The sequence below is a fragment of the Ovis aries genome, chromosome 11 (genome assembly GCF_016772045.2).
Source record: "Ovis aries strain OAR_USU_Benz2616 breed Rambouillet chromosome 11, ARS-UI_Ramb_v3.0, whole genome shotgun sequence".
Lineage (NCBI taxonomy): Eukaryota > Metazoa > Chordata > Mammalia > Artiodactyla > Bovidae > Ovis > Ovis aries.
The window spans coordinates 21289900-21361988 of record NC_056064.1 but is presented as its reverse complement, the minus strand read 5'-3'; the positions used below and the strand labels follow the sequence as shown (position 1 = coordinate 21361988).

Sequence of the window (72089 nt, the reverse complement as noted above, 5' to 3'; positions counted from 1 at the left end):
GAAGAGGAAGCTCCAGGCCCCTGTTTCTGCTTAAAACTCTGCCTTCGAGCCTGACACTGGAAGACACTATCCAACTTCTTAGGAAACCATTTTATTCTGCATAACTTGTGCTGGATCGCATGGCTTCTTCCCACTGCTTGATACAGAATACCCCAGTTAGGCTTGTGACAGACAGAGATCAGCCCCACTAGTCTAAGGAAATTTCCTCTCTCCCTGGTGGCTCAGACGGTAAAGAGTCTGCCTGAAATGCAGGAGACCCAAGTTCGATCCCTGGGTCGGGAAGATCCCCTGGAGAAGAAAATGGCAACCCACTCCAGTATTCTTGCCTGGAAAATCCCAAGGAGGGAGGAGCCTGGGGGGCTACAGTCCATAGGGTCGCAAAGAGTCAGACACAACTGAACGACTTCACTTCCACTTTACTTTGTCAACCTCTGGCAGTCTAACTTCAGGATCACTGTGGATGAGAAGGGACCTCTAGTGGTCAATCTCAAAGGTCACATCCTTGCTCCCTTCTACCTGTTCTCTGAAAGGTGTTCTGACCTGTCAGCTCTGGGTTGCCAGTCTAAGAAGTGGAGGGAGGAAAATACAAGATGCAGTTCAGTTTAGTTCAGTTGCTCAGTCGTGTCTGACTCTTTGCAGCCCCATGGAATGCAGCACACCAGGACTCCCTGTCCATCACCAACTCCCAGAACTTGCTCAAACTCATGTCCACTGAGTCGGTGATGCGATCCAACCATCTCATCCTCTGTCGTCCCCTTCTCCTCCTGCCTTCAATCTTTCTCAGCATCAGGGTCTTTTCCAATGAGTCAGTTCTTCACATCAGGTGGCCAAAGAATTGGAGTTTCAGCTTCAGCATCAGTCCTTTCAGTGAATATTCAGGAATGATTTCCTTCAGGATGGACTGGTTGGATCTCCTTGCTGTCCAAGGGACTCTCAAGAGTCTTTTCCAACACCGCAGTTCAAAAGCATCAATTCTTTGGCACTCAGCTTTCTTTATGGACACATGATAGATAAGAGGAATTGGGCTTCCTTGGTAGCTCAGAAGTAAAGAATCTGCCTGCTAAGGCAGGAGACGTGAGTTTGATCCCTGGGTGGAGAAGATCCCCTGGAGGAAGGAAATGGCAACCGACTTCCAGTATTCTTGCCTGGGAAATCCCATGGACAGAGGAACTACAATCTAAGGGGTCACAAAGAGTTGGACACAACTTAGCGACTAAATAACAACAACAAGAGGGATTTGGGGTTTTGATATAGGTAGGTTGTGGAGGGTGGGTTCCACTGCATGGCACATAGGAGATGTAGCGGAAGGACTTCCCTGGCAGTCCAGTGGTTAAGACTCTGCTTCCTCTGTAGAGGGTGTGGGTTTGATCTCTGGTTGAGAAACTAAGATCTTGCATGCTGCGTGGTACGACCTAAAAAAGAAGATGTAGTGGATATTTTTTCTGTGTACACAAAATCTACCCATCTCCTAGAATGTTCGGACCCAGTGCTGTGCCAGGGAATGAAGGGAGGGCAGGGGATGAAGGGACGTAGGGGAAGCAGAAATGCAATTTCAGCCCAAAGTCATAGATGTTCTGCATTTTAAAAGCAGAACATAGTCCTATGAAAGAGCACAGTTTACTATTTTATTAAAATCATGACTCTTGAGAAGCTAATCGAAAGAGCAGAGACTTCTTGTCTGCAGAGATCATGCACTCTTAACTGCTCTTAGTCTATAAATAGGCACAACAGGAAAAGTCCTGCCAGTGTTGGCAGGAGGTATCTGGTGGAGTACCATCTTTAGAGGTGCAGCAGTACCTCTCATGGGATGGGGATCTCTTCTGACTCTGAGGCTCCTTACTGGAAACCCATTTGCCTATAAATACAAGCCACATTTCCCAATACATTCTTTTTCAGTAATAAAGTTGATATTTTGGTAAATAAATAAATAAAAGCAGAGACTATCTCCCCAGAAAAATACCCACATGCACTTGCACACGCATACACACACACACACACACACACATATGTTTTTGCCTAAAATTCAGGGACTTTACAAACAATTTAAAACTCAACCCTGCTGCTAAGTCACTTCAGTCGTGTCCAACTCTGTGCAACCCCATAGACAGCAGTCCACCAGGCTCCCCCGTCCCTGGGATTCTCCAGGCAAGAACACTGGAGTGGGTTGCCATTTCCTTCTCCAATGCATGAAAGTGAAAAGTCAAAGTGAAGTAGCTCAGTCGTGTCCAACCCTCAGTGACCCCGTGGACTGCAGCCTACCAGGCTTCTCCATCCATGGGATTTTCCAGGCAAGAGTACTGGAGTGGGATGCCATTGCCTTCTCCGAAACTCAACCCTAGTGGGTCAAGAAGCCAAGTTGGGAATTCCCTGGTGGTCCAGTGGTCCACTCTGCACGTTCACTGCTGAGTCTGGGGTTCCATCCCTGGTCAGGAAATTAAGATCCCACAAGCCACGCAACATAGCCAAAAAACACCCCAAACAAAACAAAAAAGCAAAGAAGCAGTGTAAAGAAACTCTGAAGCAAGACACTGGGGAAAGGAACCTTGTGGCAGCAAGGAATCCTGAATGGATTCTAACCCCGTGTCACTTTGGACAAGTCGCTTTATGTCTCTGAACTTCACTTCCTCACCTATTAAAAAACAGGAGGATTAACCAGAAGTCGAGTTGCCCAATTAAAGACAGAATACCTAATTAAATCTGAATTTCAGATACACATAATTTTTTTTTTTTTTAGTGTAAGCATATTCCAGACATTGGCTTTGTCATAAATGAACAGATTGCAGTTGCACAGGACATACTTATACTAAAAAATTATTTGTTACTTACCTGAAATTCAAATGCAGTAGATGTCTTGGATATTTATTTGCTAAATATGGCAATCCTAGACAGGCAGCCTTTCAGGTCTTAATTTAAGGTCCAAGATTTTCGGTGATGAAGGAATCTAATAGAGGATGAGAAGTTAGAGGATCACTAATCACTGTTTAGAAGCTGGAAATTCTGAAGTTCCGTGACCAATGTTAAGCAGTTTGGTAGATACTGTGTCTAATTCTGGATGAAAAAGCACCACGCTGGGTCCCTGAGTGGCTCAAAGAACCACTCTATCATTACAAGGCTGTGATGACTAGCTTTCTCATTTTTCTGTTACATTAAAGCCCTCAGTGGTATTCCCTGCGACCTGGCCTGACCCTGCTGACCTGTGACCCTCCTGCCATTTGCTGAGCTGCTGCCTCTGTTGCATCAAGTTGGTGACAGCAAATGCGGATGCAGCTCGAAGGCCTTTGGGGATGGGATGGTCAGCACCCAGCTGCGCTGCACCCCGTCTTCCCTCCTGGTTGTTTTCCTCCCTGTTCTCCATCCCCACATGACCGACATACTGTGAGGTCTGTGCCCCAGCAGGGTCAGTTTCCCCCAGGGCAGTCCTGTGTGCGCATTCTCTTCCGGGCCAGAGCACTCAATCCATCTCCAAGTGAGCACCCTCCCCATTTTTCCCCTTCTCCTCCCCTCTTTCCTTGGACCTTCCTCCCATCTTTTCTCCCTTCCCTCCTTCCTTCTTTAATTACTGTTTCTTTTTTTCCTTTTTAAAAAATTTTTTAAATTTTTAATTGGAGGATAACAACTTACAATATTGTGATGGTTTCTGCCATGCAACAACACGAATTAGCAATAGGTATGCGTATGTCCCCTCCCTCTTGAACCCCCCACCCCGCTACTTTTTTTTTTACTTTTTGGCCACACTGTATGGCACGTGGGATCTTAGTTCCCCAACTAGGGAATGAACCCACATCCCTTGCCCTGGGAGCATGGAGTCTTAGCCGCAGGACCACCAGGGAATTCTTGAGTACCCACCAAGCACTAGGCACTGTAGTAGGCACTTATCCTGAGCTAAGGGGCTCCCACCTGCATCACCCTCATCAATGCCTAGTCTCATAGGCCATGGTTCTCAAAATGAGACCCCTGAACCGCAGTGTCAGTCACCCTGGAGCTTGTTAAAGATGAGATTCCTGACGAAAGAAAGGTGGCCGGAGACTCCCCAGGTGCTTCTCGGCGCTCGCTTAGCTCAGACCCCCAGGGCTGCCCGGTCTTGGACACCCTCCTCTGTCCAGAGTACAGAAGTCTGATATGGAGTGAATTGTTTCTACTCCTGGAAATTTCCACATTCGAGGTTGCCTGTCTTTTCTCCCTCTGGGCCTGAGATACTTGCGGAGGACATGGAATACTGGACTCTGTTAATATTCCAACCAGCTGAACTACTTAGGCTTAATGGTTAACTATTAAGCTTAACTTCTAAGGGCTGAATGATTTCTTCTTGCTTGTCAGTCCTAGGAAAGAAAGAGGAATGTTCCAGGGACAATGTACATGGTCCTGGGCAAATTATATCACTTCTTTGTCTCTCCAGAAGGGGCGCCATGATACCATTTTTTAATCTGAAAAAGCACCCTAACTGGTTCCTGACCATAGTTACCTTTCCCCTCTAGAATGGAAGAGCCTAGAAGATCAGGAGCTTCTCAGTATCATCCAGGGTACCCATCTAATGCTGTGCAGTTAAAGGGGTATCATTCCTTTTATAGACATCATTGATTTGTAGTTATTAAAACAGTTCTCCACAGTGGCAGTTGAGTGACTTGAAAAGCCAAGTCTTACTAAATCATAACAAAGAAACCCATCTTGGTTTGGATGGGACAGGCATCCCCAAGGCTTAGAGTACTCAGCATATAGTGGGCACTCAGTAAAGTGTGCAAAATACTTTCCCTCAACATTTCAGTTATGAAACTGTGAGGGACTTTCCTGGTGGTCCAGTGGTTAAGAATCTGCCTTCCACTGCAGGGGATGTGCGTTCAATCCCTGGTTGGGGAACTAAGATCCCACATACCACAGGGCAACTAAGCCCATGAGCCACAGCTAAGACCTGACACACACAAATAAATATTAAGAAAAAAGAAAATGTCAAACATGCAGAAAGGAAGAATAGTACAATGAAGATCTATATACCCCAACCTGGACTCTAGATTCAATAAATGTTAACATTTTGCTGTATTTGTTGTGTGTGTGTGTGTGTTTATTTATTTTTGCTGAATCATTTGAAAATCAGCTGCAATCATCATGACACTTAACTCATAAATATTTCAGCAGACATCCTTAAGAATGGGGACAGTCTCCTATATAACCACCATAGCATTATCACATCTAAGAGTAAATTAACCATTATTTTCCAACGTCATCTAATACCCAGTTCTAGAAGTTGATGTTGTTACCTTTCTCACATCCTTTTGGCCTGCCTAGAGGTCACCTGCAAACAGTTCCCATATGCCCAGTGACTTTCTGTCTGCCTGGACATTCACAACCAGACCAGGAGAGTGCACTGTATCTTTACAGAGTGGGCTGGAAGTGCTGGAGAGCCAACACCAAGAATGACCCTTAACCAATGATGGAGAGAAGTTGGTGGATAAATACTCAAGCTTCCTCTCCTTCAGTTCAGCTCAGTTCAGTCGCTCAGTTGTGTCCAACTCTTTGCAACCCATGAATCGCAACACACCAGGCCTCCCTGTTCATCATCAACTCCCGGAGTTCACCCAAACTCATGTGCATCGAGTCAGTGATACCATCCAGCCATCTCATTCTCTGTTGCCCCCTTCTCCTCCTGCCCCCAATCCCTCCCAGCATCAGGGTCTTTTCCAATGAGTCAACTCTTTGCATGAGGTGGCCAAAGTACTGGAGTTTCAGCTTCAGCATCAGTCCTTCCAATGAACACCTAGGACTGGTCTCTTTAGGATGGACTGGTTGGATCTCCTTGCAGTCCAAGGGACTCTCAAGAGTCTTCTCCAGCACCACAGTTCAAAAACATCAATTCTTCGGCGCTCAGCTTTCTTCACAGCCCAACTCTCACATTCATACATGACCACTGGAGAAACCATAGCCTTAACTAGATGGACCTTTGTTGGCAAAGTAATGTCTCTGCTTTTCAATATGCTATCTAGGTTGGTCATAACTTTCCTTCCAAGGAGAAAGCATCTTTTAATTTCATGGCTGCAATCACCATCTGCAGTGATTTTGGAGCCCCCCAAAACAAAGTCTGACACTGTTTCCACTGTTTCCCATCTATTTCCCATGAAGTGATGGGACCAGATGCCATGATCTTCGTTTTCTGAATGTTGAACTTTAGGCCAACTTTTTCACTCTCCTCTTTCACTTTCATCAAGAGGCTTTTTAGTTCCTCTTCACTTTCTGCCATAAGGGTGGTGTCATCTGCATATCTGAGGTGACTAATATTTCTCCTGGCAATCTTGATTCCAGCTTGTGTTTCTTCCAGCCCAGAGTTTCTCATGATGTACTCTGAAAGGATTCTGAAGTGTGTTCCCTAGAGCTTGTCAAAGAGTCCATAGCAACAGTTGACCGCAGTAACCCGTTAATTAACACATCCTTTATTTATGTTCTTTCCTCTCTCATCTCACTTCCATTCTGTGCTTCGTAAGACCACCTTTAAGTAAACTAATTGCATGCAAATTTTATCTTCAGGTCTGCTTTGGAGGGACCCAGAACCAGGACATCAATCCTCTGTTAAGCTCTAAATGATAATAGTAAAACCCAGTGCCCTTAGATCCACACAGAAACAAACTGAAAACCTGCTTCAAGACTTCCCTGGTGGTCCAGTGACTAAAGACTCAACACTCTCAATGCAGGAGGCCCACGTTCTCTCCCTGGTCAGGGAACTAGATCCAACATGCCACAACTAAAGATCTTGCATGCTGCTACTAAGACCTGGCACAGACAAATAAATAAATAAATATACCCATAAAACCTGCTTAGACAGCGCTTGCAACTCAGACAACAGGAAATGCTCTTAGTTGTGATTCTGACTGAAACAATGCTACAGTGTGGCTGTGTTTATTACGCCTTGCCCAGACTATATTAATAACAATAATAGCTACTGCTTAATAAGAGCTTATTGTGTAACTGCTTTGAATGCTTTGTCTCATGTAATCCTCAAATGACCCCATAGGGAGGACACTATTATTAATCACATCATATTGACAAAGAACCTAAGGCCCATATAAGTAAAATAACTTCATAAAGTCACACAGCTAGCAAGCAGCAGGTCTCTGATGTTCTTAACCAATGTTTTTAGAAATGTACAGATAACCATAAATATTTTTTTATTCTATTCTTGTATGAATGGGAACAATAGTACTCGCCAGATAAAATTCATGTTGGAACAACACCATAAACAAGTTTGTTTATTTTTTTTTTTAAATTTTTTGGCCGTGCTGGGTCTTCATTGCTGCACTGGCTTTTCTCTAGCTGCGGCAAGTGGAGGCTATTCTTTAGTTGCAGTGTGCAGGCTTCTCTTCGCAGTGGCTTCTTTTGTTGCGGAGCACAGGTTCTAGGGCATGGGGCTTCAGTAGTTGTGGTGAATGGGCTTAGCTGCTCTGGAGCATGTGGGATCCTCCCAGAGCAGGGATTGAACCCATGCCTCCTGCACTGGCAGGTGGATTCCTTACCATTGAGCCATCAAGGAAGCCCCCTAAATATGTGTATTTTTAAAACTTAATTTTATCGAAGTGTAGTTGATTTACAATGTTGTATTAATTTCTGCTGTACAGAAAAGTGATTCAGTTATAGATATAAAGTACATTCTTTTTCATCTTCTTTTCCATTATGGTTTATCACAGGATATTGAATATAGTTCCCTGTACTATACAGTGGGACCTTGTTCTTTATACATAATAGTATGCATCTGCTAATCCCAAATCCCCAATCCAGCCTCCCCCCACCCTTGGCAACCACAAGCTTGTTCTCTCTGAGTTTCTTTCTGTTTTGTAGATAACTTCATCTGCATCATATTTTAGATTCTGCATGTAAGTGATATCAGAAACATACATAGTTTTTTCATAATATGTGAATTTTATTATAAACACATAAACATGAATTTCATTAATTATATAATAAAATCATAAAAATGCATAATTGCTTGCTTTTATGTCAAATTTTATAATACATGAAAATAAAATTAGAAGTTTAATTTTAATTATTATTTATGTAGGTACTGCTTTATTGACTATGTCAAAGCCTTTGACTGTGTGGATCACAATAAACTGTGGAAAATTCTGAAAGAGATGGGAATACCAGACCACCTAACCTGCCTCTTGAGAAATCTGTACTCAGGTCAGGAAGCAACAGTTAGAACTGGACATGGAACAACAGACTGGTTCCAAATAGGAAAAGGAGTACGTCAAGGCTGTATATTGTCACCCTGCTTATTTAACTTCTATGCAGAGTACATCACGAGAAAAGCTGGGCTGGAAGAAACACAAGCTGGAATCAAGATTGCCAGGAGAAATATCAATAACCTCAGATATGCAGATGACACCACCCTTATGGCAGAAAGTGAAGAGGAGCTAAAAAGCCTCTTGATGAAAGTGAAAGAGGAGAGCGAAAAGTTGGCTTAAAGCTCAACATTCAGAAAATGAAGATCATGGCATCCGGTCCCATCACTTCATGGGAAATAGATGGGGAAACAGTGGAAACAGTGTCAGACTTTATTTTTGGGGGCTCCAAAATCACTGCAGATGGTGATCGCAGCCATGAAATTAAAAGACGCTTGCTCCTTGGAAGAAAAGTTATGACCAACCTAGATAGTATATTCAAAAGCAGAGGCATTACTTTGCTGACTAAGGTCCGTCTAGTCAAGGCTATGGTTTTTCCAGTAGTCACGTATGAATGTGAGAGTTGGACTGTGAAGAAGGCTGAGCACCGAAGAATTGATGTTTTTGAACTGTGGTGTTGGAAAAGACTCTTGAGAGTCCCTTGGACTGCAAGGAGATCCAACCAGTCCATTCTGAAGGAGCTCAGCCCTGGGATTTCTTTGGAAGGAATGATGCTAAAGCTGAAACTCCAGTACTTTGGCCACCTCATGGGAAGAGTTGACTCATTGGAAAAGAGTCTGATGCTGGGAGGGATTGGGGGCAGGAGGAGAAGGAGACAACCCAGGATGAGATGGCTGGATGGCATCACGGACTCGATGGACGTGAGTCTGAGTGAACTCCGGGAGATGGTGATGGACAGGAAGGCCTGGCGTGCTGCGATTCATGGGGTTGCAAAGAGTCGGACACAACTGAGCGACTGAACTGAACTGAACTGAAGAGTTGGGCATGACTGAGCGATTTCACTTTCACTTTTCACTTTCATGCATTGGAGAAGGAAATGGCAACCCACTCCAGTATTCTTGCCTGGAGAATCCCAGGGACAGAGGAGCCTAGTGGGCTGCTGTCCATGGGGGTCGCACAGAGTCGGTCACTACTGAAGCAACTTAGCAGCAGCAACAGCAGCAGCAACGGAAGAAAAAGTACAACTATATTAAATTTTAAAATCAAATTTTGTTTTAAACTTTCTGAAATGAATTCTTGACTTTATTATCACCCTGATTAGTTTCCATATGTGAATCAAACAGAAATGAAATGAGAAAGCCTTAAGTTTGCTAGATAACTTACAGAAAGTGTTATATAAGTGTCACAGTACAATGTAGCTATTTAATTTTCTAAATTCAGATACTATTACACAATATATTTGGGCCAAATAACTGAAACTGTTCCTTTGTATTCTTCTAGTTCATATTTCACAATCTCAGAGATTGTTACAAATCGGAGATAACATGTTTAGAATAAAATATTGATTAATATGAAAAAGGAAAGCAATTATATAATGTGTGATAGTTAATAAAGATAAAAATTATTTGCAGATTCTAAAAGCAGTATTTGGTGCTGATTATCTCTTTGTTAGAGGTAAATCTGAAGTTTTGGGAATTAGATCTGAGCTAAAGGGGAATTAAAGAAAATGACCAAAGAAAAACAATCTATATATTTCCCATTTTATTCGTCTGTCCTCTATGAGCTTTCCCTCACACATATTTTATTAAATACACAAAGTGCCTATTTTTTTAACTTTCTCAGTTGAACATCATGCCTTATCTAACACAACATTTTAAAATTATAGTTTTATAATTTTTAACATTCTAAATACAATGTTCTTAAGTACCATACACTGATTTTCTCCTTTATGATATCTGTGGGTTTTACTGTTTCAATGGACCAGGCATGAGTGAATTCCATCTACATTTTTTACTGGTGTAAAATACCAATGTAATTTACTTTAATCAATGTAGCCCTCAGCCATTTCAGGTTCTTAAGGGAAGGGAATGGAAATCTCTAGAGAAGAAGAGAACGGAAAAGTGTCAATCACCTACATTTCTCATTTACCTGTGCTAATTGAGACCAAGCATTTGGAAGTTACCATCTGAAGGAAACTTAAGCCAATAAACCACTGATGAGGATAATATTCAATATTCTATCAGGAGGCAAAAGTCTTCACCAGCCCTTCTTATTCCTATTGTGGAGGCAATTTCCATACTGTCCCGGAGCACTAAGAACTCAAACGAGTGTCATGCCAGTTCTGGTGGTTCTAATTGTAACTTTTATTTAAATTCTGATTTGCTGCCCCACAGCTTGATTTCTGATTGGCTGGACCTGATTGCTTTCAGACCTGATCAGATTTTATTTTTAGGCCCTTGGAAACTTGCATGGATGAACATTCTCTGAGTTTAGAGGGAAATCCTCCTAAGATCTAGCTTTCCATGTCAACTGAAACATAAGAACCACTAGAGGTTCTTTAGGAAAGGGATTAATTTGGGAATATTAATTACCAAATAATTATAGCCTATGTATAAGTTAGTCATGAAGATGTATTTCTAGATTTAAAGCTGTTTCTCAGATGAATACATTTCTTTTTAATTTTAGCATATGCAGCTTTTCGTCTTTTATTGTTTTTCTCTATGCCTTCAGCCAGCTAGTATGACTAGCATAAAAGTCATATTACAGTAAAAATGCTTTTGCTAATCGAAATTGAGCAAGTTACTTTACCTGTTTCTCTGCAAAATCTTTCCTTGTTTTGGGGAGGGGAGATTTCAAGAGTTAAATGAGATAAACAGATTATCTCATAAAAAATCTAGAGTCTTTTAGACATAAATGTTGTAATTACTATTTATCTAAATATTTAAACACCTTTTGTCTTCCAGACAACAATGAACTAGCTTGCACAGAATAAAATTAAATTTAAATTGTTATTTTATGTGTGGCCCTGTTCATGCTTTTAAATGATCCGCAGACTGAGTTCATGATCCTTGCTCTGGGTTCTCCATCACCAGCATATATGTCCATTCAGCCTTGCTGGTTTCCAGCTCAAACGCTTTTGGAAAAATATTATTAACCCTAGTCAATAAGGACAATAAAGCAACAATATCTAAGATCCCACTAAAACTAAACCATCTTAAACTGCCCTCAATGTAAGCAAAAAGAGATAATACTGCTATGAGTCTCTCTGGAGACAGAGGTGGATATTTTAGGATGATTTTTTTTTTAATACAGCAAAAGTTTGATTTTTATTCACTTAATATTTTTATAATAAACTTTTAAAAATAAAACTTCAAGAAATTTGACTATAATACTACCACATCAGAGATGTTCAAATAGCCTTTAGGAAAGCTGTTTTTCCTAATCAATCATTATGATCATCTGTCAATGGAAATAACTGAATATTTATCCAGTTATTATAGAAACATACATATTTTTAACCAATTAAAAACTGTTATCTTCAAACAGCTAATTCTTGAAAGTGTAAAGCAAGGATTCCCAGTCAGTTGAGAGCCTCAGAGGGATAAGACTTTCCTGGCCATAGCTGCCTCAGTATGGCTTGTACTTACATTGCCAATGGTAAGTAATATTTTTCCATGTGTGGAAAAATATGTATGGGATCTTCAAATGTTTTAGCTACCATGAAAATGAAACCTCCCTTTGGACTTGCTCCATTACATTTCTGAAGTTGTCAGATTACCAAGTACAGTCACCTAACTTTGAGCATGACAGCATCAATGAGATGTGCTACACATTTTTGCACAAGGTCAGGCTTTCTTGGAACAATTACATCCCTGTTAGTAGTATCTGGCCCCACCCAGTAATGTAAGTACACAGAAGAACTTAGATCTCAAAAAGATGCCTTTCCCAATTACTGTCTTCTCTAAGAACCCACAGAGAGAAACAGACTTTGAACCCAATGTATCTGACTTACTGGACCCTACTGCCATAAAGTATTTGAATTCAAGTATTATAAACATGGCACAGGAAAAGAGGTCAGGGTTCCCAGATGGCGGAACGACTGGCCACGGAAGTCAGTTTTTCAGAGCTCAGCAGGTAAGTGGTAAGACTTTGCCTTGTATAGAAAGTAGAGTGTCATGAAAATTAAAATAAAAAACAAGTCAAGTGGGGGAAATTCATTTTGAAAAGCTGCTATCTTAATGGGGCAGGAGGGAGAGGGAGACAGCAGTCTTCTTCCTTAAAAGGGTAGGGTGAGGTCTTCCCAGAAGCCCACACTCTCAGTTTTTATTAAGTACCTATAGTGGATAGTGCTTGAGAAAACTCTATTAATGACCAGATTCTGAGATCATCACTGTTAAGAGTGCCGTGATAGAAATCTTACTGGAAAAAATTTTAAATGACAAAAGAATCAATATTAGTTCTAATATCATCTTACTGAAAGATTGATGCAAGCTTGCCAGCTTGAACCTGGCAGGAATGAAACTTGCTTCTGTCAGGACAAGCCTGGGATGGGGAGGAGCAGAACCAGCCCCCAAGTGTCATAGGTACGTTCCCGCTCTTGAAGGTTAATATTTGTGTAAAGAGAACAAAACTCTAAGTTGGTAAGGCCCATGGAGTGGCTAGGGACCAGAAAGGATTAACAGTGGCCTTTTTTTATTTTCATTTTTTGGCCACACAGCATGTGGGATCATAGCTCCCCAACCAGGAATTTAACCTGTGGGCCCCACCCCCACCCCCCACCGCATTGGAAGCACAGAGTCTTAACCACTGGACAGCCAGGGAAAACCCGACAGCAATTCCTTTGATTTAAAAAAAAAAAAAAAAAAATTTTTTTAATTTGAGGATAATTGCTTTAAAATGTTGTGTTGGTTTCTGCCATACAACAGCATGAATCAGCCATCAGTATACACATGTCCCCTCCCTTCAGAACCTCCCTCCCACTCCTCACTCCATCCCACCCCTGTAGCTTATCACAGAGCATTGGGTTGAGCTCCCTGTGTTACACAACAACTTCCCACTAGCTGTCTATTTTACATATGGCAATGTACATGTTTCAGTGCTACTCTCTCAATTTGTCTCACCCTCTCCTCTGCCTTAAAGGAAGAAAATATTCACATTGGCAGCAGAGTGGTTAAGAACATTGCCTTAGGAGTCCTTGGTTGGAATCCTCACCCTAATATTTCCAGATGATATAATTTTACCAAATGTCAAGTTATACGATCTCTCCAGACCTTTAGAAATGACCTCATAAAGGTTGTTAGGGGCTTAACTGAGACTGAAATACTGAAATAAATGTATGTAAAGTGTTTAGCACAATGTCTGTTGCTTAGAAAACATTCCATGTGTGTTGCTACTGTATTTTTAGTGGTCCTCTTGGAAGGAAGTAATAAATACATGTTTCTCCCAGATGGAAGCAGAGAGTATCTTTAGGCGAGGGATGACAGCAGCAAAAACACAGAAATGAGGAAAGAGAACTCCGTTACTCATTATTTTTAGCCTATACTGGGTCAAGAGGGAGGAGCGGGAAGGCAGAATGGAAGGAAGCAGGAAAACAGATGAACGTGGTTTAAGACTAGAAGTTGTGTCGGAATTTAGTCTTTCCTAAGGCACAAACCATTTGAATCTACGGGATCTGAAAAGTCTCAAAAACCCTCTATTAGCAGAGAGCAGCTTTACCAAGAATGAGTCAAGAAAGCCTTTCAAGATCAGAATTACTTTGTGCAGTAGATCCTATCTGAGAAGAAAGTAAATTTCACTTCGCTTTGTGTTAAAATGATATTCTAACAGGAGAGGGTAAGATGTATGGAATGAGTAACATGGAAACTTATGTTACCATGTGTAAAATAGATAGTCAACGGGAGTTTGCTGTATGGCTCAGGAAACTCAAACAGGGGCTCCGTATCAATCTAAAGGGATGGGATGAGGAGGCAGATGGGAGGGAGATTCAAAAGGGAGGGGATATATGTATACCTGTGGCTGATTCATGCTGAGGTTTGACAGAAAACAACAAAATTCTGTAAAGCAATTATCCTTCAATAAAAAAATAAATAATTTTTTTTAAAAGACATTCTAGTTTTACCTTCCTCTGGGCTTGCTCTGTAGCTGCCCTCTATCCCATAGCCTATTTCCTAGTGGTTTCCTTTTACTTGCTGTCTTAAAAAAAAAACCCTGAATACTAGAAGTACTTTGAACTTGGTAGTCAGAACAGGATTGTTTAATTAAAAACTAGAAATAGTACCGTTATAACTGGAATGACTCATCTGGGACTTTTTATTTTAAATATATAATAGACAAGAGGAAGGTTCATAAGCTCAGTGTAGACCAAAGTGCAGAACCAACTGCTCCATTTTTCCCCTGGCAGATCAGACGTAAATTCATTAAAGATGGCACAGAAGACCAGCGGCCTAATACAAAGATGCAGATTTCTTCTCTTAATGATTCTATTTCTGCCACATGTGATGACAAGTAAGTTAATATTCTTTGGGGCCTCTACTTAAATAAAGAAAATTTCAGATTATAAAATGATCAAGGGAATTGGGAAAAGAGAAACTCCAAACTGGAAGGATTATACAGATGGTATGGTTCAGAGTAGAGAAGTCAGATAAAACAGTAAAAAATTAAATGGAAAACTGTTTTCGTGGTTCTAACAGTAGAAGACTGGGTGAAATATTTTCTTCTCTTCAGAGCCACAGCCAGAATTTCCCCACATTTTAGTGTATTTCATTACTAATCATATTTGGGCTTCCCGGGTGGCTCAGCTGGTAAGAATCAGCCTGCAAAGTGGGAGACCTGGATTCGATCCCTGGGTTGGGAAGATCCCCTGGAGAAGGGGACAGCCACCCACTCCAGTATTCTGGTCTGGAGAAACCCATGGACTGTAAACTCCATGGGGTCGCAAAGAGTAGGACATGATTGAGTGACTTTCACTTTCTTTCACTAATCTTATTTAAAATAAACCTCTGCTGTTTATTTGAGCATACCACTTACATGAAAATCTTTTCTGCATTTGTTCCCCACCCCATCCTGAAAGAAACCTTTTCCTTTCTGAGTTAAAAAGTAATTAGCAGTTATTATAACATAAGTTAGGAAATATAGAAAAGAATAAAGAAAAATAAAATCCCATCATTAAGAGATAACTACTCAATGTTTTGATGTGTATCCTTCCAGGTTTTATATATATATGAAAGAGGGAGAGAGAGTGTGTGTGTGTGTGTATAAATAGGACAATTCCATACATATTGTTTTCTAACCCAGTGGGTCTCAAACTTCACTGCGTATTAGAGTCACCTGGAGACTTTTTAAACCCGCACCCAGTGCCCAGGTTACACTAATATTAATTAATCAGAATGTCTAGGGGTGGGAGCTAGGCAGATGATTCCCATGTGCAGCAACATTTGGTAACCATCATTTCAACCTTTTATTTTTTAAAATTAATAGTTCATTATCAATCTTTTTCCTTGTAAAATCACATAGATCAATATGGCTATTTTTAATTGTTGCAGAGCATTTCATTGTACCGATGGAACAGAATTTATTTAGCCAGTTCTCTGCTGATGGCCATTTAGACTGTTCACTCTACCTTAACAGTCTCTTCCTGCACGCCCAGGTTCTGTTTTAAGTGTGAATGGTAAAACTGAAAACTATATTCTGGACACTGAGCCTGGCCTCCAAGAATCTCTGAAATGTGCTGTGGAAAACCACACTCGAGATGAAGAACTTCTCTGGTACCGCGAAGATGGGAGAGTGGATTTGAAGTCTGGAAACAAAATCAACTCCAGCTCCGTCTGTGTCTCGGGCATCAGAGAAGATGACAACGGCATCACATTTACCTGCAAGTTGCAGAGGAATCAGTCGGTGTCCATCTCAGTGGTGCTGAATGTCACTTGTGAGTAAGGGGAAAGAGACGGCTAATCAGTCTGTGTGGTCTGTACTACACTAAGTAGTAGATGAAACTTCTGTCTAAAGAGTATGTGTGTGTGTGTATAAATATATTGGCTGCACTGGGTCTTGGTCGCAGCGCATGGGCTTTCTCTAGTTGCAGTGCCTGAACTCTAGAGTTTGGGCTCAGTAGCTGCCAGCGCATGGGCTTAGTTTCCCCATGGCATGTGAGATCTTAGTTCCCTGATTAGGAATCAAACCTGAGTCCCCTACATTGGGAGGTGGATTCTCAACTGCTCGACCACCAGGGAAGACCCGAAGAGTATGCATATTTTAACATTTGCTTGACATTGCCGAACTGCCCTATTTATGACCCCACAACAGCGCGGGAGGGTACCTATTCCCCATAGTGTCATGAGCCTGAGCTTCCTCAAAATCTAAGAATCTGCCAGTCTGATCTGAAATTTTACTTTCATGTTCTAAATTAAAAATGAGGGTGTTCACTTTTTCATAAATGCATTAGCTTTTCATGTCTCTTTCCTATGAAATGCCTGTTAATGTACTCTACCCATGTTTCTATTTGGTTATTTGCCTTTTTCTTATTGATTTATTTAAGGGCTTTGTATTTGATTGGCCAAAAGTTTCTTTTGGGTTCTTTGGTAAGATGCTGGCAAAACATTTTGGCCAATCCAATACATTAAGGAAATTAGCCATTTTTGTTTTGAATTACAATACAAGTATTTCTTCTATTTATTTTGGGCATTTTAAAATACTTTTTTTGCTACATTGAAATTTAAAATGTTTACATATTTAAAATTACCAGTCTTTTCCTTTGTGGTTTCTAGTGTTTGTGTTCTACTTAGAAAAATACCCGTTGGGGATCTTTTAGCATCACCTTAAACTCTTAAGGGTGAAACTCGTTGATGGTTGGGTTACAGGTATTGGTAACCCATTGGTGGAACTATCTGAAGTTGGGGTCCTTTGAATACGTTCATGGAGGTGAGAATTTAGGTGGTTTGGGTGGAAAATTGGATCTATGTGAGACAGGTGTGGCTGCTGTGGTGAGGGGTGATGTGAGTAAGGGTAATAATATGGCATGGTCTGGTAGGGAAAGCTCTGGACTTGGAACCTGGTAATAAAAAGTCAAAGCTATTTGATCCCATGAGCTCAGCAAGCTTTTCTGTGAAAAATTGATGCCATTGCCCCTGAGGTAAAAGGGTGGAGAAAAGGACAAGGAATTCAGGTCTGGAATCTGCTGGCATCCTGAAGCTTTCAGAATGAATCACTTACGTGTTCCTGGGCAATGGAGCTTTTATTTTCTATGAATATAGGAAATAAACTCTGATTTTTTTTTTTTCACCATGTAGGATATTAGTTTCCTGGCCAGGGATCAAACCTGTTCCCCTGTATTGGGAGCACTGTCTTAACCACTGGACTACCAGGGAAGTCCCAATAAAATGTGATTTTTAATAAGCTATCCCTTGGCAACTTTGTTCGAATCCAAGACTATCAGGGTTACCTTGGAAGTTTTGAAATCCTTATAAAATGACAGATGAGGAAACTGAGGCCCAGAATGAGAGCCCTAATGATCACATCTGGGGCTGAGAACAGAACACAAAATCCCCAGTCTCCTAATCCAGTGCTCTTCCCATTGTACCTTCTTAATAGAGACACAGTAGAAATGCTGATAATATGATCCAGTGGCTTAAAGAAATGATTTTCAGTTTTCCAGCCTGATTCTGTATTTAATATCATCTTTATAATCACCTCTTTAAATATCATTGTTGCACATATATAAAAAAATTGGTCAGTGATTCATAGTGATAATAAATTCATCAATCAATAAATCAAAGTGAGGTCATAAAGTGGCAAGAATATCATGTGCAGTCTTGAGGAAGTATTATGGATTATTGTTCTAAATGGAAGACTGAAAACTAAATGGAAGCTTCATAATACACTATTTGGTGGAGGATGTTCAGAAGCTTCTTTTATGTGTTATTGCCGAAAGTATAAACTGAGACCACCTCTTTTGCAATATCCATCAAAATTTAAAGTGCACCTCCCCTAACAGGGAGAAGGCAATGGCACCCCACTCCAGTACTCTTGCCTGGAAAATCCCATGGATGGAGAAGCCTGGTAGGCTGCAGTCCAGGGGGGTCGCTAAGAGTCAGACACGACTGAGCGACTTCCCTTTCATTTTTCACTTTCATGCATTGGAGAAGGAAATGGCAACCCACTCCAGTGTTCTTGCCTGGAGAATCCCAGGGACGGGGGAGCCTGGTGGGCTGCCGTCTATGGGGTCGCACAGAGTTGGACACAACTGAAGCGACTTAGCAGCAGCAGCCCTAACACCTAGCAGATCTGCTTTGAGATGTTAGTTAACCCTGGAGAAATACATGCACATATGCACAAAAAGACATAGCCAAGGATGATTACTGAGACATTGTTTAGCATTTTAAAAATGAGAATAACCTGATGCCCATCAAAATAAAATGAGTAAAGAGTCAGATATTATGCTATAGCACTCTAAAAGCGATGGGCTAGAACTCTGTGGTTCAACATGAATATCTCTCAAAGTACGCAAGCTATTGAGAGAATGAAGTTTTTGTGTAAATCCTTCTCACCCTCCTAAACCAATACATTTCCTATGGGTATATCATATGTATTTTTAAAACAACATTTAAAAAAAAGATCTGCAAGCATTTACGTTGAAACTCATAGCACTGGGTATCTCTGGGGAGTCAGGAAGTGACCAGGATGGAGTCAAGGAGGACCTTAGCTTTATCTGAAATGTACTAATAATTTTAAAAGGGGACATGCATGTAGAGCTGATGTGCTTTAAAATTCATTTTAAACAGTTAAATGAAAAGGAACAACTAATAGGACCTGTCCATAAGCGGAACTGGTATAGTTGGCCATCATGTTCTCTATTCATAGCTTCCTACATATCTGAATACCATATAACCATCCTTGTTGGACATGGATACAGAATTCAAGCACATTCCAAAGAGCAACAAAATGTCATTCTTCTGAGACAGTTATTAATAACACAGCCTACTTAGGGTCTAATTATTCAGTGTGCAGATTATACAAGCTCCTTTTTCCCCACATTCTCTGCCTCTATCTCTTTCCTACTGCCCACTTTTCATGCACTTTTTATTGGAGTATAATTGCTTTACAGTGTTATGTTAGTTTCTGCTGTACAGTGAAGTGAATTAGCTATTTTGGGGGCTCCAAAATCACTGCAGATGGTGATCGCAGCCATGAAATTAAAAAACGCTTACTCCTTGGAAGAAAAGTTATGACCAACCTAGATAGCACATTCAAAAGCAGAGACATTACTTTGCTGACTAAGATCCGTCTAGTCAAGGCTATGGTTTTTCCTGTGGTCATGTATGGATGTGAGAGTTGGACTGTGAAGAAAGCTGAGTGCCGAAGAATTGCTGCTTTTGAACTGTGGTGTTGGAGAAGACTCTTGAGAGTCCCTTGGACTGCAAGGAGATCCATCCAGTCCATTCTAAAGGAGATCAGCCCTGGGTGTTCTTTTGGAAGGAATGATGCTAAAGCTGAAACTCCAGTACTTTGGCCATCTCATGCGAAGAGTTGACTCATTGGAAAAGACTCTGATGCTGGGAGGGATTGGGGGCAGGAGGAAGAGGGGACAACAGAGGATGAGATGGCTGGATGGCATCACCGACTCAATGGACATGAGCTTGGGTGAACTCTGGGAGTTGGTGATGGACAGGGAGGCCTGGCGTGCTGCGATTCATGGGGTTGCAAAGAGTCGGACACGACTGAGTGACTGAACTGATACTTAATCCCCTCCCTCTTGGGTCTCCCTCCCACACCATTCTCTATCCCACCCCCCAGGTCATCACAGAGCAGATTTGAGCTCCCAGTGCTACATGGCAGGTTCCCACTAGTTACCTATTTTACACATGGTAGTGGAGAAGGCAATGGCACCCCACTCCACTACTCTTGCCTGGAAAATCCCATGGACTGAGGAGCCTGGTGGGCTGCAGTCCCTGGGGTCGCTGCGAGCCGGACACGACTGAGCGGCTTCGCTTTCACTATTCACTTTCCTGCACTGGAGAAGGAAATGGCAACCCACTCCAGTGTTCTTGCCTGGAGAATCCCAGGGATGGGGGAGCCTGGTGGGCTGCCGTCTATGGGGTCGCAGAGTTGGACACGACTGAAGCGACTCAGCAGCAGCAGCAGCAGTGTATATGTGTCAATCCTAATCTCCCAGTTCATCCCACCCTCCTCCTCCCAGCCTTTGACCACATACCCCTTCGCCACATCTTCGTCTCTGTTCCTGCCCTGAAAAGCTTTTGAACAGCAAAGGAACCCAGAAATGAAAAAAAAAAGATCACACTCAGAATGGGAGTAAATATTTACAAATGAAGCAACTGACAAAGGATTAGTCTCCAAAATATACAAACAGCTCATGGAACTCAATATCAACAAAACAAACAAACCAATCAAAAAACAAGGAAAAGGCCTAAATAGACATCTCTCTGAAAAAGATATACAAATGGCCAAGAGGCACATGAAAAAAAAGATGCCCAACATCACTGATTATTAGAGAAATGCTAGTCAAAATTACAACAGGGTGTCACCTCACATAGGTCAGAATGGCCATCATCAAAATATCTACAATGAATGCTAGAGAGGGTGTGGAGAAAAGGGAACCCTCTTGCACAATTGATGGGAATGTAAATTGATACAGTCACTATGGAGAACATATGGAGTTTCCTTAAAAAACTGAAAATAGAGCTACCATATGGCCCAACAATCCCACCACTTTTCATGCATTTTATTACTCTTCTGTACCTTGGCCAAAAAAATGCAAGGGGCGTGCAAAAGGGGAGACTCAGCTTGGCCATTTCTCCCTCTAGATGTTGAAAAACACTGGTGGGAGTAAGGGTTGGAATTAGCTGAAGAAAAATGTGTTTGACACATGGGTCTACAGATGTCCTTATCATGAAGGGAATAAGAAGTTGCTCACAGGGAACCAGGGATGGTTGGGGAGCTAAGATCCTACATGCCTTATGGCCAAAAAACCAAAGCATAAAACAGAAGCAATATTGTAACTGATTCAATAAAGACTTAAAAAAAAAAAAAAGCAGTCGTTCACACAGAGGGATGAGAGGGGCTCAAGGTCACGCTCACCTTTCATGGATGCCAGAGTTGCCACAACTGGAGTGCCTTCTGAGAGAAGGACATTATTTCTGGAAGATCATCGTGGAAATGCAAATGTGCATTGGTAGATCTGTGGTCAGGGCAAGCGTGATTACATACAAGGCGAAAATAGAGGGTGTGAGGAGCCCTCAAACCGCCCCACCTCTACCACCACCGCAATAATAACAGGAACTAGCATTGCGGTAAATTCTTCACAGGCATTCTGTCCTTTCATCTTCACAGCGACTCAGAAGGTGTTATCCCACTTTTTAGATGAGAAAACTAAACAGTCTAGGTCACAGTAAGTAATGTAGGTAGAATTGGGGCTCACTGCAGCACCTGCTTTCTTAATATTACACTGTTTTATCCCAAAGTAGCACAGATAAGTTTTTAATATTAGTTCTCAGCAAAGTCTCAAGGCTTATATGCTTCCATGTGTTACAAATCATCTCCTTGACAGAGATTCATGTTTATATACATTTGTTTCATGGTTTATCTTCCCCACCACATTAAAAGCTCTCTTAAATTTGAAAATGGATGTATGCAACTTCTCTGACTGTCCAGTGGTAAAGACTCCATGCTGCTAATACAGCAGATGCAGGTTTGATCCCTGGTCTGGGAATAAGATCCCATATCCTATGTGGTACGGCCAAAAAAGAAAAAGAGAATGGATGTATGTTATTTACCATTGTATTTCTGGTTCCTAGCCCAGTGCTTGGCATACAGTAGGTGCTCAATAAATGTTTGTAAAATGAATGAGATAGCTGGAAGGAAAATCTTGAACACTGACAATAATGCTTATCTGCTAATTAAACCTAAATGTTTCAATCTTGCAGTTCCTCCTCTCCTAAGTGGAAATGACTTCCAAACAGCTAAGGAAGGCAGTGATGTGAAGTTGGTTTGCAATGTGAAATCCAACCCCCAGGCTCAAATGATGTGGTATAGAAACGGTGGCATCTTGAACTTAGAGAACCACCACCGAATCCAACAGACCAGTGAGTATCTTCAACTGTCAATCACAAAAGTCAAGAAATCCGACAATGGGACTTACAGCTGTATCGCCAATTCACTGATAGAAACAAAGACCAAGGACTTTCACCTTATTGTCAAAGGTAACTCTCTCGTTTATTTATTTACTGAAATATAGTTGATTTACAATACTATGTTAGTTTCAGGTGTAATGCATGGTGTTAGTATTTTTATAAATGATACTCCCTTTCACATTATTACACTTTAATTTATTATAGTGTTATTATTATTCTTTATTATTATTCTTTATTTATTATATATTCTTTATATATAATATTATATATATATAATTAAATATATATTATTTCACGAATATTGCCACGGAACAATGGCTATATTTTCCTGTGTTGAACAGTATGTATGTGTGTACTTAGTCCTGTCTGACTCTTATGTGACCCCATGGACTGTAGTACACCAGGCTCCTCTGTCCACAGGATTTCCCCGGCAAGAATACTGAAGTGGGTTGCCATTTCCTCCAGCAGGGGATCGTCCCCACCCAGGGAGTCTCTAGCATCTCCTGCACTGGCAGGAGGATTCTTTACCACTGTGCCAGTTGGGGACCCCTTGTCGAGCAATATACCTTGCTGTTTGCACAGAGTTTGCATCTCATAATCTTATACCTCTATCTTGCTTCTCCATTCTTCCCTCTCCTCACTGGTATCCACTAGCCTGTTTTCTCTATCTGTGGGCCTGTTTCTGTTTTGTTTTATGCATTCATTTTTTTTTTATTCCACATATAAGAAGTAGCATACAGTATTTGTCTTTATCTGTCAAATGGACAGACAGCATAATACTCTCTAGGTCCAACCACAAAGGTAACACTCTTTTTAAGTAATATCTATCATAATACAAAGGGCTCCCCTCGTGGCTCAGACAGTAAAGAATCTGCCTGCAGTGCAGGAGATCCAGGTTCAATCTCTGGGCCGGAAAGATCCCCTGGAGAAGGGAATGGCTACCCACTCCAATATTCTTGCCTGGAGAATTCCATGGACAGAGGAGCCGGGTACAGTCCATGGGGTCGCAGAGAGCTGGACATGACTGAGCCACTAACATTTTCACAGCACAGTACAAAAGTCAGATACTCAGTAAATATTTTTTTGTGTGACAACAAATAATGATGACCATTATGATTAGTAGCTAGAATTTTCTTTGGAGAATTATCTCCACCCCAGGAATTCTAGTCCTTTCTTTTAGCAAAATTATTCCCATTCCAGATAGGATACTGCTTTTTGAGCAAAGGAAAGGAAAGGGAAACAGGTTCTTTCTCTTGGCTTCATGCTTTCTTTACCCAGGTTTATGACCTCTGCGATAATAGTGAACAAATAAAGCGCCAAGTGTCTTGCAGTCCTCGTATTTCTCCTTCATACAGAAAGAGAATGGCAAGATACCTGGTGGGGCAGGTGGATAAAATGCTCACGCACACGTTTCCTGGTCTGGGGCCAGGATGCTAGAAGCAGTCAAACAAGCTGAGGCTCCTGTATCCTGATAGAATGTGATTCTCTTTGTCACCTGCCTCCCTGTGCCCCCTCATGTCTTTCTTGCCAGGCCTCAGGAAGCCAAATGAACCCCTGTTGGTCATGTAACCATAGGGATTGCTTACTGGGCTACCAATAGAATGAATGGTGAGGAGGAAGGGCTGCCAATTGAATGCCCATCACTGTGATTACTGGTACGTTCAGTAATTTGTTCTGTGGAACAGTGACAGTATTCCCAGGGGCTATTTCCTTTAAAAACCAAACCCGCAAACTTTTGATTAAAAAGGAATCATAATGGCTCCATGTCACATTAAACAGGCAGCTTGTGCAGCATGCAGGATGCTAGCTTGGCAAATTAGCTTTCAGGTGGGCGGTATCCTGTTTTGGGTGGAGCGCTTCCAAACCAACTGGCTTTTCTGATTTCTTGCTGCTTTATGACTTCCCCGGCTGTCGGGTGCCCGAGGAGCAGAAGCACTCCGCTGATGGTGCCCAGGCAAAATGCCAGGTTTGCCATGAGTTCTTCTAGCTTCATGCCTCAGTGGGGGCAGTTTCTAAATGAGGCCGTGCAAAGTGGGGAATGACATCACGGATCTTTTCTTGAGCACAGGACTTTAGCCACATGTTGAGATTATTTTACCATAATGAATATGGGCGGGGTGGGGGAGGGGGAGAATACCAGATCTGGTTATAAATAAGAGAGTGGAGGGAAGAGATGCAGTTACATTTGCCACTCACTTTCAACAGAAACTTGGAATCCAGAGTGAGCCAGTGGGTCAGGCAGTTTGTTTCAGGTTTGTGTATGGAGTAAAAGCTGTTATATGTGGCTTCGTGTTATTCAGCTTAGTAAAAACATTCCGATCGATGGCTGATTTCTGATTTTTTCCCCCAATTTTCCCACCTTTGCCTCCCCTTCATTTTGACATCTTTCATTGGCACTCACTACAAGTATAAGGTATCCCCCCTAAGAGGTCTTTTGGTGTATCCCGGGGATGGCTGTTACAGAGTCAGGGCTTTCAAGGAGACCAGCTGAACAGAGCTTCTCCAGAGGGTTAATGCTACCCATACCTCCATAAGGATAATTATTAGCAACAACCAAAAGGGAGCAAGAGTAAAAAATGCTTAATCCACTCTCTAAAATTATCCAGAACCAGAACTAGACACATAATAGAGAAGAAAACGATTAAAAGGTAAATAGTAGGACTTCCCTGGTGGTCCAGTGGTGAAGAGTCCATGCTTCCTCTGCAGGGGGCACGGGTTGGATACCTGGTTGGGGAACTGAGATCCCATGTGCCTTGTGGCCAAAAAGTAAAATTAAATCAATCAATCAATCAATAAATTGGACAAAGAAATTTTAAAAATATTATTAAAAAATTAATAGTGTGTCATAAAATTATGAAGGGATAAACCCCATTTCATAACCTTGAGGCATATAGGGCTTGGACTTTGGAATTAATCTAAAATCTCTTCTTCCCCTTGTCTCTTTCTTTTATCCCTCATGTGTTGTACTATCTCTTGACTCTTTGTCCTTTACAAACACTATCTCAATCTTTAGTTTTTGTTTCTTTAATGTCTGTCTCTCCTCCTAGAATATGAGATCCTCAGAGACTGGATCCTTCCATGCTTGTTCTATTTTTTGCAGGGCTAAGAACAGCACCTAGCGCATAGTCATCATTTAGCAAAAATCTGTTGATAGCACCCACTGCACAAACTCAATTATACAGTAGATAGCACATTCCCAAAATTTTATCACAGCCATGATTGGAGCCCTTCTCCCTCCTACAGTGGGCATCAGAATCCAGGAGCTTAGAGAGAGTCATTTAAATAGCTTTGCTGACTTTAAGCATGCTTACATTTGTAAGTTTCATCTCATACCATATCAACTACATTAAAATAAAGTAATAACTATACTTTTTTGCTCTAAATTTGAAAGGGCATTTGAAACTTGCATACATTTTGAATTGTATTATAAATAAGTTATTAATTTGGCTCTTGTGGTTTAAACATTATTATTATTTAACAGTTGGGTTATAGTGGAAGCAAAGTTAGATTTTATAAATGCTTAAGCATTTATTAAAGGCTTCCCAGGTGGCACAGTGGTAAAGAATCGACCTGCCAATGCAGGAGGCTCAAGAGACATGGGTTTAATCCCTGGATGTATTCTTGCCTGGAAAATCCCATGGACAGAGGAGACTGGTGGGTTACAGTCCATGGAATCACAAAGAGTTGAACATGACTGAGCACCTGAGCACACACACCACACACATAGCACACAAATGTTTATTAGTTCTGATTAATTTTGCCACTTTATTTTCATACTTAGGAACCAATACTTTTTTTTCAGATCTCAAATGTTTCATAAGCTCTTAGAAAGTATACAAGCACTGTACTATAATACAGAAGAGCTCTGAGTTTACCAGATGTTCAGAAAACAAAATAGGGAATGGGCTTTCACTTTCAGGCAGCTGGTGCCCTAATTCTAGTTAAAAGTAGACTCTCTCTTCTTCCATATCATGTAATGTGTGTGAGCGCATGCCTACTCAGTCATGTCTGAATCTTTGCGACCCCATGGACTGTAGCCCGTCAGGCTCCTCTGTTCATGGGATTCTCCAGGCAAAAATACTGGAGTGGGTGGCCATTTCCTACTCCAGGGGATCTTCCTGATCCAGGGATTGAACCCACATCTCTTGCATCTCCTGCATTGGCAGATGGATTCTTTACTACTGCACCACCCAGGAAGCCCTGGAGAGAGAGATGAAATCCTTTGCCAAGATTGCGAAGGCTGATGCTCAGAGTTCTTCTCACCTTGCAGCTACCCTGTATAATGTCTTGTGTCCTGCTTGGGGCACCATCATAGCACAGCTACCAGGGTCTTGCTGCTCCTGGGACTCACAGACTTCTCTCTCCTTAGTCCAGCAGTTTCCTTACCTTTCCTCTTCTTGCTCTCAAAACCTCCTCTCTCTCTCTCTCTCCCTTAATGAATCCTCACAATATCATTCGGGTTTTGCTAAAGACAAAAAAAAAGCGTTGATTTCAGCCTACTTCTGCTTTCTGCATGGAAAAGTTATGGATCATGCACAAAAAGATCTGACTTTGGGGGAGTTACTCATATTAATAATATGAATAATATAGATAATAAATTATATCCTTCCCAAAAGAAATGGATTCAAAACCTGTCTCTGCTAATTACTAATTCTGTGGCCTTGGACAAGCGTTCTAATCTCTCAAAGCCCCTGGTTCCTCACCTGTAAAAAAAAAAGATGATAATACATTTGGGAATTGTTTGGAAATTTAATTAAGAAGATGCAAAATGTTAAGTGCAAAGCATCATAGCTGGGACATACTTGGAGTACATAAATTAGAAGCATATAAACGTTACTTTCTTATTTCCTGTCTTTGCATTTCCAACAGATAAAGCCTCAACTGTACCAATAGAACCCATTATTGCTGCATGTGTTGTGGTCTTTCTGACCTTGGTCTTTGGATTGATTGCCAGAAGAAAAAAAATAATGAAGGTATCTGAGTATTTAAGCTATGTGCATGCGTGCTAAGTTGCTTCAGTCATGTCCAGCTCTTTGCGACCCCATGAACTGTAGCCCATCAGGCTCTTCTGTCTGTGGGATTCTCCAGGCAAGAATATTGGAGTGGGTTGCCATGCTCTTCTCCAGGGTAATCTTCCCATAAAGTCATCTAAATAAAGGCAGAGAACGGGTGCTATAAATGACTACAGAGTCAGGAACCATACTTGAACAATCTGGTCTCTCTACCATGAGATCTCAGTTGGAAGTGGCTCAAGGGAGTAAAAGCTGTACCTATATTATGAGTACAACTTTACAGAGGATAGAAGTGCATACGGACCAGACCTAAATGAAAATAGTTGTGATCTTAGAAGTAGGGGCTGATTTTTCTCCATTTAAAATTTCTCTTGATTGTTGTTATGGTGCCTTTGGTATAAGAAATAAATATAGAGGCACATCAGCTCTGGATTCAGAGATCTGCGTGAAAAAGATAGCACTTGCTGCTCACCTCTTGGGCACAGCCGCAGGCCCTGGCTGCAGTGCACTGGAGTTTGAATTGCTGAATGGTTCACCTTGTTGGTTAGAGTGATGCATAGTACGTGATGCAGAGTGCATAGGTTAAAGCTATGCCTTTGACTCCAACCAGTCAATCCAGTCCCAAAGGAAGGCAAAGGTGGCAGAAAATCTCTAAAACGCCAGTGTGGAATTATATTTTCTTAGGTTAAACAAAAATGATAAATGTGGCCAAAGAAATAAGACCTAGACTCATTGGTGTGTATTTTTCTAGATAGAAGATTAACAGACATTTGGGTTTCCTGTCCCTTGAGCCACCTCGAGGCATTCAAAATGTTTATCCATTAGCCTTAGCACAGCAGCAAATTCATTGTCCCTGGTTGTGTTTGCTTTCAGCTCTGCAGAAAGGATCAAGGCCCTCAGTGCAGAACAGCTCTGTAAGTACTCCGGGCTGGGGTCAATGATTTTCCATAAGCAGATGGATAGCAGTCAGTAATGTGCATCATAAAACCCATCACGGGCAAACTCCTCCAGAGACGGGAGGTGCTAGAAGGTGAAGCAGTCCAGGGGAGAACGGAGGGTGGAGGAGAATCTGCCTTCACTCTAGAGGAAGACGGGTGAGGTTGGAATCTTGCTTAGAATGGAGAACACCTTTGATCTTTTTGTTTGTTTGTTTTTCGTTTTACTTTTTAAATTTTATTATTGGACTATAATTGCTTTACAATGTTGTGTTAGTTTCTGCTGTACAATAAAGTGAATCAGCTATCTGTAGAGGTATATCCCCTTCCTCTTGAGCCTCCCCACTTTTGGTCTCAAGCTTACTCTCTCTTTAAGCCCTTTCAGGCTAATGCGTGTCCAACTGCCTTTTATTGCCATGCAGTGTAAGCTTCCTAGAGAGTTTAGCCTGGGGGAAGCCACTGTTGCCTTCTCCTTCACAAGTAGGTCAGAAGCCACATTCCTCATCCAAAATACTGCCTTCTTTTTGGAGCTTCCTTTAGTCTGTTAGCTCCAGCATACCTGAGTTAAGTGGTGGGTAGAAAGAATGGAGGCATTCTTTCCAAGAGTATGAATTTTCAAATTTAAAAAAATCACTAAGGTAATAAAGTTTCTAGAATTTTAGCAGTAATATTAGATGCCAAAATGCAAGGAACTATATCAAAGTTTTGAGCAAATATAAATTAGAAATCTAGCATTCTATTCATCAAGAGTATGATTTTGTTTTGTTTTGTTTTCTTTAGTGCTATGATCATCCTTATGATTAATTTCTTGATTCATTTCAGATGAGGAAACTGAGATGCCATCTATTACAGCAAGAGTTTTGCATCAGGACCTCCTTGATTTATGTAGTCCCATCTGTATTTATTGCTATTATTAAATTCATTCCTGTCTAATTGTCAGAGGTTCTGAAGAAGTGTTTCATTAATCACTTAGCAGTAGTTGTTATGACTAATTTGATATACATGAAGAACACTTTCAGGAAGAAAGCTGTTAAGATTGAAAAGTAAGATTTTTTAAAAGTCTTCTCCTTGAAGCATATGTTAATTAATTGAAATTTGTCCTGAAAAGGTTGGCAACCATTTACATTTATTGTGTATTTTTCTAGGTTGGAAATTAATAGACATTTGGGTTTCACAAATCAGTACGCTCCCCAAAAAATACAGGAGTTGGGCACAACATAGAGGGATCAAGTTATAAACTTGCCAAGGAAACACATAAGTAATATTAATTATATCTACCTTCACTGTCATTTCAAAAGAGAAATGTTCTAGGACTAAAAAAGGAACGATATAATCTCAGAATATAAGATATTCCTTTAAACGAAAGAATTCAGTATTATAAAAAAAACTCAACAGATGTCCTTATTTTTCTCATCTTATCGTGGTTGACAGTCACAAACTTTGTGAGACTTATGTAGTGATGAAGACGAAAACAACAAGGGACAAAGGCTGGCCAGAATGTTTGCTTCCCTAGTATCCTTTGCCCGTTTTGCATAGATCCAGCAATATTTTGAATCAGCTTGTACTCTTCTCGTATGTTGTTGTTGTTTAGTTGCCAAGTTATGTCTGACTCTTACGACCCCATAGACTGTAGCCCACCAGGCTCTTCTGTCCATAGCATTTCCCAGGCAAAAATACTGGAGTGGGTTGCCGTTTCCTTCTCCAGGGGATCTTCCCACCCAAGGATCAAACCTGCATCTCCCACTTGGCAGAAGGATTCTTTACCACTGAGCCACCTGAAAAGCCCCAGTCTTCTCATATACTTCAATTTAATTTATTTTTAATTTTTTGGCTGCATAGCACATGGGATCTTACCACAGACTGAACCCACATCCTCTGCACTGGAAGCACAGAGTCTTGACCACTGACCACCAGGGAAGTCCCTATCTCCGTCTAAAATTTCAGTTCTCATCATTTATCGCTGACTTTTCCCACTTCCATTCTCTCTTCATTCCCCCCACCCTAAGCGTCTCTGCTTCACTTTCCCGCACAACTGGGGTGGGTTATGGGGAGAGGTAGGGCTTCCCAGGTAGTCCTGGTGGTAAAGATCTTGCCAGGCAATGCAGGAGACGTTAGAGACACGAGTTCAATCCCTGAGTCCGGAAGATCCCCTGGAGGAGGGATCGGCTACCCACTCCAGTATTCTGGCCTGGAGAATCCCATGGACAAAGGAGCCTGATGGGCTATGGTCCATAGAGTTGCGAAGAGTTGGACACGACTGAAGTGACACAGTGCACACACACGTGGGGAAAGCCAGCCCTGACCAGAAGCACCTTTGAGGTCTCTGCTGTGTTCTCACTCTAACTTAGAAAAAACTATTTTGTCTAACGTTGCAGTAGCTAAATGTGTCACAGTGAAAGAGAGAGAGCTTCTGTCAGATGGTGATTAAAAGCCCCTTAATTGACATATAAGTAAAGAGAAGAAATGAGCAGAATGTATGAAATCTTCACAGTCTTGTTTCTAAGGAAAATAGACACATCCTCCTGTTAGGCTCCTCTTTGCTTCCTTGGAAACGTCAGCATGAGATGGGGAGAGAGACAGACACTGTTAAAGACTGCGGTGCACAGATTTCTCTGTCTTCTTGGAGGCCCCAGTAGGTTTTGTGGAGAAGCCTTCATTCAGGATTTCTTAAACTAGAATTTGGAAGCCCTGTGAAAATGCTGTAAGGATAAGGTACGAGCATTGTGAAAAGTTGCGAGATTAGAGACTGGGCCTTTGGAAAATGAGGAAGTTGGATTGAGAATTGAAATTAATTTTCATCTGAGCTTGAAAATTCTATGATCCTCAAAAGATACATAGTTTAGTTAAATGTTTAAGGGAGTTAGCAAGTAATACTGAGAATGTAATAGCTTTGCCCCACCTAGTAGATTTATGAATCAGCTTTGTACTAGGACATATAACAATCCTTGAGAATTACAGGTCATCAAGAAAGAGTTTCTTCACCCTTATTAAATACAGTGACCTTGTACATTAGCACAGACAGGGAACCTTAACTAGTTTTAACACAGCACAGCAATATTACAAATGGCCATTGCTTCTCATTTTGCCTTACAGTTTGGAGAAACACAGAGGCTGTATTAAAACTATGTGTATTATTTACAATTAAAATTTAGCCTAGAGCCTGTCTTAGATAGACATGAATTTCTAGGACTCAGCAGAAACCCCATATGTAAATAAACTATACTTCAATTTTAAAAAATGATTAAAAAATTAAAAGAAGGAAAGAAGTCCAATAAACTTTCCCCAATGTTTTCTCTACCTACTATGAGATTCCTGAAATTCCAATTCCTCATCTGATTTTAATCCTTTGGACTACAAACACCAGTGGAGAAGTGACAGAAAAATCCAGTCGTTGTCTTCTTAACTTTTTTATTAATAAGGACACCTTTCATAATTATTTCTTTTTTGGCCTCATATTTTGAAAGAACTGGCCTATCAAACAAATTTTATTTATTAAATAATAGTCATCAGTTTTCTCAATTTAAACACCATTTATCAATGATATCTACTTGTCAGTCTGAGCTTCTTTTATAGCAACACAATTACCCAGTTGATGTAATTCCATTTAAAAGAAAATAAATCCCATACTATCATTAACCTGTGCACCTTTTAGAGGTTAACAATATAAGCATTGCAATTAGGCTTTCTGAATCATTGAAAATAGCTTACAACTATTACCAAATAGCTAGCCAACTTTACCCTTGTCATCACCATGTTGGTGACCACTTTACTGAACCTTTACGCCAGGGGTCATAAAGTCAGATTCTTACAGGGGTCAAGCTGATTAATGGGTGAAGCAGGCTAGATGTAAAACAATAGGGAGTGGTAGACACTGTGGCAAATAGCACGTCTACGTGTAAAAGAAGGCTAATCGCCACCACTGGGGACAGATCTTATTCTTTAAGAGAAGTCACAAATCTGGATTTTCATGTGTAATTCGCCTAATTTAAAAAGCTTTTTTAAAATCATGCATGTCAAGGAGTAGAAGAATCCTCTCACCCCAATATATGTCGCTTTCTGCTAGGGAAGCTATTACAACTTGGTATGGATTGGTTTTTCCTTGTCTCATGGAGATTCTTGTGAAACATCTCTCATAAATTTGACTCGTAGCCTGCTAGCCCCCAGAGCTCAAGCATGATCCCAAAGAACCAAGTCAGAGGGTGGTTAGTTATTTGTGGAGTAAATTAGCCAGGATGGCCTGTTCAGTCTCTCTCACTCCACCTTTTATAAGTAACGACTGTGTAACAGTTGAGCGCATTTGTAGCGCTGTGCATGCGCCTCGTGAAGTACTTGCTTGGCCGTGGGCTACTTCTGTTCTGTAAACGTGTATAAGCACCATCTGAGAAGGCTTTGAGGCACTGAGGTTATGCTGTGCTCTGGTCGTGTCGTGGCCGTGTTATGCGGGGTTGTTACTCCTGCAGCAGGGCTGTGTCCGTTGGGTCAGCCACGAGAGGAGAGGGGTTGTGGTATGGCTGCTGTGCCAGCCAGGAGACAATAAACATGCCTGCAGTTCCTACAGACTTCCCTGGTAGCTCAGTTGGTAAAGAATCCACCTGCAATGCAGGAGACCCCACTTTGATTCCTGGGTCGGGAAGATCTGCTGGAGAAGGGATAAGCTACCCACTCCAGTAATCTTGGGCTTCCCTTGTGGCTCAGCTGGTAAAGAATCCGCCTGCAATGCAGGAGACCTGGGTTCGATCCCTGGGTTGGAAGATCCCCTGGAGGAGGGCATGGCAACCCACTCCAGTATTTTTGCCTGGAGAATCCCTTGGACAGGGGAGCCTGATGGGCCACAGTCTATAGGGTCACAAAGAGTTGGACATGACCGAAGTGACTTAGCACACTTAGCACGTAGTTCCTATGGCCCTTTGTGTCTTCCTCCAGCCTTTAAGCTTGTGCTTTGCCTACTCTGGGTTCAATGAACAGTGTGCAGGGTGTGAATAGCAAGACAATTGATGACACGAACAAGATCAGCAATATAGTTAGTAGTACAGGAATTCCTCATCAGAGATGTTGTGGATACATTGCAACAAAGCAAACATTGCAGTGAAATGAGTCACAATTTTTTTGGCTTTTGGTGCATATAAAAGTTATGTTTACACTCTACGGTGTAGTCTATTGAGTATGTAATAGCATTGTGTCTAAAAACAACGTGCATTCCTTAGTTTTAAAATACTTTATTGCTAAATAATGCTAACTGTCATCTGAACTCTTGGTAAGTTATATTCCTTTGGCTGGTGAAAGGTCTGGCCTCGATGTTAATGGCTGCCGATAAGGGTGGTGGTTGCCGAAAAGTTGGGGTGGCTGTTAGCCATCTCTCAAAATAAGGCAGTAATGAACAATGAAGCTTACCACATCAATTTATACTTCCTTTCACAAATGACTTCTCTATAGCATACAATACTGTTCAGTAACATTTTACCTGCAGTAGAACTTCTTTCAAAATTGGAGTCAATATTCTCAAACTCTGCCACTGCTTTATCAACTAAGTTTACATAAAGTTCTAAACCCTTTCTTGTCACTTCAACAATCTTCAGAGCATCTTCACCAGGAGTAGCCTTCATCCCAAGAAATCACTTTCTTTGCTCATCCTTAAGAAGCAACTCCTCACCTATGAAAGTTTTATCATGAGATTGTAGCGATTCATCACATCTTCAGGCTCCACTTCTAATTCTAGCTCTCTTGCTGTTTCCACCAGATTTGCAGTCACTTCATCTACTGAAGTCTTGAACCCCACAAAGTCATTCATAAGGGTTGGAATCAACTTCTTCCAAATTCCATTTAAGTTGATGTTTTGACCTCTTCCCATGAATCATGAATGTTCTTATTGGTATATGGAATGCTGAATCCTTTCCAGAAGGTTTTCAATTGACTTTGCTCAGATCCATAGGAAAAGTTATCAATGGCAGTTACAGCCTTACGAAATGTATTTCTTCAATAATAAGTTTTGAAAGTTGAAATGACTCCTTGATCCATGGGCTGCAAAATTGATGTTGTTTTAGCAGTCATGAAAACTACATTAATCTCATTGTATATATCTTTTAGAGCTCTTGGTGACCAGGTGCATTGACAATTGTATTTTGAAAAGAATCTGCTTTTCTGAGTGGTAGGTATCAATTGTTGCTGTTCAGTCGCTAAGTCATATTCGACTCTCTGCGACTCCATGGACTGCAGCACACCAGGCTTCCCTGTCCTTCACCTTCTCCTGGAGTTTGCCCAGACTCATGTCCACTGAGTCGGAGATGCCATCCAACCATCTCATCCTATACCGCCCCCTTCTCCTTCTGTCATCAATCTTTCCCAGCATCAGGGTCTTTTCCAATGAGTCGTCTCTTTGCATTAGGTGGCCAAAGTGTTGGAGCTTCAGCTTTAGCATCAGTCTTTCCAATGAATATTCAGGGTTGATTTCCTTTAGGATTGACTGGTTTTGATCTTCCTTCTGTCCAATGGACTCTCAAGAGTCTTCTCCAGCACCTCAAGAGTCTTCTTAGGAGGCAGGTAAGGGGGTCTGGTATTCCCATCTCTTCAAGGATTTTCCACAGTTTGTTGTGGTAGGTATTGGTGATTGGCTTCAATTATTCAGTAAATTGTGTTGTAAACAGATGTGTCATCATCCAGGCTTCCTTGTTCCATTTATAGGGCACAGGCTTTCAATCAATACCAAATAACTGGAAAACACTTCAGAAAAGATATTAACGGTGCAAAGACAGACACATGCCTCAGTGAGACAGATTTTTATACTAACTAAACAGCACAATGCTTTGTAGGCCTGTGCTTTTCTGAAGTAAAAATGATCTGTTTCTCAGTGTTTATTCATCTACTACTTTCCTGGTACTAGATTTGATAGGTGAACTTTGAAATGTTGGCCCTAATAATGATTGTGCTAGTTCATAATCTTTATTAGATTGACAGTACAATCCCCCAAAGTGTTAGAAATATTTCCAAGCAGTTTCTGATCTATATCTGTATTTCTGGGCATGTAATCTGGTATTCTACAGGATTTATTCTACATGTAAACATGATTTACGTGTTTTTGATTAAAGTTTATGTTTAGATTATGATTTAGCATAATTCTTAAGGGCCCTAGGATTTGGAGAATGGTAAGCGAGCATATGGCTTCAACTGAAAGTGCTCAGCTGCATGAGCCCCTAACAAAGAGACTCAGCCTGTCCTTTGAAGCCAGGCGTTGACTTTGGTTCTCTGGCTGTGGCATCTCCTTTCAGTGGAAGGCCGTTTTGTCTACACTGAAACTCTATTGTTTAGTGTCTCCACCTTCATTCATTGCCTTAGCTGGATCGCCTGGATCTCTTGCTGCAGCTTCTATATCAGCACTTGCTGCTTCACCTTGCACTGCGATGTTATGGAGAGAGCTTCTTTCCTTAAACATCATGAACCAACCTTAACTTGCTTTGAACTTTTCTTCTGCAGTTTACTCACCTCTCTCAGCCTTCACCGAACTGAATAGGGCCTTGCTTTGGCTTAGGCTTCGGCTTAATTTTGTCTGAGATTTTCTGCTCATCTGATTTTTTTATCCAGACCTCTCAAACTTCCCCCACTTCATTGATAAGTCTGTTTGGTTTTCTTATCATTTGTGTGTTCACTGGAATAGCACTTTTAATTTCCTTCAGGAACTTTTCCTTTGCATTCACAGCTTGGCTATTTGGCACAACAGGGCTAGCTGCCAGCCTATCTTGGTTTTGATATGCCTTCTTCACTAAGCTTAAAGTGAGAGGTATGCACCTCTTCCTTTCCCCTGAACACTTCGAGGCCCTAGTAGGGTTATTTATTGGCCTCATTTCAATAGTATTTTGTCTTAGGGAATAGGAAAGGCTGAGGAGAGGAAGAGAAACAAGGGAAGAGCTGGTCAGTGGAGCAGTCAGAACATACACAATGCCTGTCAACTGTTTGCCATCTCACAAAGGCACAGTTTGTGGCACCCCAAAACAATTACAAGACTAATATCAAAGATCTCTGATCATAGGGAAGGGTCTATTTCCTAAGACACTTTGCTCCCAATGCAATGGGTCAGAGTTCAATCCCTGGTCGGGGAACTAGATCCTGCATGCAGCAACTGAGACCTGTTACAACCAAATAACTAATGTGTTTTTTTAAATCATAGATCACTATAACAAATATAATAATAATGAAAAAGTTTGAAATATTGAGAGAATTACCAAAATGTGACACAGAAACATAAGTGAGTGAATGCTATTGGAAAAATGGCCCCATAGACTTGGTCGATGCAGGGTTTCCACAAACCTTCAATTTGTAGAAGACACAATACCAGTGACAAGCAATGAAGCAAAGCGCAGTGGAACAACGTATGCCTGAGCCGTGCTGAGGACTTCACCTGCATCATTTTATCCTATAAACAGCTCTATAAAGTACTCATGATTGCCCCAACTTTGATGATGAACAACTTGGGCTCAGACGGGCTTAACTAACTTATAGAGAGTGACTAAGTTGGAATTCATACCAAGCTGATCCAAAGCTTGGGGACTGGAGTAAAAGAGAAGCTATCATTGAAGGGGCAAAGGTTGGAATAATAAAGACAAATCACCTCTCATAATTTGCCAAGAGTTATGTCAGCATCAATCCAACTTCTAATGATTTTGTTGAGTAAAGGGAATTTAAAACAATCTTAGTTGCAGAGCCTTTTGAAAATGTTACAACACTCCTTGAGATAATTTGAGATATCCTGTAGTGTTGCAGAACTGGAGCTAAGAATTGCTGTCCTAAATATTTGCTCATCTTTCTGATGAGGATAATAATCACCAAGTATTACTTTTTGCCAAAGTGTTGTATAGATAATTTCCTGTTGTAGCAACAACCCTAACAGGCAGGTGTTGGAATCTCCATTTTACAGATAAGGAAACTGAGGATCGGAGAAATAAAATATGCTCAAACTCACACAGTTGGCATGGATAATAGTTGGGATTCAAACCCAAGGCAGTCTGACCCCACAGTTCATGCTGTTTCCTCTGCAGCGTACTATCTTGGAGCCAAAGGATGAGGATAAAGGTATAAGAATGTGAGAATATCTTACTGCTTTAGGAGTTTGGGGGTTGTGGCAGAGACATTTAAAATTCACTGAATATCCCTGTGCTCCTCACATTTCCCTACTTCCTTTCCATTAACTAGCCCACGTGACTAGTTCTAGTCAAGGGGCGATAGAATTAATGGTGTCACTTTTGGACCAAGCAAAGCAGAATGGATGCATATTCTGTCACTTCTTTCTTCCTCTGACATTGTAACTGTGGGGAACACCTGTCAGTCTGGGATGCTGAATAATGACATGGAACAGAGTTACCTGCTCAGATGTAAGTGAGAAAAGATCCTTGTGTTAAACCACTACTCTTTAGGGTTAACTTGTTACTACTTCATAATTTAGCCCACTCTGACTAAAGCAGGTATTTTCACTGGTATAATTCAAATACAAAACTTTCATTATATTAAGAATTTAGGGAAAGTTTAATCTAGTTTAGTGAAAAAATGCTTAATTTTAAGGGCAAGTTCATAATCCCATTCCTCCTACCAGGGACCCTGAGTCACATAAAATGCTGAATAACCTGCAATAAAATCATAATTTTCCCTTTGAATATACTTATATCTATTGAAAATGCATCTTTAAGGAAATAGGGCAGCAATAGTGCAAGTCAGAAGAAAATAATTCATTTGTTTTATTTAAAAAGACAAATTATACTTTATCTCATGCCAATGACTATAGAAGAAAAAATCTATAAATTAATGACAAATTCCTTAACCCAGATAATCTTTTATCAATAGCTTATTTCTGCAACATCAAAGTTGTTGGATAGCAAACATCATGGGTAGTTTTCCATATGTAATACAGGAAAATATGAAGGCCACTATTGTGAATTCCCAAAAACCTGAGTTCTCAGAGAACTGTGTACATCTTAAGAAGAAATCAGAGATCTGGTGTTCCTTCCAACACATTCCTAGAGTATTACTGTGGCAATGCATGAATTATTTGTCTTTATCTCTTCAGCCAATCTTGGTAGTTAGTATCAGCCTATGTTTAAATTAAAGGTGTTAACAGCAATCTCTTACATTTTCATGTTACCTTATAGTTTATAAAACATTTTACATATATCTTGTTAGATCCTCACAGCCACTCTGTGAAACAGGTAATGATGTCATTATTTATGATGTGCAGCTGGAGATACTAAGGTTCAGAAAGATTAAATGATCTGTCCAAGGTCACAGAGCTTGAACAAAGAGTCACTCCTCTCATCACCCTGACTTTTGGCTCTAGATAAGCACTACAATGAGCTTCCCTGGTGGCTCAGTGGTAAAGAATTTGCTGGCCAGTGCAGGAGAAGCAGGTTTGATCCTCAGGTCAGGAATATCCCTGGAAGAAGGAAATGGCAACCCACCCCAGTATTCTTGCCTGTAGAATTCCATCGACAGAGGAGCCTGGTGGGCTAGAGTCCACAGGTCACAGTAGAGTCAGACACAACTTAGCAACTAAACCACCACAATAAAGTACTACAATTGCTCTCAGTTTTGTACAGGACAATCATTCAGCCCTTTTGTCTTCTGGGTAATCAATATAAGCCATTTTCTTTTCCAGAGTCCTTCCCGACCCAGGGACCAAACTCAGGTCTCCTGCATTGCAGGCAGATTCTTTACCAGCTGAGAAGTACCAATCACTATATGCCAGTGATTAGCATACCCACTCTAGTATTCTTGCCTGGAGAATTCCATAGACAGGGGAGCCTGGTGGGCTCAGTCCATGGGGTTTCAAAGAGTCAGACATGACTGAGTGACTAACACGCACACTGTATGTCAGTAAGAATTGAGATAGGGGATGAGAAATGAAACTAACACACACAATGTTTAGAATTTCTCAAAACTGAGTTCTTTGAATTACCTGGAGTATGGTGACATCACATAACAATAGTTACACTTCCTATGAACACTAATGTTATACTATCCTAAGCACTTTACGTATAATTCAATCTTTATAACAATCATATAACAAGGGTCCTATTTTTACTGTGCCCATTTTACAGGGGATGAAAATTGAGGCACAGAGAATTTAAGTCACATGTCCTGGGCCACACAGCTTGTTAGTGGCTGAACAAGAATTTAGACCAAGGTTGTATGGCTCCTGGGTCTTTAACCATTAGACAAAACTGCTTCTTATGTTAAGAGCTAACTTACAGGGACTTCCCTGGTAGTCCACTGGCTAAGACTTTGAGTTCCCAGTGAAGGAGGTGTGGGTTTGATCCTTGGTCAGGGAACTAAATCTCACATGCTGCAACTAAGACTTGATGCAGCCAAATAAGTATTTTTAAAAAGTCAAAACTAACCTATCCAACTAGTCCATCCTAAAGGAAATCAGTCCTGGGTGTTCTTGGAAGGACTGATGTTGAAGCTGAAACGCCAATATTTTAGCCACCTGATACAAAGAGCTGACTCATTTGAAAGACCCTGATGTTGGGAAAGATTGAGGGCAGGAAGAGAAGGGGACAACAGAGGATGAGATGGTTGGATGGCATCACCGACTCAATGGACATGAGTTTGGGTAAACTCCAGGAATTGGTGATGGACAGGGAGGCCTGGTGGGCTGCAGTTCATGGGGTCATAAAGAGTCGGACATGACTGAGTGACTGAACTGATATAGTACTTCCTATATGGCAGGAGCAAACATATAGACACCCATCTAATCCTTATTAGTGACACATTTAACATTTGAAGTCAAACTGAAATTAGACTTAGAGAGAGAGGGAGAAAAAAGAGGATGAGTAGAAAAGGAGGGAGAGAGAGAGAGAAACAGAGAGACAAACAGGAAGAACAACTGGAAGTGCTTGCAGTGAGGACTCCCGTTCAACTCAAAGAACTCGTGTCCTGAAGTGAGCATAAGACGGAGAGGAGAATCAGCTCCCCTGGCCAGTCCCAGTTCCCACCTGCTGAGAATCGATCTAATGTTCACGGATTTGCCAATTACTTCATTTGGTTCTCAACCAAAGAAACAGCAAGCTCTTCCCATACTGGAATAAACACCTGCTCTGTTGTGCTTAATTTTTTTTTTTAGGTTTTTTGTTTGTGTGTTTGTTTCTCTTTATTTTTATTTTTTACTTGACAATATTGTGATAGTTTTTACCATACATCAACATGAATCAGCCACAGGCATACCCATGTCCCTTCCCTCTTAAACCTCCCTCCCCATCCCACCCCTCTAGGTTGTCACAGAGCACCAGTTTTGGGTTCCCTGCATCATACGGCAAATTTTCATAGGCTAACTAGTTTATATATGGTAATATATATGTTTCAATACTACTCTCTCAAGTCATTCCACGGTCTCCCTCCCCCCATGGTTTTGGGGTTTTTAAAAAATATATATTTATTTTAACTTGTTTATTTGACTGCTTCAGGTCTTAGTTGCAGTATGTGGGATCTAGTTCTCCCACCAGGGATTGAACCAAGGCCCCCTGCATTGGGAGTGTGGAGTCTTAGCCACTAGACCACCAGAGAAGTCCCTCTGCTATGTTTATTAAGAGGAGGTATTTGAGTCTCTGAAGTGACACTTTCCCAAGGAATTTCCAAGGATAGTGTTGACTAGAATCTATTTTTGCCTGCCTTTGGAACTTAATCCTTGAGTAAGCCACAAGCCACTTGTATCACTGAACACGACCGGGGCTAAAAGGAGTAGCTGGATTCCTGGAGTTTGTAACACAACTCTACTGGGTATATTCAACATTGCTCATGAAAAAGTTTCAGCTACCAGATAAACATGAAACTATGGCATGTATGAACAATTGCTTTGAAAAACAGGTCTCTCCTCCTGGCTTGGCCACTAATGAGCTGTTCAGCTCGAGGATGTTACACAATCTTTCAGAGACTCCAAACTAAGGAACTAGACCGAAGGGCAATCTCTAAGATCCTGTGAGCCCTCATTTATTGAGATTTTTAAAAAATATAATGGTAACAAAACTTAGGAAGACTTACTACCTCTTTGCATGTCATTCTGCATACTCTGTGTTCCTTTTGCAACAGATTCTCATCCCCAAACAGGTCATTTTTCACTCCAGCGGTCATTTGTAGGTTTTATGGGCAGCTAAAGGGCATCATTTAAAACATTGTACTAAAGAGGATATAAACTTTGCTGTCGCAAAAGAATCATAGCCTTGAATTCCTGAATTTTATAGTTATGGTACTCATAAAAGTGTTTAATAACAAACTTGGCTCACTTGGAACTTACCAGTCTAAAGGACTTTGCCCCAACTGGACATGTGGATTCTATTTTTTTTTTAAGAAAATATTTAATCATCTATTGACAATTTGATATTGATACTAATGATTCCTGCACAATCCCTTTCAACCACTCTAAATGTAGAAATAATGTTTCACGATTCCACAATACTATTAAGCATTTAATGAAGGCTTCTATCACTGATCTTCGTCACGATGCACGGTCTTCAAGATTTTCTACCTATATCAGACAAATTAAAATGGGCCAGGACCTCCCTGGTGGTCCAGTGGTTAAGAATCCACCTGCCAATGCAGGGAACACCGGTTTGATCCCCAGTCCAGGAAGATTCCATGTGTCGAGGAGCAATTAAACCTGTGTGCCACAGCTACTGAAGCCTGTGCACCCCAGAGCCTGGGCTCATCAATAAGAGAAAGCTCTCGCCCAGCAACGAAGACCCAGATAATTAAAAAAAAAATAAATAAATATACAGTGTTTTCAAAAAATTTAAACGGGCCAGTGAGAAAACTTAACAGCTGCATATGTATGCACCCGGGCTTCCCAGGTGGTCCTGGTGGTAAAGAGCCTGCCTGCCAACACAGGAGACACAAGAGACATGGGTTCGATCCTGGGGTGGGGGAGATCTCCTGGAGGAAGGCATGGCAACCAACTCCAGTATTTTTGCCTAGAGAATTCCATGGACAGAGGAGCCTGATGGGCTACAGTCCATGGGGTTGAAAAGAATCAGACACAACTGAAGCACCTTAGCACAACACAGCACGTGTATGCACCCAAGAAAAACTTCCTGATCATGTTCCATTTGTCAAAACCTAGAGTAAAAGCACCCATAAAACTAAATCACCCACAAATAGAATATCTACAATGGTTGCTTTCCTGCGAATTGAGAAATGACACATAACACTCAACAATTTATAAATCTGCAAGTCTATTATTCAAACTGACATGTCTTAAGCACTCGTTTCAAAATACTTTCACCTATATTCTATCTTTTGATCCTTAGGCATGGAGAGCCTACATTCTTAGTCTCTGAAATCAGATTACCTGGGTATATATTCTATCTCTGCCACTTTACTAGCTGTGTGATGATGGGGAATTTACCTAATCTTTCTGCTCCTGCATTTCCTCTTCTATAAAGTGGGGATAGTAATAGAATCTACCTCGTGATTTATGGTTACTATGAGGATTAAAAGCTGAGAAATGTACACTGTGAGACACACTAAGCACTCACTAAGTTTTAGCTATTACAGAAAATTTTATTCATGGACCAGGGAAAGTAAAGACATTGCTTGGGAGCAATAAATAAATAAACTTTAGCTATTATAGCTACTACCTCACTTTTCAGAAGAAGAAAAGTTCTTCATTATTTTTTTTTAGTTTTTTATTTGCCCTGTGAATGTGTTCTGTTTTACTTCTATCTGATGAAGTATTCTTCTTGGAACAAGGAAGAAAGAGAACTAAACCGAGGAAAAAATAAGATGCACAAATGGAAATCTGATGAGGAAGTATTATAAAGGATGTATATTAGAAAAGGTAGATTTGAGTCATCAGCTCCTGCTTCTTAACTTTATTTCTGAGATTTGTATGCTTTGTCTCAAGAAACACCTCTGAGAAGAGTACAAGAATGCCATGATTATTACACTTAAATATTTGCTTAAGATAGTAAAGCATGTAGTTCAAGAACTAAAGAAGAGTTAAAGCTCTGGATTTTGTCAATTGCAGCATTAAGGAAAGCCAGTCTAACAGCATTCCTAAAGGGAAACCGGGATCTATGGCCTCCAGTGATGTTTAATTATTATTTTCTTTCAGGTCTAATTTCTCCTCTTTCATCTCTATCATTTTCTCTCCTGTGTGCCTTTCTTTTCCTTTCATACTCATTTCAGTCTTTCTGTATTTCTACAATTTAGGTTTTGGTGATTACAAGTGTGGGGGATGATTTATAAAAATGTTTAGTACAAACAGAGGCATTTTCAGGACTTCCCTGGCCGTCCACTGGTGAGGACTCCATGCTTCCAATGCGGGGTGGGGTAGGATTTGATCCATGGTTGGGGAGCTAAGATCCTGCATGCTTCACAGTGCAGGGAAAAAAAAGAAAAAAACAAAAACAAAAACAGAAGAATTTTCAGAGTAGCCCAGCTTGGTTTTCCTTGTGGCGAGAACTTAGCAGCCTTATATCAATGGCTTATTTTGTTGTTCCCGAGGATCTGACAAAAGAAAAGGAAAATGGGGGGCAGTTTCCTTGCATCTTCCAGAATAAAGTCTTAACCCCCAACGGGTACAATTGGCCCTTCATGGTTGGCCCCTGCCTTCTTGTTCTTTAACTCCAACTATGCTCAGAGTCTCCAGTTCCCAAACAGAGGCTTGCTACCTTCAATTCTTACTATAAGACATCACCTCCAAGTAGAATGACCTTCCTCAGTTATCATTTAACAAACCCTTAACTGTTCCAAACACAAACCATCTGTCTCTCTTCTAAGAAATTCTCCCTAAAGCTCCCAGTCTGACTTACATCTTCCTCTTCCATGCTTCACATTACACCATAAAAGCCTCTGCCAGATAATAATGGTTAGGGTGATTCACCTCCAAAATATATCCACTTGCTTTCATCTCCACTGCTGCTTTTTGATCCAGGTCACCAGTCACCTTTCTCCTGGATAAATCATAGTTTCCTGACAGATATCTGTGGGCCTCCCTGGTGGTTCAGTGGTAAAGAATCCGGCTGCAATGCAGGAGATGTGGGTTTGATCCCTGAATTAGGAAGATTCCTTGGAGAAGGAAATGACAACTCCACTCCAGTACTCTTGCCTGGGAAATCCCATGGACAGGGAAGCCTGGTGGGCTACAATCCATGGAGTCATAAGCAGTCAGACACAACATAGTGACTTAGGACACAATAGGACTGCAGCTTACATTCCCATCTGCAGCTAGAAAGATCTTTTTAAGAAGAAATAGTTCATATAAACAAAAATACAGATAATGTACAAAATCAAGTATAACTATGGGATGAAAACCCAGGTACCCACCACCAGTTTAATTAAACACAAGCTGCTGCTGAGGCTGCTAAGTCGCTTCAGTCATGTCCAACTCTGTGCGACCCCATAGACGGCAGCCCACCAGGTTCCCCCATCCCTGGGATTCTCCAGGCAAGAACACTGGAGTGGGTTGCCATTTCCTTCTCCAATGCATGAAAGTGAAAAGTGAAAGTGAAGTTGCTCAGTCGTGTCTGACTCTTAGCGACCCCATGGACTGCAGCCCACCAGGCTCCTCCATCCATGGGATTTTCCAGGCAAGAGTACTGGAGTGGGGTGCCATTGCCTCCTCTGAAACACAAGATGGCTGTGTTTAATTTGAAGCTGGCTGTGTCTCTTTCCCAAAAGGCAAACACAGTTGAATTTGTTTAATATTGAATTTGGAGTTTAATATTACCTTGAATTTGGTAATTTAATATTTTGGAGTTTAATATTACCTTGTTTTAAAAACTAATTCTTTTACCATATATGTCTATATGTCTAAAAAATTATTCAGTTTTGTTTGTTGTTGAGCTTTTAAAAAGTAGTCTGTGCCATCTGCTTTGCAATTTGCTCTCTGTACTCAACAGTAACATTTTTGAAACTCATCCATGTTGATTTTCATCTTCTCTGTAGTATTCCATTGTATGAATACGTCATAATACAGGCATACTCCTGTTGATGAACTATTGAGTTTTTTCCACATTCTGTGCAATCATCAGCAATGCTCACATAAACAGTCAAGACTGTGATGCCTAGTGCATGTATCTGAGAATTTCTCTAGGGCAAGGCTGTGCAATGGCGCTTACTATGATAATGGAAGGGTTCTATATCTACATTCTCCAATATGGCAACCACATGTCATTACTAAGCACTTGGAATATGACTATTACTACTGAGAAAGTAAATTTATACTTCAACTTTAATAAACAAATTTAAATAGTCACAAGTGGCTAGTGGCTACCATATTGGATGACATGGTTTTCGAATACACAACCAGAAATAAAGTGTCTGGGCTATAAGAGTACATGCATCTTCAACTTTACAAATATTGACAAATGTTTCCCAACTTGTGTGTAATATAATTTTTATCTCCACAAGCAGTATGTAATAATTGCCAATAGTACTTTCTTACTGCCTGCCTTTAAATTTTTTACCTATCAAGAAATAACATGGCATCTTATTAGAGTTTTATTTCACATTTCACAGGCATTTGTGTGAAATGCCTGTTTAGATCTTTTTTCCTTTTTCATTAGGTTGTCTTTTTTTCCTATTGATGTTCAGGAGTTCTCTACATACTTTCAGTATTATTTTTAAATTTGTCTCTACACTGGATCTGTTGAACTATGGAAGCCCCATGGAGGCAATTTTCTTTCTAAAATTGTGGATTTCATATTTTCTAAAATATGGAAGCAACCAAGATGTCCATCAGCAGACGAACGGATAACAAAGCTGTGGTACATATACACAATGGAATATTACTCAGCTATTAAAAAGAATGCATTTGAATCAGTTCTAATGAGGTGGATGAAACTGGAGCCTATTATACAGAGTGAAGTAAGCCAGAAAGAAAAACACCAATACAGTATACTAACGCGTATATATGGAATTTAGAAAGATGGTAACGATAACCCTGTATGCGAGACAGCAAAAGAGACACAGATGTATAGAACAGTCTTTTGGACTCTGTGGGAGAGGGCGAGGGTAGGATCATCTTGATAGGATGATTTGGGAGAATAGCGTTGAAATATGTATAGTATCATATATGAAATGAATTGCCAGTCCAGGTTCGATGCATGATACTGGATGCTTGGGGCTGGTGCACTGGGACGACCCAGAGGGATGGTACGGGGAGGGAGGAGAGAGGGGATTCAGGATGGAGGACACATGTATACCTGTGGCGGATTCATGTTGATGTACGGCAAACCCAGTACAATATTGTAAAGTAATTAACTGCCAATTAAAATAAAATATATAAATAAATAAATAATATTGTAGAGTTCTGCGGCCAGTAGCTTCGTTCCATGAGGTGTCACAGGGCTCAACAATACCTCTTCCAGATGGGACTGAGGGGAAGGTCTGAAGAATCCTATTCTTAGGAAAATGTCTGCCTGGCTAGGTCATCTGGAGCAGACCCAGTGGAAAACCAGTTTCCCTCTGCTCTTTTCTGTGTCTACACGGGGGCTGAGTGTATGTGGGTGTGACTTGCTGGGTGGAAAGCTGGTACTGAGGGTGACACCCTGGCAACTAGGGTGGAGCAGAAGAGCTGGCAAAGTGATGATGATGGTAATTTGGGGGCATGGGATGGGGAGATGTAGTCATTGGCATGAAAAGGGTGGCAGGAGCTTGTAAAACTGACCCCTCCACCTTCCCCAGTGATTCCAGCTCTTCTTTTCCAGAGGCTTCTATTTTAGCAATTGAACGAACCTTCCCTGCCATGTGTTTAGTCTCTCATCTGCACTGGTTCCTGCCTTTCATCCTCCAGGCCCACATTACTTTAGTTTTCCTTTCCCCCCAGAGACCTTCCTTCCCACTCAGCTTACTGCAATGCTGGCTTCTGCCCATCCCAGCAGTCACTGAAGCTGTTCTATGGTCACTGTTCTGAGACTTAGACTTTCCAAGGATCTATTGCACCTATTTTATCAACTGTAGGTCCCATCCAATAACTCACAAAGGGTTAAAGTTTCAGAACACAGAAAACGTTAGTAGAAAAGGTCCTCCATGTTTGGACCCTGTTGTCTCTGGGCTTCCCTGGTGGTGCAGCTGGTAAAGAATCCGCCTGCAATGTGGGAGACCTGCATTCGATCCCGGGGTTGGGAAGATCCCCTGGAGAAGGGAATGGCTACCCACTCCAGTGTTCTGGCCTGGAGAATTCATGGACTGTAGTCCATGGGGTGGCAAAGAGTCAGACTCCGCTGAGCGACTTACATTTCACTTCACACTTCACTTCTTCAGTTCCTGCTGCTGCTGCTACGTCACTTTAGTCGTGTCCGACTCTTTGCCACCCCATGGACTGTAGCCCACCAGGCTCCTCTGTCCATGGGATTCTCCAGGCAAGAATACTGGAGTGGGTTGCCATTTCCTTCTCCAGAGGATCTTCCCAACCCAGGGATCGAACCCGTGTCTCCTCCATCTTCTGTGTCGGCAGGTGAGATCTTTACCACTAGTGCCACCTGGGAAGCCCTAACAAACCCTTAACTGTCCCAATTCAGATGATCTGTCCTCTCTTCCGAGGAGCTCTCCCGAACACTCCCAGTCTGACTTACCTATTCCTCTTCCACGCTCCATGTTACACTATGCAAGCCTCTACCAGATCATAATGGTCAGGGTTAGGGTGATTCACCTGGACGATATGGACCCTAATTCATCCTCTTCCTTTCATCTCCATTCTTGCCCTCTTGAGCCAGGTCAGCAGTCACCTTTTGCCTGGACAAATTACAGTCTTCTAACCGGTCTCTGACTTACTTACATTCCCATCTCCCTTCAGTCTATTATTTACACAGCAGGTAGAGTGATCTTCTTAAGAGGAAATATTTCATACGGACAAAATTAGAAAATGTATGAAATCAGATATAACAAATAAGATGAAAACCCATGTACCCACCACCAGTTTAATAAACTTGATATTGCTAACAACGTTGAAGCTGTCTGTGTCTCTCCCCCAAAGGCAAACACAATCTTGAATTTGGTGTTTAATACTCCCTTGTTTTAAAAGACAATTCTTAAAAAAAAAAAAAAGACAATTCTTTTACCATGTATGTCTAAAAAACACATTATTTAATTTTGTTCACTGTTGAACTTTTAAAATATGGTTGTGTTCCATTTGTTTCCCAATTTGCTTTTTGCCTTCAGTGTTAGATTTCTGAAATTCACCCGTGTTGATGATCTTCATCTTCTCTGTAGTATTCCATTGTACGAATATGTCATAATGAATGCATACTCCTGTTGATGAACTTTTGAGTTTTTTCCAGGTTCTGTGCAATCACCAGCAATGCTCACATAAACACTCATGACTCTGATGCCTAGTGCACATATGTGAGAATTTCTCTAGGGCAGGGCTGCCCAATGGAATTACTGTGATGATGAAAGAGTTCTGTATCTACACTCATCAATTTGGCAGCCACATGTCATTACTAAGCACTTGGAATGTGACTACAGTTTTGAGAAAGTAAAATTTTAACTTTAATTTTAATAAACAAATTTAAATAACCATAAGTGACTAGTGGCTACCACTTTGGATGGTGTAGTTTTCGAATACACAACCAGGAATAAAGTTTCTGAGCTATAGAGTACATGCATCTTCAACTTTACAAATGTTGACAAGTGTTCTCCAACAGGCTATAGTATTTATATCTCCACAAGCAGTATGTAAGAATTGCCAATAGTCCTTTTTGATAACTGCCTTTAAAAGTTTTGCCTATCAAGAGATAATGTGGGGCTTCCTTGGCTCAGTGACTAAGAATCCACCTGCTAATGCAGGGGACATGGGTTTGATCCCTGGTCCAGGATGATTCCACGTGCCTCAGAGCAACTAAGCCCATGCACCACAACTACTGAGCACATGCTCTACAACCCACGAGCTGTAACTACTGAGTCCACATGCTGCCAACACGGAAGCCCAGGTGCCTAAACTCTGTGCTCTGCAACAAGAGAAGCCACCACAATGAGAAGCCTGTACACCCCACTCACCACACCTGGAGAAAGCCCATATGCAGCAACAAAGACCCAGCACAGCCAAAAATAAATTAAAAAAAATAAAACAACAAAAAAGAGATACTTGGAGTAGGAACTGGCAACCCACTCCAGTGTTCTTGCCAGGAAAATCCCCTGGACAGAGGAGCCTGGCGAGCTCCTACAGGGCTACAGTCCATGGGGTCACAAAGAATTGGGACACGACTTAGCAACTAGACAACAACAAATGTAAAACTCAACCCACCCAATTCCCCCAACATATTAGTTTCCCCTCCCCACCCCTTCTTATCTTTAGTTAATGTCCCCAGGGTTCAGCCTGGCTAGAGTTGGAGGTCAGACATAACTTTTGGAAGCAAGGTGGTCTCCGGAGCCTCTGCAGAAAAAGGCTGGAAGTGGCTGTGTGGCGCCACCCAGACCCTGCCCCTTCCCCCAGTTAGAAAATAAATCCCTGGTGTCTACTGGGAGAGCAGCGCAGTGCTTTGGAGTAGGGCAAGCTGGGGCCTGCCTGGACTGGCCATTCCAGCGACCTACCCCCTCCATCGCCCTGGGCAGGGAGGTCCCAGGTGTGCTGCCTCCCGCCCCCACTCCTATACCCAGAGGCAGGGGGTTACATAATTTTTGAGTGCCTCCCTTCCCCTGTGGGAGTGCATGGGCTGCAGTACACTCAGAAGGTGGCCTGTCACTCCATGCCATTCCCCCAAAGCAGGTTGGGAGAAGGGGTAGCTGGCTGGACCAGGCTAGTTTCCCAGATGACTGGGAGGTAGCGCCAATAAAAAAAAAGAGAGACAGAGAGAGATACTGTGGCATCTTACTATAATTTTATTATGCATTTCCAACATTACTGTTTATTTGCCATTCATTCTTCTTTTTGTTTGAAATGCCTGTTTAGGTCTTTTTTCCATTTTTTTTAATTGGGTTATTTGTCTTTTTCCTATTGATGCTTTGGAATCCTCCTCATACTTTTGGTATTCTTTTTTAACTTGCCTTGACACTAGATCTGTTTGTTTAACTAGGGAAGCCCCATGGAAGCAACAGGCAAATGGCATAGCTGAAATGGCAGGTGATGTCATTCACTGAATTCACATGGATTCCCCTTTCAAAAATTGTGAATTTCATGCTAGAGTTCTGCTGCCAGCAGCTTTGTTCCATGAGGTGTCACAGGGCTCAACAATATCTCTTCTGGATGGAGATGGAGGGGAAAGTCTGAAGAATCCTATTCTTAGGGAAATGTCTGCCTGGCTAGGTCATCTGGAGCAGACCCAGTGGAAAACCAGTTTCCCTCTGCTCTTCTCTGTTTCTACACGGGGGCCGAGTGTATGGGTGTGACTTGCTGGGTGGAAAGCTGGTACTGAGGGTGACACCCTGGCAATGAGGGCAGAGCAGGAGAGCTGGCAAAGTGATGATGATAGTAATTTGGGGGCATGAGATGGGGAGATGTAGTCATTGGCATGAAAAGGGTGGCAGGAGCTTGTAAAACTGGCCCCTCCACCTTCCCCAGTGATTCCATCTCTTTTCTTTTCCAGGGCTTCTATCCTATCAATCACACCTTCTCTGCCATGTATTTAATCTCTCTTCTGTACTGGTTCCTACCTTTCATCCTCCACAGTGGACTTAAGTTTTCCTTTTCTCCCCAAAGACCTTCCCTGCTACTTCCTTCCCTCTCAACTTACTGCAATGTGGTGGCTTCTGCCAACCCCATCATTCACCGAAGCTGTTCTCTCCGAGGTCACCTGTGATTCAGTTGCCAAACTTTTCTGAAGCTTTCAGTCCTGTTCACCTTCTTCTCCTTGTCTTCCTGGGATTCCAGGGCATAACTCTATGGGTCTTCTCCTCCCTCTCTCACTGCTCTTTCTGTGTGTTAGTGCTGGCTTTTCTGTCTTTACCCACTCTTTAAAACCACTATTTGCAGAGTTAATGGCACTCCCTTATGGCATCCTTGTAACAAATAGTAAAAAGTGCACCATAATCTGGCTGGGCACAGCCTTGGGCCAGGATGCATGGTTTCAAGCCTTATTTGTCCCACTCAATCTGGCATTCTTGTGCTGTTAACACCCTATACAATGCATGCAGCTGCACAGGGTACAATTCTTGGTGCTCATCTTTTTTTTTTTTTTGCTTTATTCTCTTTCTCTTTACAATCTTGTTGACTTTCATTGGATAGCTGCTGCTGCTGCTAAGTCACTTCAGTCATTGGATAAAAGACCTATGTAATTCTAGACATCTTTTCATCTGTCTCCTGAAATTCTCTTCCTAGGTATCCTGTGGGTACTTCAAATTTGCCAGGGTCAAAACTAAATTCATTATCTGCTCACTCACATTTTCTCACATATCGATTCGATTTTTCTGAATTCTTCTCTAAGTTCATGATGAGTGATGTGATATGCTCAGTTGTGTCCAAGTCTTTGTGGCCCCATGGACTGTAGCCCATCAGGCTCTTCTGTCCATGGATTTTTCCAGGCAAGAATACTGGAGTGGGTTGCCATTTCCCTCAAGCTGGTTTTAGAAAAGGCAGAGGAACCAGAGATCTTGCAAACATCCTCTGGATCATGGAAAAAGCAAGAGAGTTCCAGAAAAACATCTATTTCTGTTTTATTGACTATGCTGAAGCCTTTGACTGTGTGAATCACAATGAACTGTGGACAATTCTGAAAGAGATGGGAATACCAGACCACCTGACCTGCCTCTTGAGAAATCTGTATGCAGGTCAGATAGCAGCAGGTAGAACTGGACATGGAACAACAGACTGGTTTCAAATAGGAAAAGGAGTACGCCAAGGCTGTATATTGTCACCCTGCTTATTTAACTTCTATGCAGAGTACATCATGAGAAATGCTGGGCTGGAAGAAGCACAAGCTGGAATCAAGATTGCCAGGAGAAATATCAATAACCTCAGATATGCAGATGACACCACCCTTATGGCAGAAAGTGAAGAGGAACTAAAAAGCCTCTTCATGAAAGCGAAAGAGGAGAGTGAAAAAGTTGGCCTAAAGCTCAACATTCAAAAAATGAAGATCATGGCATCTGGTCCCATCACTTCATGGGAAATAGATGGGGAAACAGTGGAAACAGTGTCAGACTTTATTTTCGGGGGCTCCAAAATCACTGCAGATGGTGATCGCAGCCATGAAATTAAAAGACACTTACTCCTTGGAAGAAAAGTTATGACCAACCTAGATAGTATATTAAAAAGCAGAGACATTACTTTGCTGACTAAGGTCCATCTAGTCAAGGCTATGGTTTTTCCTGTGGTCACCTATGGATGTGAGAGTTGGACTGTGAAGAAGGCTGAGCGCCAAAGAATTGATGCTTTTGAACTGTGGTGTTGGAGAAGACTCTTGAGAGTCCCTTGGACTGCAAGGAGATCCAACCAATCCATTCTGAAGGAGATCAGCCCTGGGTGTTCTTTGGAAGGAATGATGCTAAAGCTGAAACTCCAGTACTTTGGCCACCTCATGCAAAGAGTTGACTCATTGGAAAAGACTGATGCTGGGAGGGATTGGGGTCAGGAGGAGAAGGGGATGACAGAGGATGAGATGGCTGGATAGCATCTCTGACTCGATGGATGTGAGTCTGAGTGAACTCCGGGAGTTGGTGATGGACAGGGAGGCCTGGCGTGCTGTGATCATGGGGTCGCAAAGAGTCGGACACAACTGAGCGACTGAACTGAACTGAACTGAACTGTGGGCTTTAGTTCCCTGACAAGGGATCAAACCCAGGCCCCCTGCATTGGGAATGGGGAGTCTTAGCCATTGGATCACCAGGAAATCCCTGTGTTTCCTTCTTTACATAGAAATGAGCATGCATGCTCAGATGCTTCAGCTGTGACTGACACTGTGGCCCTGTGGACTGTATGTAGCCTGCCAGGCTCCTCTGTCCATGGGATTCTCCAGGCAAGAATTCTGGAGTGCGTTGCTGTGGCCTTCTCCTGAGGATCTTCCTGACCTAGGGACTGAACCTACATCTCTTACATCTCCTGCATTGCAAGCAGATTCTTTTACTGCTGAGCCACCTGGGAAGCCCAGAAATGAGCATATTGCTCTCTTATTAAAAAACTGATGTTGGCTTCTAGTTTACCATAAGACAAAGTCTAGATATGCAGGAATGGCAAATAAAATCTTTCATATTCTGGCCCAAACCAACTTTTCCAGTCCTACACTTTGTCCCTGATCCTAGTACCTTCCCTGATCTTAACCACAACAGACTATGAAATCAGTTTCTTGAAAGTGATTTTCCCACTTGCTTTAGTGCCCCTGCATTTGGTGGTGTCTTGCATGCCCTTCCTCTGTGTTTTCCCCTACGAGATTCTGTCAACCACTCTTTAAGACTATGCTCACAAGGGACCCTTTTTTTCAGGCACCTCTAGTTCTAATTAACAGCCCCTTTCTCATAGCTTCTAGCACTATGAGCGTATTAGTATGAACTGTCTAGAAGTTATTTTTCTCTTTTTTACTACATTTTGTGTTTCTGAAGGGCAAGTTTAAGCTTGTTCATCTCCATATCATCAGCAGCTTGCCTAGTACCTGTACATGGTAGATACTGAATAAAATTTCATGAGTTGAATTCAGCATGATGCTTGAACATCACTTTGTGAAAGGACCAATGACTGCTCTCAGTATAATTTTCAACCTATTCCTTTTCTTCAGACATCAGAAGAATCTCAGAATGAGATAGTCCATGGGCCCTATTGGAGACAGTTGCTATGTCATATTCCCAAACTTTAGCCAGGTCTTTCCAGGGATATAGAGGCTGTGATTTCTCAAATGACTGATTGGTGTCTGAGTATGGTTTTTCCCAGATATTAGAGTTTCCAGGAATCAGAGATTTTCAATCTAGGACCTAGATTCCAGGTTCCACCAAACACTCACACCATTCTAAGAAACTAAGCAGTTTCTTCAGTGGTAGAAAGATCAATATATATTGTTTTATCACCTGTAGGTCCCATCCAAACATCTTACTAAGGTTTGAGATTTTAGAGCATGAAAAACAAAAAAGAATGACTTCACTATCTCAAAACCTTGCTAAACCTCTCAGTTATCCTGCAAGCTTGGGGATGAAAACCTGTTCATTTGTAGGTTTTGTAGAGAGCCGAGCAAAACAGTATAGGTGAATCAGACTGACTTCTGTCATCATCCTTAGTTAAACCCCACGGTACTTTCTGGTCTAGGTAGGACACTCTCACCGACGCTATGAAGCCTAGAATGAGTATTTCCTCAAAATGAGCAATTGGATGCTTGTAGAACCGTGGTAGCTACTGAGGTTAGGGACGAGCTTGAGTCCAATTTCCCCTCAAACATAAAAATGTGGTTCTACTAGAATCAAAGCAACAAGTTGCCACTGAAATTGCAGTGACCGGTCAGCAAAGGAGACCTATTGGAAGCGCCTTTGGGTTCATTTTTTTGACAGTCAACTCAACCTAAACCCAGTGTTTAATTATGCGACTCCTCAGCCCGCTCCACAGCCTGGAGCCCTCCTTTGGCCTCTGAAAAGGTTTAACGGGGGAATCAATCCACAATGCTAGTGTATTCGGCCTCCGAGGCCCAGCATGAAATCTCTATAAGGTTTCCGCCTCGGGGCTGACCGGATCCTCGGAGGACGCCCCGGGGGTCGGGAAGCGTAATCACAGCAGCCCACGTGGGCCGGAACCGCGGGGGGACCCGCGGGTGGTTGGGGCTCGGAGCGCGTCAGCAGCCCGCCCCCTCGGCCCTCCCCTGGGCGGGGCCAGCCCCGACGGCGCTGACTCAGCAACGCGTGGGGGGAGTTTTGTCCCTCCGCGGACCCCGTTTCTCTCGCCCTCCGCCGCCACAGAGCCGGTTTCCTCTTTCCGGCGCTCCGGGTGCGAGAGGCAGGTCGGCTGCCCAGGCTGCGAAGCGCTGTGCCGTCCCGGCCCCGGCCTGAGGACCCCGAAACTACCGTTCCCTCCCCGGGCACCGTGGACGCCATGAACGGAGCGGGTGAGGCGCCGCTCTTCCCTGCCGAGGCTCTGCCGGGGGGCCTCTAGGGGCTCCGCTGCGTCCCGGAGGGCGGGTGGCGGGGAAGGGCCGGGGCTGGGACCCCGGGCGACGGCGGGGATGGAGCTTTCTGGGTGGGCTGGAGAGGCCTGGAGGGAGGCAGCTTCGTGGGCGAGGACGCCGGGGAAGGGCTTCGCTGCTCCATGGTCACAGCGGGATGCTCTTACCAAGTTAGAGTCCGAGTGTGGGAGATGAGCCCTCCTCAGCCTCTTTTTGATGTTACAGTCCCATCAGGTATTCCAGCAGGACTGAATTCGGAGAAGGTAGCGGCTCTGCTTCAGAAACTGAATTCCGACCCTCAGTTCGTACTGGCCCAGAATGTCGGCACCACTCACGACCTGCTGGACATCTGTCTGAAGAGGGCCACGGTCCAGGGTACCCAGCATGTGTTCCAGCACGCCGTGCATCAGGAAGGCAAGCCCGTCACCAACCAGAAGAGTTCAGGTGAGGTCTTCAAACTTCTTATACACGTCCCTTGACTCTTGAGAGCATACCATTGTGGCGTCCTACCTAAGAACAGTCTTAAAGGGAGCAGAGGTTGGATGAAGAGAACTTGGGATAAATTCTTAAGAGAATAGACACAGATACAGGCAGGCCCGAGGAAGCTACATTGTGACTTGTTTTGCTGCTCTGTGGCTCCTTGGTGTATTTGATTTCAGCACTCAAGTGACTGACTAGTCCAAGGTCATCTGTTTAAATGTACTTCACGGATACTCTGTCCTGAAGTTATGTGATTGCAGCCCGAATCTTGGAGATACTTTTCTTGGTACAAAGCATGAAAAATGAGACTTCCCTGGTGGAGCAGTGGATAGGAATCTGTCTGTCAATGCAGGGCTCCTGGGTTCCATCCCTGGTCTGTGAAGATCCCACATGGCTGGGAGCAGCTAAGCCTTTGTGCCACAACTGCTGAACCCTGCTCCTCAGCTAAGACCCAGTGTAGCCAAAAATTAAAAAAAGAAACATGTAAAAATATTCATACCCTAGAGAACTCCTCCATGTTGCCCTGAAGGCCATGTGTGGGATGGAAAAGACACAACGTAATTGCATCAAAACATCATCAAATGTTTTTAAGCATGCCTTTTAGTTGCAACTTGAACAAATGAAAACTGACCTTTTCCAGTCCTGTGGCCACTGCTGAGTTTTCCAAATTTGCTGGCGTATTGAGTGCAGCACTTTCAAAGCATCATCTAGGGTTGGACTGTGAAGAAAGCTGAGCACCGAAGAATTGATGCTTTTGATCTGTGGTGCTGGAGAAGACTCTTGCGAGTCCCTTGAACTGTGAGGAGATCCAGCCAGTCCATCCTAAAGGAGACCAGTCCTGTGTGTTCATTGGAAGGACTGATGCTGAAGCTGAAGCTCCAATACTTTGGCCATCTCATGTGAAGAGTTGGCTCATTGGAAAAGACCCTGATGCTGGGAGGAATTGGGGGCAGGAGGAGAAGGGGATGATAGAGGATGAGATGGCTGGATCGCATCACCAACTCGATGCACATGAGTTTGGGTGAACTCTGGGAGTTGGTGATGGACAGGGAGGCCTGTCGTGCTGCGATTCATGGGGTTGCAAAGAGTCAGACACAACTGAGCAACTGAACTGAACTGAACAAATGTGCTAAAGGCTCAGTTCTCACTCAGAGACCAGTTTGTATGCCTTGCCGGTCAAGAGCTCTTGTTCTACAGTCTGGGACCACAAGAAGGACAGCTACAGTGAAAGATGGGTTATCTAGGAGCCTAAGTAAGGAGGACATTCTCACAGCAGAATTATACTAAAAGATCTTTTTAAAGCCTGTGTATGTTAGTTGCTCAGTTGTGTCTGACTCTTTGCAACCCCATGGACTGTAGCCTGCCTATCCATTTAAAAACTTCTCCCAGTCTATTTATTTTGGCAGAAAGCAGATCAGTGCTTGTTTGAAGCCAGCCAAAACTCAAAAAAGTGTACATTTATGACGTAGATGTATTTTATTGTATATAAATTATACCTTAGTAAAGTTGATTTTTAAATTTTGAGGAAAAAATTATGACCTTGCAATAATTAAGGTTTTGTCATCAGAAAATGCTTGGGGTGGTGTGGCCTGTCAGGCCACAAATTATTCAATTAGTAATGTCACAGTGGTCTTACATGGTGTTGAATTGCAGTGACCTCTTAGGGAAGAGCCTGGAAATATGCATCTGCCACAAATCAGGTCTCATATATTCTGTGGTGTCACTTTTACTTAGAGAAGATATACATAGCACATGAGCTATGTGGGTTATTTTCATGCAGTTTTCACATTAACAGTTCATCTAGATTTCCTCACCAGGAAATAATATTGTATGTATGAGAGAGGTGACTGAGTCATTAGTAATTTATGTATGCTAAGTCGTTAGTGATTTTGAAAAACACGGTATGTGTGCTAATGGTAAAGAACCTGCCTGCTAATGCAGGAGACATAAGAGATATGGGTTTGATCCCTGGGTAGGGAAGATCCTCTGGAGGAGGGCATGGTAACCCACTCCAGTATTCTTGCCTGGAGAATCCCATAGACAGAGGAGCCTGGCAGGCTACAGTCCATGGAATCACAGAATCGAACATGACTGAAGCACAAAGATCACTTAAGTCATTACAGAAGATGGTGACATTGTGGAGTTTGTGGTTTCCACTTATAGGACAAATGAAGAATATGATTATATGCTTGAGGGGTAGCATAACATTTTTAGAGCCAGCTTTATGCATGGATTCAAAACATTGCTGTCTCAAAAATAGTAGACGGAAGGAAGATAATATGTTCTGATTAAAAGAAAAAGCTAAGACAAACCCAGACAGTGTATTAAACAGCAGAGACATTACTTGGCTGACAAAGGTCCATATAGTCAAAGCTATGGTTTTTCCAATAGTCATGTATGGATGTGAAAGTTGGACCATAAAGAAGGCTGAGTGCCAAAGAATTGATGGTTTTGAACTGTGGGTGTTGGAGAAGACTCTTAAGAGTCCCTTGGACTGCAAGGGAGATCCAACCAGTCAATCCTAAAGGAAATCAATCCTAACTATGCATTGGAAGGACTGATGCTAAAGCTGAAGCTCCAATACTCTAGCCACCTAATACGAAGAGCTGACTCATTGAAAGCAAAGAGACCATAATGCTGGGGAAGATTGAAGGTGGGAAGAGAGGGGATGACAGAGGATGAGATGGTTGGATGGCATCACTGACTCAATGGACATGAGTTTGAGCAAGCTTCGGGAGATGGTGAAGGACAGGGAATCCTGGTGTGCTGCAGTCCATGGGGTCACAAAGAGTTGGACACAACTGAGCGACTGAACAGCAACAACATGATGGCAAAGGCACTGATGCCAAGATGCCTGTGAAGAGTGTGGAACAGTGTGACAATGACCTGTGAACGTGGAAAACGCAGTGCTTCTATGTCCATTTATTGTAGTGACATGATTTTAAATATATATCTAAGCTACTAAGTTAGGTATTAGGTTAAATAGGTAGTTACTATTTCATCTATATTTTTAAGTGTTCATATAATCCAGTTAACTAAATAACTTAAAAAAAATTTCTCCTTGGAGGCGTAGGGATTGACTTATGTTAGGGTCACCTTATATTGAGGTGTATACTGTGTATTCCAGATTAAAGGGTAGGATCTTTTTGAGACTTTTGCCATATACTGCCAAATTGCCTTCAGATATTTTTTACCTGTTTAGATTCTTATCCAAGGTGTGTAAGAATGCTGTGTCTCTGGGTCCTTGCCAATACTGGGCGTTATTAATTATAAAATAATGCTTCCCCACGTAACAGGTATCTTATGATGGACTTTAAAAAAAAGTTTCTTGGCTATTTGTGTCTTTTTTGACTATTAAATTAGTTATTCATGATCTCTACTCATATTTCCCTATCAATATTTCTTTTTCTAATTTTCTTAGGTGATTTGTAATTGATTCTTTATGTGATATGTAAAGAGATTTTTTAAAATATATTAAGGATATAAAACTTTGTATATATATTGCAAATAGTCAAAAAGAAACTACCTTTCTTGTTTTTGTATCTTTCTGCTTTTTGATTGGTCTTAAATTGTCCAAGATGTTGTCATATATTCAGTGTTGGGAAATACAATTAGAACAGTGTAATCTATATGAACACTCACCCTAATTTCTTGATTTGCTTTCTCCTTTTAGGGCGATGCTGGATCTTTTCTTGTCTGAATGTTATGAGACTTCCATTCATGAGAAGATTCAATATTGAAGAATTTGAATTTAGTCAGTCTTACCTCTTTTTCTGGGACAAGGTATGGAACTGATTTTTCAAGAGTCTTTTTGTATCAGCATCAGCTTTGGTAGGGACTGTTTCTTCATTTCTTGCTTTTCCAGTTGTCGTCTGCCTTCCATTATAGGTGTGACACCGTTTGTTCTGATTTCCAAAGTATCAAAAATTGATTATTTTCAAAGGCAGAACCACTGGGTTGGTAGGTGGCTTTTTGGCAATGAAATAATAAGTCTGATGACTTACCTTACTACTTCCTTGTGTCTTTCTTATTTAAAACTTTTTGTTTTCAATAATTTCTCCTTTTAGCATCTTTATGTAGGTCATTTGTCTTTCTAGGACCTAATTCCCTTTCTCTGGGTAGTACTTGTCTGAAAAACAGTAAATAATTGTATTCCTTTTTTTAAAGAAAATCTTTAAAGTGTACATTGTATGTGTCTGTTAGATATTTATTGATCGAAGGGTCTAAGTATCAGATTTTTGTTTCAGAATAAAGCACTGCCTTGTTCAGGATAAACTATTAAAATGTGTACACACATTAAAAGAAAATCCTTCATATATTCTTATGAAGCCAGATATTCCTCTTTTTTGTTGTTGTTGTTTTTTGGCCACACTGTGCAGCATGTTGGATCTTAGCTACTTGTAACTCCTGTGTCTCCTTCATTCCAAGCAGATTCTTTTCCCCAACCAGGGATCAGACCCATGCCTCCAGCAGTGGAAGCATAGAGTCTTAACTACTAAACCACCAGGGAAGTCCCAGAGACGGTGCTATTTAGATATCAGCTTCAGTTTAAAAATAGCTACTCTGTCAGGTCTGCAGTAGTTCCAGGACTCCTGTTCTGTCGCTAATGCCTTTAAAGATATTAGCTCTTTTCTCCTTTAATTTTATTTAACTTCTCTTACTTTAGGTTGAACGCTGTTATTTCTTCTTAAATGCTTTTGTGGACACAGCTCAGAAAAAGGAGCCTGAGGATGGTAGGCTGGTGCAGTATTTGCTTATGAATCCTGCCAATGATGGAGGACAATGGGATATGCTTGTCAATATTGTTGGTAAGAGCCTTTCTGTAAGAGAACTGAAACCCAGCTTCATTGAACAAGGCTCTGTAGTTCAGCGTAGGCCATTTCTTTGGTGTTTAAGTGTAGTGTAGAACTGGTCCCCAGAAGGGTATACAGTTAGCTCTAAGAACCTTTATCTCATGTTCTTACCTAGTAAGTACCTTTCTTAAATTGGAGGTAAAGATATAGGTACTTTAAAGTTTAGAGAAGAAAATGTATTAAGTATAACTAACTTTCTGTGAAAAAGTTTCTCTCTTATCTATTGATGTAATCAAGAAACACATTGAAAACTGCAACTGTTTGAAAATATCCTCTTGCAAAAAATTGTCTTTAGGGGAAACTCCCTCATATTGAGTACTTTGCAAAGTGTATTAGACTAAAAACATAATTAATTCCAAGATGGATGGATAAATATGCAGATTAAATGACCTGTTTAATAATATCATGAGATTGTTCAGTTTTCTGGGTTTTGTTTTTGTTGTCATGTCTGTTTCTTTGTGACCCTATGGACTGCAGCACACTAGGCTCCCCTCTTCTTTACTATCTCCTGGAGTTTGCTCACATTCATGTCCATTGAGTTGGTGATGCCATCCTACCATCTCATCCTCTGTCGCCCCTTTCTCTTGCCCTCAATCTTTCCCAGCATCAGAGTCTTTTCCAGTGAGTTGGCTCTTCTCATCAGGTAGCCAGAGTATTAGAGCTTCAACTTCAGCATCAGTCCTTCCAGTTAATATTTAAGATTGATTTCCTGGTTTGATCTTGCTATCCAAGGGACTCTCTAAGACTCTTCTCCAGCACCACAATTTGAAAGCATCAGTTCTTTGGCACTCAGCCCCTTTTATGATCCAACTCTCACATCCATACACGACTACTCAAAAAATTGTAGCTTTGACAATACAGACCTTTGTTGGTGAAGTAATGTCTCTGCTTTTTAATAACTCTGTCTAGGTTTGTCATAGCTTTCCTTCCAAGGAGCAAGTGTCTTTTAACTTCATGGCTGCAGTCACCGATAGACTAGCAAAATATGGCCTATTTTTAAAAGCAATAGCTGTTTTTGTCCAAATTTCTGACACTTGGAATTTACGTTTACTTTATGGAACATTAAAATTTGTTTTCTTTTAGAAAAATATGGTGTTATCCCTAAGAAGTGCTTCCCTGAAACTTACACAACAGAGGCAACTAGAAGGATGAATGATATTCTGAATCACAAGGTACAACATACGGAGCAGGGCGGGATTGCATGTAATGTGTTTACCTTAGAACTCCTAACTGATTTTCCAGGGGCATTCCTGGGCATTGCAGTGTACACAGGCTATATATAAGATAGCTTCTCATTGTCCATCCAAGGCAGTGTAGCTGCATATTAACTTTAAAAGTAACTGATGGGACTTCCCTGGTGGTCCAGTGGTTAAAAATCCACCTTCTAATGCAGGGGACAAGGGTTTGATCCCTGGTCATGGAACTAAAGTCCCATGTGCTATGGGGCAACTAATAAGCCCACCCACTGCATCAAAGACCTAGTACAGCCAAAATAAAAAAATAATTATTTTTTAAAAATAATGGTGATTAGTAGAGTGATTTTTTTCTTCTCTTTAAAAATATCCCACTTTTATTTCTGTTGGTTTTAATTCTTTCTTACGAGTACTGAGGAATGAAAGCCCCATTCTCAGTGTGGGACAAGCACATGGGCTACTGTGCCTCTCACTTGGTTCTAGTGGAGGCAGACTGGGACAGCTTTATGGTCTAGTAAAACCAAACACCTAAGGAAGACCTCCTTAAAGACGAGGCAGAGTTCTTAGGCTTCCCCAAACTACCTCAAGTGTAGTTTATCCACTCACTAAAACATTTGATGTAGTCCCTTAACTGCTTTTTATTGCCTCAGTTATCTTAATGAATCATTCTGTCTTCTCTGCGTAACCCATTTCCCCAGGGAGGACTGTGAATCCTACAGGGATGCTGCTCTGCCTGCCAGATTTCTTTTTTAAGAACTGGGAGTTGCCCAAATCTACTGTCTTGATCTATGAGGCTGAAAATTGGATTTGTCATCCCTGGAAGAAAGACTACATTTTAAAATAAACTGTAAAATGTGTTTCCCCAATATGAGAAGTAGGTTATTTTCCACTCAGGAAACTCTGGGGAGTATTATCCACAGGCTGAAAGATCATTATTAGTAAGGCATTGGATTCCATTTCAGGTGGGAACAAGATCCTCTTTAGCCCTGTGGCTAGGTTTATGACTCATGTTTATCTTAGGCATCTCCCAAAATTGAAAACAACAAAAATGAAAAGTATATTGGGGTTTGGCATAGCCATGATCATAATGATTTTACAGAGAAGAAATAGACAACCAGGAAGATTCTAAATTAAAACCTGTTAGAGTGAATTAGTGGCATAATCAGCTTGTCTCCCGTTTTTTCGTGATGGGCATTTTGAAATCACATGTTTTCCCCATTCCCAGACACATCACAAAGGGTACCATCAGTTGCAGAGCAGAAGCAGTTCCATCTAGTATTTTAGGGGACTCATCCATGTCTTTTCTCCTTATGGAGAAAGTTTTTCTGTCTATGTGTAAGTGGAGTTGTTGGGGAAAACATTTGCTTCTGTGAACTTTGCCCTGGGTCTTGACTGAGTTATACTTCAAAACGGAGCTAGTGTTGGTCTGTTAGTCTCCTTTACAGTTGAATTTGGGTAACTGTTGGAATACTAAATAAATTTCTGTCATAGATGAGAGAATTCTGCATACGACTGCGGAACCTGGTACACAGTGGTGCAACCAAAGAAGAAATCTCAGCCACACAGGACTCCATGATGGAGGAGGTAATAACAATTACTGGATTTTTTGTGACCCTTTTAAAGAACTCTGAGAATATTCCTATCTGTTAAATTGATTAGGAAGCATGGTCATTGTCATTAACATTGAATTGAAAATTACTTAATTTTACAGCTAAAAAGGCTGAGGTATAAACTTTGCAGTTTAGTATGGGACTTGTGGGATTCCCAGGTGGCTCAGCAGTAAGGAATCAACATGCTGATGTAGGAGACACTGTTTTGATCTTTGGGTCAGAAAATCACTGAGAGGAGGAAAGGGCAAGCCACTCCATTCTTGTCAGGAAAATTCCCTGGACAGAGGAGCCTGGTGGTCTACAGTCTGTGGGGTCGCAAAGTGTTGGACACAACTGAACAACTGAGTATACATACACACGGGACTTGTACTTGAATCTGCTGTTTCCCAATTTAGGATTCTGTATAATTTCATTCTTATTCTTTATTCATTTCATAAATATTGAATACTTGCTAGGAGTTTGGCACTGGGAATACAGAGATGAGAAAGACAGTCTCTACTCTCAAGGAGCTCAATCCCTTGGTTAAAAAAAAAAAACAAACACAGGAATAATTATAATGAATCCTTTGCTGGAGATGTATAAAAAAGGACTTGATGGTCATAAAGGAGGGAGCGAATAAGTCAGTGAACTGAAGGTTTCATGGGACAGATATTTGAACCAGTTCTTGAAAGAGCTGTAGAGATTTACCAGGTAGAAAGCTGGGAAAACCATTCCAGACACAGGACTTCATATACACTGGCATGAACAAAGGTGAAATCTTCAGACAACAGAGTACCTGATACATAACTTTTTGTGAGTGTGTTTGGTAGCAAATTAAGCTAGAAAGGCAGAGCTGTGAGGGATCTTAGGTAGATGCCAGATCTTCTGGCTTTATTCTGTAGCAATAAAAATGGGAAACTATTCATGGTTATAGTGGTTAAAACAATGTATGTGAAGACATTTTGGAAAACTTTAAAGAGCGTTAAACAAATACCAGGGTGCAATATTTATTATCAAGGCAGTTAAGAATCTTTATTATATAATTACATCAATGATTACATTTAATACTATCCGTAATCCAAATGAATATGTATAAAACTGTGAAATTGCTTTAAGAAAAGTACAAATATTTATGTTTTTGATCTAGTGGACCCATTACTCGAAATCATTCAACTAACAGTTCTTTCAGGACTATTTTTGTGGAATTAAAACAGTCTAAATTTTTTTTGTTTTACTACAGTGGACAACGTTAATGCTTCACTCGTGCTTTCCTTTAAATTTTAGAGAGGCTGCAGAATGTAGTCCTGAGCATGGTCTCTGAGGTCAGACCATCTCGCCTTCTCGTTATTTAACAGCCATGTGACCTGGGATAGGTTCCTCAAACTGTCAGGTCTCAATTTGTTCATGTGTAATGCCCCTACCCTCTCACTTGATACAATTTAGTTTCTTAAATACTGTTCAGTGGCTGAATACAGAGGTGTCAGTTTGCCTGATACATTTAAACTATTTCATATTCTCCTGTTTCTTTAATGCCTCTACAGCCTCTGCTGCTAAGTCGCTTCAGTCGTATCCAACTCTGTGCGACCCCATGGATGGCAGCTCACCAGGCTCCCCCATCCCTGGGCTTGATAAAATTTAGTTTCTTAAATATTGTTCAGTGGTTGAATACAGAGGTGTAATTTTGCCTGATACATTTAAATTGTCTCATATTTACTTCTCTCTCTACTCCTTAAGTGTTCTTTGTTAAGAAAGGTATCTGTAGTAAAAGAAATAGGCTTTGGAATAGGACATGGGTTTCACCTTTATCACTTAACAGCTCTGTGATCTTGGATAAAATACTTAACCTGTCTCAGATTCAGTTTGAGTTTAAAATGCATTCCTCATTGGATTTTTGTGGGGATCACATAAAGAATTAAATATCTGAGTGTAAGTTCTAGTGCCTGGTATATAGCAGTTGTCCAGTAAATGGTAGTTTTCTTGTTTCTTCCTTAGAATGATCTCTCTTCTTAAAGCCATGTCTCTTGCATAATTTGCCTTTATGATTATACTAAGATTGTGGGGTATAGGGGGTAGGGAGGAAGGGTCTGTAAAGAGTTATGGAAATAGTCTCAGATGGTACTTATTGCAGATCACAAACATCCTGTTGACTTAAGATATTTGCTTTAATGATCTTTTAAATGATGTATCTAAAGTCCATTATCTGAGCCTGCGATTAGCTGCTAAGACGGCAGATATATTCTACATATCTTTTCTCTCCTTTCCTAACCTTGGAAAAAGTAAAACACCACCTTGCCAAGTCCTGAGTATAAATGTTTTATAGGATTATTTACTTAATGATTCTCTGTAAACTGTTGACTACAGAATTCTGTGTGGTAGGTCTTTAAATTTTTATAATTCCCTAGATGACTTCTCATTAGTGAACCTGACTCTTCTGGTAATGAAGAGTCTAGTTGTGGTTTTAAAGCCACAAATTAGTACCTGTGATTTGCCTAGCCTTGTAGGCACCTCAAAATGATGACTTGAATCAACAGCCATGAAGCTCCCATAGCTTTGAATGAGATGTGTTTATGCTAAAGGCATTTCTAAGGAGGCTTCCCTGGTGGCTCAGTGGGTAAAAAATCTGCCTCTGTGATGCAGGTGACTCGGGTTCAGTCCTTGGGTTGGGAAGGTCCCCTGGAAACAGGAATGGCTACCCACTCCAGTATTCTTGCCTGGAGAATCCCATGGACAAAGGAGCCTGGTGGGCCACAGTCCCTGGGTCAGAAAGAGTCAGACATAAGTGAATTGACTGACCACAGCACAGCACACACCTAGGTATCTCTTTCTTTTTATCTTTCTTCCTTTCTTCTGGAGGGATACCTGTTTCTTTTATTTTTTCAACTGAACAGTTAACTTCTTAGTTTGAAGCATATAATATATTTGAATAATATTTGCTAATCATTCTACCTTGTTGCACATTGGAGGCTTTTGAGTGTGTTATACCAGGAGCATGAATAAGGCTTGTACTTTTAAACTTTTGTAAACATAAGAAATTACGTACTAACTAACCCAGGGCAGGATGACATAGAAAGTCCTTGTGATCCAGAGGTTATCACTGCCAACTCTCTGATACTTTTCCTTATGTACTTTTTTTTCATTTAAGATCATATAAAATTTAGCTTAAAGAAAGGATCCTATGCACTGTTAATAAGTTCCTTTTTTCATTTTCTTTGTGTTTCTCTAGTGCCTATAGTTTTTTTAATATGCAAGCTTTTTTTAAACTTATTTTTTAATTGAATGATAACTACAGAATTTTGTTGTTTACTGTCAAACCTCAACATGACTCAGCCATAGGTATACATGTATCCCCTCCTTTTGAACCTCCCTCCCATCTCCCTTCCCATCCCACCCCTCTAGGTTGATACAGAGCCCCTGTTTGAATTTCCTGAGCCATACAGCAAATTCCTGTTGGCTATCTGTTTTACATTTGGTAATATAAGTTTCCATGCTACTCTTTCCGTACATCTCACCCTCTCCTCCCCTCTCCCCATGTCCATAAGTCTATTCTCTGCGTCTGTTTCTCCATTGCTGCCCTGGAAATAAATTCTTCAGTACCATTTTTCCAGATTCCATATATATGTATTAGAATACAATATTTATCTTTCTCTCTCTGACTTACTTCACTCTGTATAATAGGTACTAGGTTCATCCACCTCATTAGAATTGACTCACATGCATTCCTTTTTATGGCTGAGTAATATTCCATTGTGTATATATACCACAACTTCTTTATCCATTCATCTGTCGATGGACATCTAGGTTGCTTCCATGTTCTAGCTATTGTAAATAGTGCTGCAGTGAACAATGGGATATACATGTCTTTCAGTTTTGGTTTCCTCGGGGTATATGCCTAGGATTGGGATTGCTGGGTCATGAAAGAAAGTGAAAGTGAAGTCACTCAGTTGTGTCTGACTCTTTGCGACCCCATGGACTGTAACTTGCCAGGCTCCTCCGTCCATGGGATTTTCCAGGCAAGAGTACTGGAGTGGGCTGCCATTTGCTTTTCCAAAGGATCTTCCCGACCCAGGGATGGAACCCAGGTCTCCCACATTATAGGCAGACGCTTTACCGTCTGAGCCACCAGGGAAGCTGGGTCTTATGTTGGTTTGATTCCTAGTTTTTTAAGGAATCTACATACTATCTTCCATAGTGGCTGTATCAATTTACATTCCCACCAACAGTGCACACCTTCTCCAGCATTTATTGTTTGTAGACTGTTTGCTGATGGCCATTCTGACTGATGTGAGGTTATATCTCATTGTAGTTTTGATTTGCATTTCTCTAATAATGAGTGATGTTGAGCATCTTTTCACGTTTGTTAGCCATCTGTATGTCTGCTTTGGAGAAATGTCTGTTTAGATCTTTTCCCCACTTTTTGATTGGGTTGTTTGTTTTTCTGGCATTGAATTGTATGAGCTGCTTATATATTTTGGAAATTAATCTTTTGTCAGTTGTTTCATTTGCTATTATTTAACCCCATTCTGAGGGTTGTCTTTTCACCTTGTTTATAGTTTCCTTTGCTGTGCAAAAGCTTTTAAGTTTAATCAGGTCCCACTTGTTTACTTTTGTGTTTATTTCCATTACTCTAGGAGGTGGGTCATAGCGGATCTTGCTTTATGTCATCGAGTATACACAAGCTTTAAAGGTTACTTTCCATTTACAGTTATTAGAAGATACTGGCTATAACCTCCTTTTGTACAGTACATCCTTGAGCTTGTCTTACAGCCATTATTAGTTTGTAGCCCCCACTCTCCAATCGTTATATCACCCCTTCCCCCACACACAGTTAACCACTAGTTTTTCTCTGTATCTGTGAGTCTGCTGCTTTTTTGTTGTATTCATTAGTTTGCTGTATTTTTTAAATTTCACATATAAGTGATGTCATACAGTATTTCTCTGTCTGACTTATTTCACTTAGCATAAACATCAAAAATATAAGAATATCTATAGTGAGCTAGCCACTGGGGGATTTAAGCTGAGGAGTGATGTGGCTTAATTTTCGTTTTAAAAAAGATGTCACCCTGGCTGTTTTGAGAACGCATGGTAAAACAGCGGGAGAGGAAGAAGGGAGACCAGCGTGGAGGCTATTGTGTAGATGAGATATGGTAGTGGTTCCCACTAGATGGATGAAAATAAGGATGAAGAGAAGTGGATATATTTGAGGGTGGTGTATCTTCAAAGTGAGGATAACAGGACCTGCCAATGTGGAGGACAAGGAAGAGGGAAGATTTGGGGTGATATAAATGGAAGGTTTCCAGGTAGGGGAGAGAAGGCTTTTGAGTGATTATGAGGGAACCTGTATGTGGTCAGGGATAGCAGTGTAAATGAGAGAAGTAATAATTGAAGAAGCAGAATTTGGGAGGAGGGAAAGAGTAAATGTGCTTAATGTAGCGCTTTCAAACTTTACAGTCAAATCCCTTGGGGATCTTGTTAAAGTGTAGATTGACTCAGTAGATCTGGGTGGAGCTGGAGAGTCTGAATTTCTATTTCTTTGATCTAAACAGACTCTAAAAGTGGGAATCACTACCATATCTCATCTACAGAACAGTGGCCTCCACACTGGTCTCCCTTCTTCCTCTCCCGCTGTTTTACCATGCGTTCTCAAAACAGCCAGGGTGACATCTTTTTTAAAACAAAAATTAAGCCACATCACTCCTCAGCTTAAATCCCCTAGTGGCTAGCTCACTGTAGATCTTCTTATATCTGAAGGTAATCATTTGACTCTTAGTTATCATCCTTGTGAGCTCATTTTCTTTAACATCACAGAAAGGCACACACCTCTTAAGTGTAGGTTTTTGTGTCTTTCCCTGCCCTAAAATATATCTAATGCCTCCAGGAAATTTCTCCTCCTGCACTTGCTTTTGCTGGCACAAGTAGGAGTTTTGTTTTCAAAGCAGATCCCTGCCTTTTCTTTCATTCCCCATCAGAAAGCAGTAGAGAGATGTCTCCTCTCCCCTTTCTCTGCATTGTCAGCAATCACCAAGGTCTCCACTCTTCTCATGCGACTGGCTCATTTACCCTCAGCACCGAACCTTCTCCAGAGTTCGGCTATTTTCTGTGACAGTTTCTGTGTCCTGGCAGTCATTCTCCTCCGTGATCAATAGGTCACTTTACCTTTGAACCTAATTTCTCCATCAGTGAAGCTAAAAGGTCAGAGTAGATGATTTCTTAATGGCAGTGTAGCTTTGTGTTTTTACAATAGAAGGAAGTCACATTTCTACAGTGCTTCAGACTTTACTGGACAACCCAGTATTGTAAATATAAATGACGATTCCAGGATTCTGTTCCTTCTTCTGTGGTACCAGGCACTGAACTCTTAGCATTGCCAGTTTTGCTCCATTGCAGGTAGCTTGGTTGTTAACCATTGCACTACCTTCCCATTCTTCTGGGTTGAACCGAAAGTTCATTCAGGTTTTTCGTAACATCCTATGGAAAAACCCAAACGAACTTTCTGGCCAAGCCAGTAACATTTCTAATTACTATGGTTTCCTCCATTCTGTGTCTGCCTGTAGCTGGCTTTAAACTCTCACCCTTCTAAGCTTTCATGACTGACTCTCAGCTATTGCATCCTGCCTTCCTCCTCTTACTTGGTGTCTGTCTTCCAGTTTAGCCATGAGGATGGGAATTGACTCTGTCCAACATCATTTGTCTTTAAATTGGGGTCCATACTTTCTTTCCCTGTGTCCTGTATTTCATGCTTTCTGTGTCTTTTGTCTTTTTTCCATTGCTTTTGGGTTCTATTATTCACCAGTATTCAGTTCTATATGAAGACTTCGTTCAGTGTCCAGTATCTTTTATTGTCCTGAATGTCAACTTCATCTTGTGAGAAACAGATAACAACTCCCGAGTTGTCCACCAGAGAGCAGTCTCAGATACCCAAAGCTCACTGCCAGCTTTGTATTTTGGGAACAAGGAATAGTTTTTCAGAACAGCAGAGTCTCTTACCAAGAATTGAAGTATCATGGGCCCTGGAGATTATAATTCAGATAATTTTTTAAAATTAGAGCTTGTTTCACAATTGTTAGTTGACTTGGAGCCAAACGTTCCTTCCAAAGTGTTTTAAACTGACTTGAATGTGAATGGCTTTGGATAATTTATTGTCATGGTAAAAAAATAATATAAAACAAACCAACATTGTCTCAGATTACAGTTTTATCAAAATATAAGAGAGAGATGTCACGCTTATCCTCATTCATCCCTTGTATATATCTTTGATAAAAATTCAGCTTTATAAAATATATGCAGTAAGGCATAAATATTTTTATTCCAAAAAGAGATGAATTATAGAATTCATTTAGATAGCTAAAATGCAGATTTCCTTTAGTGCATTTTTTTTTCCCTTTTACTGATATCTTCATTTAATTTTTAGTTTCTAGTGCAGTACAGTTGATTAACAAAGTTGCATTTGTTTTGGCATCGATTCAGTTACAGATAGGAGTACATCTACTTGTTTTTGGACTCTGCTCCCAGATAGCTTCTTCCAGAGTGTTGAGTAGAGTTCCCTGTGTTAGACAGTAGGGCCTTGTTGACTATTTTAGAAATATCAGAAAAGAAAGGGAAGTTGCTCAGTCATGTTCAATTCTTTGTGACCTCCATGGACTGTAGCCTGCCAGGCTCCCCTGTCCATGGGATTTTCCAGGCAAGAATACTGGAGTGGGTTGCCTTTAGTGCATTTTTGATGAGAAGGAAGGAGTGATTTCACACTTTTTACCATAGAGAGGGAGTCAGATGCCCAATAAGGTATATGTAAATCATAGTGTAAAACACTCATATTTATATTTAGAATGTGTTTAAAAGTAATCGGAAGTTCACTTACTTAATCTTCATTAGGCCTAGCCCTAGTCTCCCCCATTTTTTCGCCAGGGCCTAACTGAACTGGGTAAACCAAGTGGATGACTGAGAATTAATTAAAATGACCCTGTATAAAATGTTCATACACATGTGACAATGATTATTAGTTGAAAATACACATCATTTAAGGCTATAAAGCCTTCCTTTGTTAAACATATTATACACTTTAATTGTCTTGACCATGGTTAACCAGTGGCAGGGTCCTCATGATGAAAATTACCACTTGTGGCCTTGGTGCTGAGGAAATACAAAATGACTGTCTGGTCCTTAGGAATCTCAAAAAGAGCTCATTAATCCATGGCTAGATTAGCTCAATTACAGTTGCTCATGTGATGCCCAGCTGCTGCTTTTCTGTATTAGAAACTAGCCTGAGAATGATATGTTAAAAGAGAGGCAGTTGGGCCTCCCTGGTGGCTCTGTGGTAAAGATTCTGCCTGCCAGTTCAGGAGACATGGGTTTGATCCCTGGTCTGGGAAGATCCCACATGCCACACAGCAGCTAAGCCTGTATGCCACAACTTCTGAGTTGCTCTAGAGCCTGGAGGCTGCACCTCCTGAAGCCCATGTGCCCATGCTGCACAACAGGAGAGCCCACTGCAGTGAGAAGCCCAAACACCACAGCTGGACAGTAGCCCCTGCTTTCCACAGCTGGAGAAAAGCCCACGGAGCAGCGAGGACCCAGCACGGCCAAAAAGAAATACGTAACTTTAAAAAGGGAGGGTGGTGGGTGAAGGACCAGCCTTTCAGGCTCATAAGACATAAAGCAAATCCTAGTAAAGGAAGACCCTCTCTTGGAAAACAAACATAAAATGAAAGGCACACATACCTTCATCTGTAGGTTGATGTGTTTCTGTTAAGGTGGTAGAATCAGGCTCTGTCTTCCATATGACATAAGAGTCTTTTTATCCTTAATT

At 41.3% G+C, this 72089-nt stretch overlaps 2 protein-coding genes across 3 annotated transcripts in view; both read left to right on the top strand.

Annotated features, from left to right (window-relative positions):
- The first annotated feature begins 14448 nt into the window (after positions 1-14448).
- TMIGD1 (transmembrane and immunoglobulin domain containing 1) lies at positions 14449-29129 on the top strand. 2 transcript variants are annotated; one of them, XM_004012526.5, is made up of 6 exons: positions 14449-14606; positions 15748-16026; positions 22037-22312; positions 27113-27216; positions 28129-28169; positions 29013-29129. In XM_004012526.5, the coding sequence occupies exons 1-6, from the start codon at positions 14525-14527 to the stop codon at positions 29014-29016; spliced, it is 786 nt and encodes a 261-aa protein (XP_004012575.1). In that variant the 5' UTR covers positions 14449-14524; the 3' UTR covers positions 29017-29129. The 2 variants fall into 2 exon arrangements, with proteins under 2 accessions (XP_004012575.1, XP_042111407.1); XM_042255473.1 differs by lacking the exon at positions 27113-27216.
- A 25852-nt stretch (positions 29130-54981) lies between these two features.
- Positions 54982-72089, top strand: part of BLMH (bleomycin hydrolase) — a 41955-nt gene continuing 24847 nt past the window's right edge. The window contains exons 1-6 of the mRNA XM_012185429.5: positions 54982-55114; positions 55397-55615; positions 59325-59434; positions 60318-60459; positions 61588-61676; positions 63189-63281. Coding sequence (XP_012040819.1) covers positions 55102-55114; positions 55397-55615; positions 59325-59434; positions 60318-60459; positions 61588-61676; positions 63189-63281 — 666 coding nt within the window. The 5' untranslated portion in view covers positions 54982-55101. The remainder of the gene's footprint in view (positions 55115-55396; positions 55616-59324; positions 59435-60317; positions 60460-61587; positions 61677-63188; positions 63282-72089) is intronic.

Bases quoted from the DNA above. Each gene is read 5' to 3' on its own strand.
- TMIGD1 (XM_042255473.1), top strand. From the start codon at position 14,525: ATGGCACAGAAGACCAGCGGCCTAATACAAAGATGCAGATTTCTTCTC. The intron at 22,313-28,128 runs GTAACTCTCTCG...GTTTGCTTTCAG, and splicing joins CTTTCACCTTATTGTCAAAG to CTCTGCAGAAAGGATCAAGG. The intron at 28,170-29,012 runs GTAAGTACTCCG...GATTCATTTCAG, and splicing joins CCTCAGTGCAGAACAGCTCT to ATGAGGAAACTGAGATGCCA.